Genomic DNA, 72089 nt, shown 5'->3' with positions numbered 1-72089 from the left:
TAACAATTGTCATAATCGTTATTTTTAAACTTTTTTGAGTTTTTTTAAAGTAAATGGGTAAAAATATGTTTTGTAAACATGTAAATTAATATTTCAGTGAAAGTGTACTATAGAAAATTGACAATTGTCATAATCGTTATTTTTGAACTTTTTTAAGTTTTTTTAAAATAAATAGGTAAAAATATGTTTTGTAAACATGTTAAATTAATATTTCAGTGAAAGTGTACTATAGAAAAGTGACAATTGAAATAATCGTTATTTTTAAACTTTTTTGAGTTTTTTTAAAGTAAATGGGTAAAAATATGTTTTGTAAACATGTTAAATTAATATTTCAGTGAAAGTGTACTATAGAAAAGTGACAATTGTCATAATCGTTATTTTTAAACTTTTTTGAGTTTTTTTAAAGTAAATGGGTAAAAATAGTATTTGTAAACATGCTAAATTAATATTTCAGTGAAAGTGTACTATAAAAAAGTGATAATTGTCATAATCGTTATTTTTGAACTTTTTTGAGTTTTTTCAAAGTAAATAGGTAAAAATATGTTTTGTAAACATGTTAAATTAATATTTTAGTGAAAGTGTACTATAGAAAAGTGACAATTGTCATAATCGTTATTTTTGAACTTTTTTAAGTTTTTTTAAAATAAATAGGTAAATTGTAAACATGTTAAATTAATATTTCAGTGAAAGTGTACTATAGAAAAGTGACAATTGTAATAATCGTTATTTTTAAACTTTTTTGAGTTTTTTTAAAGTAAATGGGTAAAAATATGTTTTGTAAACATGTTAAATTAATATTTCAGTGAAAGTGTACTATAGAAAAGTGACAATTGTCATAAACGTTATTTTTAAACTTTTTTGAGTTTTTTTAAAGTAAATGGGTAAAAATAGTATTTGTAAACATGTTAAATTAATATTTCAGTGAAAGTGTACTATAGAAAAGTGACAATTGTCATAATCGTTATATTTGAACTTTTTTAAGTTTTTTTAAAATAAATAGGTAAAAATATGTTTTGTAAACATGTTAAATTAATATTTCAGTGAAAGTGTATTATAGAAAAGTGACAATTGTAATAATCGTTATTTTTAAACTTTTTTGAGTTTTTTTAAAGTAAATGGGTAAAAATATGTTTTGTAAACATGTTAAATTAATATTTCAGTGAAAGTGTACTATAGAAAAGTGACAATTGTCATAATCGTTATTTTTAAACTTTTTTGAGTTTTTCGAAAGTAAATATAAAAATATGTGTTGTAAACATGTTAAATTAATATTTCAGTGAAAGTGTACTATGGAAAGTGACAATTGTCATAATCATTATTTTTAAACTTTTTGAGATTTTTTAAGGTGAATAAGTAAAAATATGTTTTATAAACATGTTAAATTAAGATTTCGTAAGATTAATTTATTGCTAGGCTCTCTCTTTGAAGGCCTTTGGCCAATGTTTTAAATTTTCCTCTGGTTTATAATTTTTTTTTTAAATATTTCTTACAAATTTTATAAGGTCATTATTTGTATTCATTTTTTTATATTTTTTTACATCATATACGCAATTTTAGTTATTTGATAATGGTAAATTATTATTTTAAATAAAATTTACCAAATCAGACATTTGGTAAAATGGGTAGTCTTCTCCCCCCCCCCTATCATATTTATATGTTTCTTAATATTATTAAAATATATTTTTACGCTATATTATTAACGCAAATCTGGTAGCAAGCCTTCCCTAGAAAAAACAATATTTACAACTCATTTTTTTATTATCAATATAATTCAATATAAATATAAAATTATCATTTATTTTGACATTTTTTATTTGTAGCATGAATATTAAGAAGCATATAGATATGATAGGGGGGGGGGGGGGGGTGAGAAAAAATTCCCACCCATTTTACCAAATCAAATGTGTCTGATTTGGTAAATTTTATTTAAAATAATAAAGAATTTACCCCTATCAAATAACTAAAAGTGCGTATATGTTGTCACAAAAATATAAAAAAATGAATAAAAATAATGACCTTATAAAATTTGTGAGAAATATTTTAAAAAAAGATTATAAACCCAATGAAAATTTAAAACATAAATTGGCCAAAGGCTTTCAAAGAGAGAGCCTAGCATAATTTAATAAAATATAGTAAAAAAAATTATCCAAAGGCCTTCATTTCTCGAAAAAAACTTAGTATGTTTGGCGTATAATCTTAGTAATTGTTTAAAATAAATATAAATATGAGGGCTAACTTTGAAAATGATAAAATTAATTTCGTAATTATATTCATTTTCGAAAAGCTATTTAATACTTTGATAGATTTAAATTTCAATAGTAGCTCTAACTTGTAATTTCAGATCGTTCACTAAGTGAATAAATATTTAAAATGTATTTACTCACAGAATTGAAATAAATAAGTCAAAGATATTATAGTTAATTGATATATAAATAACCGATGCAGGATTCTATATTTAATATATTTCGTTGTTAACACTTTGGGGAAAAATAAATTAATCTTACAATTATTTTAATCTTATATCGGCCTACTATCATAAATTATGTTAAAAAAACATTTCCGGATGCTATGAAGATTAAAGTTTAATCATAATAGTGGAATTTATTATCATTTGAAGTGATTAATGTATTATTAATAAAATCTCGAGTTTAATCAAATCAAGGAATGACGATTATCAGGAAAATAACTCATCATTAATTTTGAATATATAAATAAAAGCGAATTTAGGAATTTTATTGTTAATATTACTATTAGTGATATAAAACATATCTAAACTGAAATTTTAATTTAACGTTTACAAAACATATTTTTACCTATTTACCTTATAAAAACACAAAAAAGTTCAAAAATTATGATTATGACAATTGTCACTTTTCTATAGTACACTTTCACTAAAATATTAATTTAACGTTTACAAAACATATTTTTACCTATTTACCTTAAAAAAACTCAAAAGAGTTTAAAAATAACGATTATGACAATTGTCACTTTTTTATAGTACACTTTCAATGAAATAATAATTTAACATGTTTACAAAACATATTTTTACCTATTTACCTTAAAAAAACTCAAAAAAGTTCAAAAATAACGATTATGACAATTGTCACTAAAAAAATATTAAAAAAATCATATAACACAAAAAATAAAAAAAATTAGCGATCAAAAGATATATCAAGTAAAAAATTATCAATCAAAAAAATATATTGAAAAAAAAATATAAAATTTAAAAATAAAACAAATTAAAATATAATTAATCTTAAAAAATTATTATTAATAACGAAAAAATTATTAATAATATAATATTACAAATTACACATTGCCTGGTTATTTTGGCAATGTATACTTTGCCGAAATAACAAAATTACCCTGCCTACCACTACCTCACATTGCCGAAAATATTCCACATTGCCGAATATTTCACATTGCGGCTAACATATATATTGATATATATTTTCATTTTCTTTTACCACTTGCTTTTTTTTTGTATAACCATATTATAAAATAAAAAGATATTACATCAACGTCAATATTCTAAAAATATAATTAATAAAGACTATCATTTTTCTTCAATTGAATTTAATAAAGTGTCTTTTTTCTGTCTAATTTTTATCCTGTGCGACCATCCTAATAACCGTTCTAGATTAAATCTTCAAGCCTAATTTCTCTTCTTTGTTTTTATCAATTTTAAAATCAATTTATTTTAACAATTGATATATTTTTTTGATATCAATTTAAATTCAAATTCAAACGAACATTTTCATTTATATAATTGGTTATTTCATGATTTATTGTTTAAAAAAGATATAAAAGGAACAATTTTTTTGGTTAAAGGGATAATAAAATGTAATTCATAATAATAAAAAAAAGCAAAATGTAATTTATTTTAATATTAATCAAATTGTATTTGTAATAATATATAGAATAAATAAGTTATTATGTCACAATTCTTATGACAATTCTTCATGGTGGCCAAGACGCATTAACAAACATTAGCATTTCCAAAATCCAAATTTCAACCAAAATTATTCCTTTTAATGTTAAGTACGTAAAATTCAATCAAAAATTGTTTACCAAATTTATCATTACTTTAAAAATATTAATAATTACTATAAAAATCATTATACAAAAATCCTTATTCCAAAAATTCAAATATTATTTAACAAAAACCCTAGCCAAACAGTACATTGCGTAATAAATTTTCAATTAATTTTAATTAAAATTATTAGAACATATCCTCACAATTTGGGTCGAATCTTTTTATCTCCCGCAATAATCTACCACAATTTTTTAATTTCTCCCGGAATTTTTTAATTTCCTCCGCAATTTTTTTAAAAAGTTTTTAACGTTTTTAATATATAAATAATAATTTTGAGAGACAGTAATTGATTATTTTTATATTTTTAAAATAAATTTTAAATATTTATTCGAAAAACATGTCTAGTTTGTAAATTTCTTTCTAACCTGTTATATTTTTATCCAATAATAAATCAACATCACTTCATTCATCAGTACAGGGGAGTATATCAACATCGATTGCAATACAAAAATATTCTCCAAATATAATAAATAATACAGATATCATGTAGTTCAACATTCACAGAGCTATATCATCACAATTTGAGTCGAATCTTTTTCCCATGATATTTAACGACTCCAATATAAGTGCAAACCTTACTTATGGTAGAACAAAAATGAGCAAGGCTATCACAAGTGCTTTAGTACCTGAATCCTAGAGGTCAATTCTAGACGATTTGAAAGATGGGCATCCATCCTAGATAAGTGACAATTGTCATAATTGTTATTTATTTCTAAAGTTTTTTGAAATTTTTCGACGCATATAGGTAAAAATATTGATTGTAAATATGTTTAAGTAAAAATTCAGTGAAGTTTTACCATAGATATGTGACAATTTAGTTATTTTTAAAGTTTTTTGAATTTTTTTGACGGAAATAGGTAAAATTATATAGTGTAAATATGTTAAATTATATAGTGTAAATATGTTAAATTAAAATTTCATTGAAGATGTACACTAGATAAGTGACAATTGTCATAATCTTTATTTTTAAAGTTTTTTGAATTTTTTTGACGGAAATAGGTAAAAATATATAGTGTAATGTTAAATTAAAATTTCAGTGAAGATGTACTCTTGAATTTTTTTGACGCAAATAGGTAAAAATATAGATTGTAAATATGTTAAATTAAAATTTCAGTGATAGATAAGTGACAATTGTCAAAATCATTATTTCTATAATTTTTTTAAAATTTTTTAACGCACATAGGTAAAAATATAGATTGTAAATATGTTTAATTAAAAATTCTGTGAAGATGTAAAATAGATATGTGACAATTGTCATAATCGTTATTTCTAAAGTTTTTTGACGCACATAGGTAAAAATTTAGATTGTAAATACGTTTAATTAAAGATTCGATGAAGATGTATCATAGATAAGTGACAATTGTAATCGTTATTTCTAAAGTTTTTGAAATTTTTTGACGCAATAGATATGTGACAATTGTCATAATAGTTATTTTTAAAATTTTTTTACGGAAATAGGTAAAATTATATAGTGTAAATATGTTAAAATTAAATTTCAGTGAAGATGTACCCTGGATAAGTGACAATTGTCATAATCGTTATTTCTAAAGTTTTTTGAAGCAAATAGGTAAAAAATATAGATTGTAAATATGATAAATTATAATTTCAGTGATAGATAAGTGACAATTGTTAAATCGTTATTTCTACAGTTTTTTGACCCACATAGGCAAAAATATATATTGTAAATACATTTAATTAAAAATTCAGTAAAGATGTACCATAGATAAGTGACAATTGTCATAATCGTTATTTCTAAAGATTTTTGAAATGACGCACATAGGCATTGTAAATACGTTTAATTAAAAATTGAGTGAAGATGTAAAGTAGATATGTGACAACTGTCATAATCGTCATTTTTAAAGTTTTATGAATTTTTTTGACGCAAATAGGTAAAAATATAGATTGTAAATATGTTAAATTAAAATTTCAGTAAATATGTACCCTAGATACGTGACAAGTGTCATAATCGATATTTTTAAAGTTGCTTAAAATTTTTTGAAGCTAATAGGTTATAATATAGATTCTAAATAACTTAAATTAAAACTTCAGTTAATATGTACCTTAGATAAATAATTGTCATAATCGTTATTTTTAAAGTTTTTTGAATTTTTTTTAAAGTAAATAGGTAAAAATATATACTGTAATATGTTAAATTAAAATATCAGTGGAAATTACTAGACATCCTATAAATTTTATTTTAAGATTTCGAATTCTATAAACATGATTTATCCCCCAAAACAGGGGCAAATTGGCATTTATTACCCGGTTATAGGGAAAATAATAAATAATCCTAATATAGAAATTATTTTTTTGTCTATTTTCATCAGACAATCTTGTTTAAATTGCGGCTAAACATTTTTTCTATATTAAAATTAATATTGATGTAAAAACACAAAAAATAAATAATAAAATATTTAGTGCTGTAAATTAAATCTCCTACACTCATATACAACCAAGATTATTTTCTGCTAATACAATATTTTTTATACCTTATTTTTATATTTATTTCTTCATAAACGTATTAAATATGATATATTATATTTACTAACCACTAACGAATAAAATCTTATTAAATTATTAATTTTGCAAATATCTTATTATATTTTATACTTAAAATTTTGGTTTGCTGTCAACATAAAATTTTAGATTTTCTAAATGTCATCATCATGAGGCCGTGTATACTCTAATAGAAAACAAAAGAACTATTAAAATTAAAAAAAGCATAAAGCCAATTGCATAAAAGAATAATATATTTTTATGAAAATATAGAAGACAGAACCATGGTTAATCAGTTTAATGTTATATTTATTTATTCTTTATTTATCCAATAATGAATATATGCGATGATAAATAAATTATATAATTGATAGATATATTTGAATATATTTTCGTGATATAAAATACATTATTAATATTTTACTATAATAATAAAATATTTAAAAAAGTTATAAATTTGCAACTTAGACATTTTAATAAAATTATAGAAATAATAAATATATCCACTCCCCACATGTCATTAATTACTTTACAGGCATTTAGACATAGACACTATCTGAAATCCAACACTGTAGGCGAGGCTGAGATGATAGAATTAGCTTGGTATTCCGCGATCATAATAAAAAATTTTAAAAAATTAAATATATCTACTTTATGAGAACATTTCATAGTTATAGTTTAATGGAAAAATATATATACCTCCTCATTCATAATAACATACTTTATTCATTCATTAAGGTATAAAAGTTTTTTTGATCCGAGTACATAAATAAATTTCGAAATTGTCCATTATTTTAATATATTTTTGGCATTTTGTCAACGTTCACAGTATTAATTTTGGTGACATTAAGTAACAATTAAATATTCTAAATTATGGTATATAAGTAGTTCTAAAAGAAAAATAATTAAATAGGCTTGAGTAGAACTATTAGAGATGAATATCTATAAATAAATATGTGTTAAAAAGGTTTTTTAGATTTAATGTTTAACTTTTGAAACTTTGGTGACTACGCTATCTAAAGAAATAACATTTAAAGTTAGCAAAAAGAAAGAAAATTTAAACCAAAATTAGCAAAGAATAGGTTAATTTGAAATTTTATCCCAATATGATTCCATTAACTACAAATTAATCTTATCAGTATGGTAGAAGTGCTGCAGATAAATATTGTTTTATAAAAAAAAATCATAAATTACTTTTACACTTACATGACGATGTTCATCTTATTTTTATTTGACATAAAATATTATAAATTTTCCTGGTCTTAGTTAAATACAAAAATAAATTCTAAAACAAAGAATTTATACTAGATTACTAAAATAAGAAATGGAAATGTTTAAATTTAAATTATAATAATCATCACATTTTGCGAATTGCGATTTTATTTATTTATTATTTAAATTTGTATATTTTTTAAAAATTTTTTTAGAAAACAAATAATCAAACCCTCACCCGTCTCTTTCTCTCCGATTGTTATTTAAAAATTATTACATTTTAAAGATATGAGCTTAAAGATTTTAGGTTTTCCATTATTATCATCCGTTGTCTTTTAATTTAGTTTAGGTTTTTAAGTTTTAAATTTTTTAAGACGTAAATGATTAATATAGATCTAATTTTTATATTTACCTTTATCAATTTTATCTTGGAAAGACTATTATATGCCATTATTTTTTAATAATATCATATTTGCTACAATTTAAATAAAGTAACCAATGGACAGTCAAAAAAAAATCTAAGAATTTATTAATATTCTTTTTACGGTTCAGATTCGAATATGTATTTTATATATGTAGAAGACATAAAAAAATTTAAAAAAAAGAATTTATACAAGATTACTAATAAAAATTAAAATGAAAAATGTTTAAATTTAAATTATAATAAAATATATCATTCATATTTTGCGATTTTATTTATTTAATATTTTTTATAATTATTATTTTAAAAAATAAATAACCAATCTCTCCTTCGTCTCTCTCTCTAATCTTATTTAAAATTTATTACATTAAAAAAAATATAAGCTTATTTTTATACCAAAGTACCACTAAATTTAGCAAAGAAGGCTTATATTATTTATTTCTTATTTTAAGTTTTTGCGCCTAGCTAGCACCTTTTGTGTTTTCTTTTGATTATTTTATATAAAATAACCTTTTAAGTCTATATAATTCAATGAATATACAATTTTGAACCTTTTTGAGATATAAAAACCTTGCATAATATTATATTTAATGAATATAGAATTTAAAAGAAATTAAACATAGGAAAAAAATGTATAGCAGAGCCTTTCGATATAAACGATAATGAGGCAAAATTTTTAAATGAAGTTGAACTTTTTTTAAAGCCATTCCATAAAATAACTTTGGATTGGAACCGGAGTTTTATGAAGAAAATTTTAGACGAGGCTTTCCAAAAATCATCATGATAGTGATATTAAAAATGCGGCAAGTAAAAATATTGATAAAATGTGCAACATATAAAAACTACATGAGTACATTCAGCAATTATATAGCTACCATGTTAGATTAGCCCCCCCCCCAATAAACTCAGATGGTGTCTATGTCTAAATGCCAGGAAAAGGGTAATTAATGACATGTGGGGAGTGGATATATTTATTATTTCTATAATTTTATTAAAATGTTTAAGTTGCAAATTTATAACTCTTTTTAAATTTTATAATTATATTTTATTATTTATAGTAGAATATTAATAAAATGAAACTTTTTTTATTTTTGCATATATCAATAATGTATATGTGCTATGAAAAATAAATTATATAATTGATAAATATAATTTTATTCGTTAGTGGTTAGTAAATATAATATATCATATTTAATACATTTATGAAGAAATAAATATAAAAATAAGGTATAAAAAATATTGTATTAGCAGAAAATAATCTAGGTTGTATATGAGTGTAGGGCATTTAATTTATAGCTCCAAATATTTTAATACTTTTGTGTTTTCACATCGATATTAATTTTAATCAGAGACCTGCAGAGGTACCATTCGCACGGCCCGGCCAGGTTTTAAATTTTTTAGGCCCGGCCCGGATATTTTTTAAAATAATTTCAGGCCCGGCTCGGAATTTTTTAAAATTATATTCGACCTGGTATATACAAAAATTCACCTATGAGGTATTTTACCATATTTTTCAGCGAGTATTATCGCTTATTATTTAAAAAATACATGTAAAAAGCTAATATTTTGAGAATATTATATTGAATTTATAAAAATTATAAAACTGTTATTTATAAAAATGGATATTTTGACCATATACTATATTTTATATTGCATTTATAAAAATAAAACTAGTATTCATAAAAATGGTAATAATATTTTGACCGTATATTATATTTTATATTGCATTTTAAAAAAATAAAACTAATATTTAATTTATAAAAATGGAAAATACTTTGAGAATATAATATATTGTATTTAATTTCCTATTTAATTTATAAAATAAAAATAAATCGCTATTTAAAAAAATGCATGTATAATAAATAAATAGTATTTTGAAAATATAATCTAATTGCACAATATTAATATATTTATTTTATAATATAAATTTTTAACAAAAGAAGATAATTGTATTATAAAATATTGTAAAAAAAAATAATGAAAAATGTTGGATTAAAAACTTTCATGAGGTAAATATAATAAATGCAATAAATATTTGACAGTTTGCAAAGTGCATGATTGACGAAACCCTATACTCAAGAAAGATATTAAAAATTCACAAATTATCATGAAGAAAGAGAAGCATATCTACCTTTTCAGGTTGAGGATTACTTCTTCTTTCTTCAAGAATTCTCCCAGTAGTGGAAAAATTCCGCTCACAGCTTGCACTTGAAGCAGGAATTGCCAATTTTGCTAAAATTGGAAACTCGCTTTGATGAGCCGCCCACCACTCTAACAAATTATCCACCTTAAATGTTTGATCTATTTTTTTATTTTTTTATTTATGTAATTATAATATTCATCATCGGGTATTGACATATTACCAGAATTACCATCGCCCCATTTGTCATAAAACGATTCAGTTTGTTTAACAACAGTCGTAATTTGACTGGTCGATGGTATTTCATTTACTTCCTGAGCCTCTTGTAATTTAATATAATCTTATATAGTTTTCCGTCATCTTGCGATCTGTCCCTGACTACATACGTAATTGCTTGAATTTGGGATAGAGAAAAAGAGAAATAAAATGATACTTGTGTAAAACAAATTTTTCAATTAAAAAATGCTTTATATTAAGTAAAATCAATTTTATTTCATTTTTTTCGCTTTGAAAGGTATTACAAACTTCAAGAAGTGATATTCCTTTATTTGATTGTTTTGGTAAAATATATTCTAAAAATTTAAATATGAATTATAAAAAAATATATTAATAATACTTGAATATTGGGGCTTATTTGAGATATTCCTTTATTTGATTGTTTTGGAAAAAAATGTTGTAAAAATTTAGATATGAATTATAAAAAAATATATTAATACTTTCAATAAATTTGCAGGAAATTAATAATTAGATCGATCTGTGGGTGTTAGGTAGTGTTAACCATAACCCAATATTATATTAATCATAACTATAATATAATATAATCTTATAACCATTAACTCATAATGTAAAATTTTTATAAAAAATATTAAGGCCTGGCCCGGGTTTGACAAACTTAGGCCCGGCCCGGATATATTTTAAAAAAAATTTTTTAGGCCCGGCCCGGGTATATTTAAAAAATTTAAAATACGGCCCGGCCCGGGCCGGGTTTAGGGCCTGGTCTGCAGGTCTCTGATTTTAATATAGAAAAAATGTTTAGCCGTAATTTAAACAAGATTGTCTGATGAAAATAGACAAAAAAAATAATTTGTATATTAAGATTAGATATTATCATAGTAATTTTATATATTTATTTCTTTCCTGATGACATGGTAATAAAATGCCAATTTTCCCCGGTTTTGGGGGATAAATCATGTTTATAGAATTCGAAATCTTAAAATAAAATCTATAGGATGTCTAGTAATTTTTACTGATATTTTAAAATAACATATTTACAGTATATATTTTTACCTATTTACAAAAAAATTCAAACAACTTTAGAAATAACGATTATGATTCACTTATCTAAGGTACATTTTCACTGAAATATCAATTTAACATATTTACACTATATATTTTTACCTATTTCCGTCAAAAAATCAAAAAACTTTAAAAATGACGATTATAATCTATGGTACATCTTCACTGAGTTTTTAATTAAAAGTATTTACAATCTATATTTTTACCTATGTGCGTCAAAAAATTTCCAAAAACTTTAGAAATAACGATTATGATAATTGTCAATTATCTAGTGTACATCTTCACTGAAATTTTAATTTAACATATTTACATTCTATATTTTTACCTATTTACGTCCAAAAATTCAAAAAACTTTAAAAATGACGATTATGACAATTGTCACTTTTCTATGGTACATCTTCACTGAAATTTTAATTTAACATGTTTACAATATATATTTTTACCCATTTGCTTCAAAAAAATTAAAAAAATTCAAAAATAACGATTATGACAATTGTCACTTTTCTATGGTACATCTTCACTGAAATTTTAATTTAACATGTTTACAATATATATTTTTACCCATTTGCTTCAAAAAAATTGAAAAAAGTTAAAAATAACGATTATGACAATTGTCACTTTTCTATAGTATATCTTCTTTGAAATTTTAATTTAACATGTTTACAATATATATTTTTAAACTTTAAAAATAACGATCATGACAATTGTCACTTATCTAGGGGAAATCTTCACTCAAATTTTAATTTAACATATTTACAATCTATATTTACCCATAAGCGTCAAAAATAAACTAATGTTTTAAAATAAAAATTATATTTGTCATTTTTACAAAGGAACATCATCATTGAATTTATAATTTAACATATTTATAATATAAATTATATTTTTACCCTTTTGTGCCGAAAATTTCAAAAATGTTAAAAAATAACATGACAATTGTCACATTAAAATATTATAAGACGATCATGTAAAATAACATAAAAATTTAAAAATAATTTCTTTTAACTAGTTCTTTTAATATATTAAAAAAAATAGATAATTTTACAAAAATGATAAAAATAAGCCTATAAAAGATTTCAACTAAAAGATTAATTTCACAAAAAAATTAATTAAGAAAATTTTAAATTATTTGTAACAAAAATATTATACACCTTTTAATATTCGTCCTCTAGTCGACTTAAGTTCACGACTCAAGTGGAAAACTCATGTTCTCAACTTAAGTCGACTTGAGTTCATGACTCGAGTTGACTGGAGTTCACGATTCGAGTCGACTTGAGTTCACAACTTGAGTCGACTTGACTTCACGACTTACTTGAGTTCACGACTTCAGTGAGTCGACTAATTCGACTAACGACTCTGAACTCGACTTTTTAACAACACTAAATAGTGAATATAGGCTTTCTTCTTCAGGAAGAATTTAACAGGATGATCCCCTAGGCCATCTTATTCTGACATTCTAGTTTAAAAAATTAAAAGCCGCTGCCTGTTAAATCTTCATCTCTGGTACATAGATGACGGGATTATAAGCGTTAGTTCAGAAGAGATCGCCAAAGTCTTAGTAATTTTACAAATGGATGAGCTAGACATAGACTTTCCCCTAAATGCCGATAAAACAGAATTCTGTCATCTTACTTTTCAATCTCCCAAGTGCCACACCTTTAAAGAGGTTATTGCTGAAGAACTAACACATCTTGGTTCACCTTGGAGGTTACTTAGCGGTTGAAGTCTCTTTCCAAGCTACTTCTAATAATTTAAACAAAATGGAGGAGCCAATCATACAGCTTCCCACACATAAATATCTTTCTTCTTAATTCCTCTAAAGATCTTGACCTCGAGCTATCAAATGAAGAATTCACCTTTGCAGTAGCCATTCACTTAAATGTGACAGCCTCAGTCTCATATGAGTGCAAGAAATCAGTAAGTCAAACTGGCCGTCTTTGCTATTAATGCATCATTAACCGTGGTCTTTCAATCCGTCATAACAGATGCAATGCTCTCATAAAACGGGCTTTACAGTCCGCTGGCTTTCCTCCCACTTTAGAACCGTCCTTTACTGATGGGAGACGATCCGATGGAATTACACAAATTCCTTGGGAGAATGAAGGATTTCTAACATAAGATTTCTCCTGCGTTGACCCCCTCCAACAACAATAAGGACATTTTAAAATACACAGAAGATTTTATAACGAACAAATATGTGGATATCCCTGATGAATATAAATTAGTACCAGTTGTCACTACAAACTTAATATCTTTTGAAGGCAGGCTCTTAACCTAATTAAAAAGCTTGGCAGAGCCTTAAAAATTAAATTAGGAGACCCAAAAAAGGCGTCTACTTACGTCAACGCATAGAAATGCAGATTATAAGATCTAATTTAATGTTTCATGGGTTCCCCCAAGCAGCCGGTATAATTTAGAATTTTTTCCTCTTCCCTTAAATATTTAGAATTTTTTATCTTCGTTCTCAAATTAAGAAATATATGTACCTTTTTTTCCTCATACATTCGCGATTCTGATATATAAAATTTTTTTTCCTTTCTCAATTATAAATTTCTGTATGAATTAAATTAATTTTCCCGTAAATTAATAATTAATAATAATCATTATTTCTTTTCCTTTTCCTTTTCTCTCTTAATTTTTTAATTTATATTTTTTTTAAATAATTTTTTGATTTCATTATTTTCGTAATTATAATGCATTAAATAAATATTTCTTTTGCTTTTAATAGTAATGTTATAATAATAACTATATTGTATTACCTTAAATTATGAATTTTACAATATATTATTATATAGTACTTTTTTTACATTAAAAAATTTACCAAGTTCATTAATCCATGATTTGATTTATAATAAATTTTAATTAAATTTTACATATAATTTATAAATTTGTGTAATTTTAAAAAAAAACTAATAAGTAATATTAAAGTAATTGGTGGCATTGTTATTTTTCGTAATTTATTCTTGTTTTTTTTCTTTTTATTTTAAATTTTACAAAACTTTTAAAAAAATTAATGGAAGATTTCTAACATGTTTCATAATTTTCGAAAATTTATAAATTTTATATATATCAAATATTTTTTTTGAAGTATATTTGTATTTATATTCCAATACTTTTTTTTATAAAATTTGCCCAACCCTGGTTATATTGTATATTTTAGGAAAATTTTGAACATGCATCCATAACTAAGAGCATCCATAACTAAGAGGGTTAAAGTGTGTTATTTAGTAAAAAAAAATATAATTGAATGTATAATAAATAACAACAAATTTGATATAAAAATATTTAACAAATAATATTCATAAATAATTTTAATAATTTATATTATTAAAATTTTAAATTATATAATAAATTTTTTTAACTTAACAAATTAAGTTTTTTTTTAAATAGGGCGATTGGCGAGATTAAAATAAATGAAAATAATTTTAGAAATTAACAAATTTCAATGCATTATTTTTAATGTATTTATAATTAAAATAATTGCCTATTACAAAAAAGAAAACAAAGATTTATGTGCAACCAAATATTAAAATTAAATAAGTTATCACATATAATTTAACTTGTATCGAATTTAGGCAAGGGGCAATATAATCTTATTTTGTGAAGAAAATTTATATTTCAAACATACTATGAACTAAGAGAATTTAGAGAAATATTTTACTATAATAAAAAAAGGTGTGGTGGAGATAATGAATTTAATGGTTTCGAATAGTTGAAATCGTCAAATTTATATCATTACAATTTTTACCAGGCTCATATAAATAGCGATATTTTTGAAAAGTCGAGAGAAGAAATTGAATAATAAAGAAATTACTCGTTAATAAAACGTAAGAAAAACAAAAGATTTTTTATTTGCAAAATAATTGGGTGGTGGGGGGGGGGGGGGGATGTCAACACAAAAATAATAACGCTATAAGAAAAATAATGTTTTTTAGTCGTGAATGAATTTATCTAGATTTGTGGCAAGACATAATATAAAAAGCACAAAGTTGTAGCCTGTATTTAAAAAAATATAAATAATATAATTACGTAAATCTTTAAAATGTAAAGTATTTTATTAAGAACTCTTATTCTCTCCAAATAAGGTTGCATTCTTAGTGGGATCCGATCCGGCACCAGCTGATCGATTTTTAAATCTGTTTGAGATCAATTTTTCTTTATTAAAATCCATAATTTTTTTTAGATTATCATCATGAACAAAATTAAAGCTAAAATATTAATAAAGAAAAATTGAACTCATAAACAGATTTTTAAAATCAATCAACTGTTAAATCGTGCCTAGAATGCCACTATGAATGCAGCCTAAATGTGTAAGTGTATAAAAATTTTCTACCTTTCTTTTATTGCTCCCATTTACTTGCCCGTTTTTCAAAAAAATTATATACCATTAAAATAATAAAATAATTACTCATGAAATTTCCATCATTTAACTTAATTTTATTTAACTTTCCTATTTCCTTCTATTTCTAAAATAGAAAGATATATTTACTTTCCCCCTTCTTTTAAGAAAAATATAATAACACAATAAGGTTGTTAATACTTACATTGCAAACATGTAACATAACAAGTTAAGTAAATTCACCAAACAAGGTTAGATTTAAAAAAAATTGATTCCATTTTCCTCTGGCAGTGATGTAATATCAACATCGAGTCTCGTAAAGACCACTCCGGCCTATGTAGCGGACCCATTTGACCGTGTCGTGATCGCTATAATTCAACTTGGGCTCAAAAACTTTTAGGTACCTTACCTTAAGACCGGATGGGGCAAAGGGGACCTTCGATGTAAATAATTATGATATATTTACGTAAACACAAGAAAATACAATAAATTAGTTATGAATATGTTATAATTCCTATTAACAACAAGTTTTCTTAAAACATCTTAATATTTTTCAAGATTAAAACTTTTAAAATAGGTTCTGTTTTATAAATTTTAATTTTAGAAGAGTAATACGAGGTCCTAGTTTCAAAATGTAAAAGAGATGTACGAACCCTCAAAAATTTTTAAAAAAATGGTGTATAATAATAATCGAATTTCGGATAAAAAATTGATCTACAAATTCCTAAACAGAAAAGAGTTTTTTTAAATTTTGTTACGTAATTAATTTCATCATTAAACATACAATAAAATCAATTACGAAGTTTCTTTAACATTGAAAAGCTTTTATGGATTAAGTTAATCAAAAAATATTTTTGTCGAAAATAGCATTTTTTAAAAAATAAACGATAATTTTTCATTTAAAAAAAATTAATGTATTAGTGCATCTGTAAAAATGTTTACCATCTTACATCTTTATAGAAGTTTAATAAATATTTCTTTCTTTCTTTTTTAAGGACATAAATAATACAAAAATATTAATTTAAATTAAAATTTAGTTTCAAAAAAATATCTGTTGAAAAAATAAATACGAATTTTCAAGAATTAGTAAATAACGATATTTAAAATATAAATTTTTTTGCATTTCTTAAATTTCTTTTGTATTTAACATAAAATTATCTAATTTAGAAACTGATGTAGACAAATTTTTTGAAAATTTATCTTGAAATTGGTATAATGATAAAATGTAGATTTAAATTTCATCTAAAAAATGGATGAAAATCTTTTTCACTCTGTATAACACTTAGGTAAATTAAATGTGAAAATATCCTTGAACAAGAAGAAAATCCCTGAAGATCTTTGAAACCTTCAGGAATGAAAAGAGTTTTGTAAAATTTGGAATGGCAGTTACCCTATAGCCATAGTCAGCTATTATCAAGAAATATATTCACTAGTTACCACCGGATAGTGTTAGAGGATAGGGCTCTCAACCTAAAGCTTATATTAATAGTTAACTAAATATGAAAGTTTCTTATAAACAATTTATGGAAATAGCTAATTTACTAGATAGGGTTTGAGTATTCTTGACTACGCAAAAAAAAAGTAGTACATATTTCCTAATTTAGTGGGCGTAGTTTCACATCTCTACCTGGTGGATATATGTTTCACCTTCTTTTCAACCCATATAGTATATCAATGATTGTTATTTAAGAATATATTACCCGCCTAACCTATTATGATGACCAATTCAAGAAATAAAAATAAATGTCTAGACACATTCATCAAGATCGTTGCAAATAAAACATATCTATGCAATAAATTTATGTATTAATTCATATAAAAGGGTCTAGATTATTTTGCAAAGATGTCCTAACTTTCCAATATTTGATTTTCGGACATTAAAAAAAATCATAAAATTTTTTTTGAACTTATTATATATGTTTATATACTGGTAAAAAAATATGTATTTTTTGAAAAAAATTCTGAATTTATCAAATCTTTGGTTGGTAAAAAAAAAATTGTAATTCTCCAATTTCTCGATTCTCAGTGTGCATAGAAAATATTATGCGCAATAAACAAATTTTGGGACAATTTTAAAAAAATACTTATAAAAATAGTAAGAAAAAAGAATAGTGGATGGAAGAGGAAAAAATTGTGATTTAAAAAAAACCTCGAAATTCACGGAGATAGGAGGGCGGGTCCATTTTTTCTTGTCGTTAGTTTGCAGCAACTCAATCTCGGCACTGATCTGAGAATCCTTCATGCCTGCCATCCTTTTGATCCTGTAAAAAAAAGATACATGAAATTCACAACACATATATACTTTAGACAGGTAAAAGTGAGTAAATATTCATTGATAATCTAATAATGAAATTTCCTTATTTACTTTAATGGTGATAGGATTATGAGTCAATAAATACACGGCGCTCGTATAACAACATTTTTTAAAAAAATATTGCTGCGAGGGCCGGTTCTACCATTTACGCATGTACGGCTTACCAAAATATAGTTCTTAGGAGATATAAAGGTAATTTTTATTATTATTAAAATAATTTCTTCATGGCTATTAGTATGCGCTTAAAAATGCTAAACATTTTTACATTGTACCAGTAGTATTTTGATTTGTGGATGTGGAAAATGGAGGTCTAGAAGACATAAGAGAGAATTTTTAATATAAACCTGTTTGAAAGAGGTAATGACGGAAAAACTTTAAATATGTTTTTGAAATTTACGAATTTGATATAAAAAAATACATGTTAATAGAACTACACATTGGCGTACGCAGCGGGGGGGGGGGCAGGGGGACAAATCCCCCCCCCCCCAAGTCATAAAATACAGGTGCCGGATATATCTTTCAAAAATATTATTGTTTATATTAATTTATATTTGTTAATATTTATTCGTATCTCATATTAAATATATATTTTATTACATTCATTATCACATTCATAAGTTATTTTATCAAATAATTTCGATTTCAAGTTTTCCGGCGTAATATTTACTTATTATTTTCAAATTTTTAGTGGCGTAATATTTATCTACCATTTTCAAATTTCTAGTCAAATAATAATTATTTCTGAAACTTCTGGTCCAACAGGGAAAAAGAAATTGCAACCTTGTCCAACGAGATAGAGCCTCTTCCATCAAGCACTAACAGCTATTAAGGAGTTAGAAGAGCCAATTATTTGCTATTACTGAAATATCACAATGGCCTGAAAGAAATATTTCCTCAGAAGCAAGAAAATTATTGGATGGATTCAATGCTTATTCCAAATTTTATTTCTCATTAGAATGTATTATTTAATTATACAACTATTTTAAGTATTATTTTTCAAAAATATGGCATTGATTTGATTAAGAAGGTGAGAATAGCGGAGAGCATTTTATCAGAACTCAAGGAAATTAGGGCTAATGTTGATGAAGAATTTCATATTATATATTTATTGTTGAGTCAAAAGTAGAGCTATACGTGTTTAATATTTGTCTCCCTCTTGTAACAAGGCAAGCTCATCGTTAAAACATTAATATAGAATCAGTAGAAGAGTATGTCTTAAATACAGATACATTTATAACCCAAATAAATGAATTTTTAATTCATCATGCAGCACTTACATCTGCAAATATTACTTCCACAAAAGCCTTCCCCAACCTTTTTCAGATGGTGATAGAAAAAAATAATATTTGTTTGATTTTTATTATGAAGATGTTAAAGTATCTTATGATGCCTTACTAGCTGAATAACTATGTTTATAAGATTATCTATAGTTGATATAGTCCCAAAAAATGCTATGGATGCTCTGCATTATTTCAAACACATTTTAGATTAAATTCCTAATGTATTAAAAGAGTAACACTCTCTTTTTTAAGAAAAATAACAGAGGCCTGCAAAAGTACCATTTGCAGGGCACGGCTCGGATTTTTTTTAAAGATTTTTTACGGCCCGACCTGGGTTTTTTTTTAAAAATTTCAGATCCGGCCCGACTTTTTTTAAAAAAATTTTTAGGCCCGGCTCGGCTTTTTTTTTAAATTTTCAGGCTCGGCCCGGCTTTTTTTAAATAAAATTTTCAGGCCCGGCACGGATTTTTTTAAAATAAATTATATTTATTTTTGATTTCTAATAATAACGATTTCAAATATAGGCTGTTTTAAAAAATAGAGCTCGGCCTGGGTGTTTTTTTAAAAATAATTCAGGCCCGACTTGGGTGTATTTTTAAAAAATTTCTGGCCCGGCCCGGGTATATTTAAAAAATTAAAATAATGTCCGGCCCAGGGGCCGGGCCTGTAGGTCTCTGAAAAACATACCAAGAAGTACAACATGTGAAAGTAGATTGAAAGGTTTGGATCTTTTGAATATTCATAGGCATTTGACGACAAGCAAAGATGAGATAATTGAAAAATTAGCTCAATCCCAACGAAGATTGGATTTTACATTGTAAATATATAACATACAAAATACAATTATTCCTAAGTAACCTTTTGTGTAAAGTTCAAAAAATTCAAATTTCTATTTTGGGTCATTTAAGTGATTCGTTACATATAATTTTTTTATAATTCACATTAATTTAAAATTGTGTATTAGGAATAGTTATTAGTCCTGATAAATTTATGCTTGATAATTTAAAAAACAATAATATTTCTTAGAAAAATTATTATCCCCCCCCCCGACCAAATTCCTGCGTACGCGCCTGGAACTACATAAGCGGAAAATAGAATGGACTCAAAAAATATCTTGCTTATGAACAACAGAGCTTTTATATCTCTTGCTACACCATACTTAAAATTTATCTATTCTGGATATGCCAATTGCGTAATTTTTCCTAAAAAAATCTACATTTTTTACAGCTTTATTTTAAGATAAAAAAAATAAATATCAAAAGATAACATAATTCAAATGCAATCATATAAGATATTAAACCAATTTGTTACAATTTTAAAAAAATATGATTGTTTTAAGATGACGAAAATACAAACAAACAACCAAGTATTCAACTAAAATATTGTTGAAGCTAAGGACTAATAAAAATATAAAAATCTAAATTTATTTGCCCAATATTAATGTAGTAAAAATATATGATAAAATAAATTTCGTAACCAAGTTAATGTTAAACCGCAAACAAATAGCTGATTACGTAAAGGAAATGTTTTTAATTTTTATAAATCAAAAAGAAGTGATCAATCATTTGAGAAATTAAAGAGACTACTAATTTTGCTATTGAAATTGACCTCGAGTTAAAATGTCCAAAAAGCTCAACAATTCGAAAAAGAATGTTCGAATACGAATGTTATCATGGATGGTCCTTTTATTCGTTCCAGAGAAATATTTAGAGTAAAGACCTATCATCTTTCAAGGATGCAGCAAAAAGTTCAGGACAGATTCAAATCACGTTTTGAAATTTTTTTTATTCTCCATTCAAATAAGCAAATTAATGTTTATGTAAAGAAAAATCACGGGAATTTGAAATAATTATAATTTAACGGAAAACACTGGCGAAAAGGGCATTATAGAAAATGATTTAGCGGATGAACTAGTTAATTTATCAGATTTTTTTATATAAATATGTGGTCCAGCGAAATTTAAAATTTTATAAGATGATCTGGGCCTAAGAGTTACAGTAGATTAAGTTATGATTATTATTCCTGTTTCAGTGGTCAGAATGAAAAGAAGTTTTTCTAATTGAAAACATATCTTATTGAAAATGCAGTTTTAAAAGAAGGATTGAATTCTTAAAAACTTAAATGAAATTTAGAAAATTAGCTATATTTTTTTATTAAGGGGGAGATTATTGTGCGCTTTTTGGATAGAGGGCCAGATTAGCCAGAGCAGGCCCTGCTTGTTACTTTATCATTATAAACCTTTGATATTATCTAATAAAATCTAAAAAACATATGCATGACCTCCCAAAAAAGTTTATATTCTTAAGTAAAATAAAATGATTAATTTGCATCCTTTCTTTTTGTGTGTAGTCTTGATGATAAGCATATATACTATCTGGGTTATTATTTTATAATAAAAATTTTTTATTAATCAGTTGTTAAAATAGCGCCTATCAGCTAATAGCGTGCTACTTTTTCCCCAATTATTTATTTTTTTAGCACGCTATATTTTTTGAATGTAGATAAGTAGCGAAAAAATATAATGTAGTAACTATAAACATAAAAATTTAAATTTAATATCATAAATAATTATAATTTTTATGATTTATTATTTAATTTTGAAATTAAAATTTATATATTCAAATTGAATTACAAACCTAAATCATCTGGTGTAAAATATTTAAGATTTCATCGCAAATGGATATTGAAATCAATGCGAGTCAAATGATAATATTAATAAATGGAAGTGACCTGGAAGAAAGGGTTCTTGATAACAATAATACAAATTTTCCATTTCCAAAATTTGAAAAATACTTGTAAAATCAAAAGGTGGCTACAAATCTATTTGTTTAAAATGTAAAAATATCTTCAAATAAATCTAGTAGCTATAACCTCAAAAAATACCTAAAGGTAATTATAACTTTTATATTCTAATAGTACTTTTATTTTATAAGAATGTTCATGGCAACAGTTTAAAGCGATAAAAAAACATCTAAATAATTTTGATATAAGGAAGACTACATCTAAAAAGACCAATTTAATTCAAACATTGATATTGCACATGTGAATATTTTTCAGAAACTGGCTGATAAAGTCATTGTCGATTTTATAATTGATACAGTTCAGCCAATGTCATTGGTTGATAATCCTCACCTCATATCTATCATTTACCATGGATTAAAACTCTATCCCCTAGTACAACAATTTTTTTTCCCAGACACTAATAATTAGAACCACAAAAACGACATGCAATGATATTTTTTTTGAAATAAAGGATATTAATATAATAGAAAATCCCGAAGACGCGTTTTTTAAATCTAAAAATACTCAAATGAGTATTTTTCTTATATTAAAAATATGTATATAAAATTATATACTGCTTGGTCCTCAAGTGCTAGTGTTGAGGGATTATTTAGTAAGGCGAAACTTATACTTTCTGATCGTCGCTCTAAACTTGGGAATGATAGTATAGAAATGATTTTATTATTAAAAACAAAATAAATAAAAAATATTATTACCATACATAGTTGTTCTTATTACATTAATTTTAGTCTTTTTACATAAATTTATATAATCAATAACAAACTAAATTTAAATATTTGTTTTTATGTATTATACAATTACATTATAAAAAAGTAAAACATATTTATTTCTAATTTTTCTTTTGATGGATAGTGATAATGGTGGCGCGCTACTTTTTTTGATAAATAGTGTTAGCGGTAGCGCTACTTCTAAAAGTTGGGTTTAACAACTCTGGTATTCAAGTCCGGTTGATAATGATATAAAATTTATTTACATTGCATAAGGAACACATTCTGATGGTGGAATCTTTAAAATTGAATATTATATAAGGGTAATAAACTAACCTTTTTAATCATTATAAAAAAAATTAGTTATTAAAAAAGGCTAAATTTACCAACACCAATCTTCCTATCCAATCCACCAGAGTTGTTAAAGAATCTAGATACAAGTATCAAGATATAAAAATGTTGTATCTGTATCTAGATATTATTTTAGAGGTAACTGTATCTGTTTTTAGATACTTTTTAAGATACATTTTGACATACTTCTATTTAACGCTTTTTTATATTATAAATAAAAATACTTGAATGTAAATTTATTTTATTTCATATGAGCATATAACTTAATATTAATATATATATTAAAAAATTATATAAATATGTAAAATATTAAAACTTATATATAAAAAAAAATATATAAATATTAATTAAATATTATGTCCGAGTTATCAATAACAAGCAAATTCTAGTATTACAATCCATCGAATTTGCCATTTTTAATTGCAATGGAATTGGTATTTATTCTATTATATTAATTTTTAAGATTAATATTGATGACGAAAATGACGACATTCTTCTATGTAGTGTTTGCAACGGTCCGGTCCCTTTTTCTAAAATAAGACCGGACCGATGGACCGTTAAGTCAAATGAGACCGGACAATCGGTCCAGTCGGTCGGTCCGGTCCCATCTAATTTTTTTATTAAGCTACAAATGTTTATTTAGCATTAAATTTGTTTCAATATTTTTAACTATATCAAAATCATTTTTATTAATTATACAATACAAATATTACAAAAGAATATTAAAATACAAATTTATTGAATACAATTTAAACCAATTTGATTTACATAATTAATAAGTTATATATATATTGCGATATATATATATATATATATTGCGATAGATATTTGATTATTTAAATGTTTTCCCAGCTTTATCTTTTTTGAAAAATTTATAAAGATCTTTCACATCCTGTAAAGAATTTAATGAATTTTTTCCCAATTATGAGTGTTGTGGTTCATCAATAGTTATTATTTCATTCATTTATAAGTAAAATACTAAATAAATATTGATACGGAATAAAAAGTAAAAGGTGAATGAGATATTATAAAGTGTTAGGCATTAAATAATCATGTTTTATGTGTTCATGTACATGGCAATGGCACATTAACTAAAAAACAATATCTTCTTTAATCGGTCTTCGGTTGGACCGGACCGGACCATAAGACCGTGTTGTGGGACCGGACCGTCTCATGGGACCCAAGAGCATGATAGGACCGACTTAAACCGAACCGAACCGTCGGTCCGACCGGACCATTGCAAACACTACTTCCATTGCCAATTTATAGACCATATTTTAACCCTTTAAAGCTCGACTTTTTAAAATAAAACTAAAAAAAATTTTTTATAAAAATTCTTCATTTATATACACCAAGGATGTAAAATTTTTATTTCGACTTTTATTTCATAGTATACAGGTAAAAAAAATCATGATACAATTTGGCATCATTGAGCGAAATGCATGTATATAAAAAAACATTTATTTATATATTATGAAAAATTTTTTCAAATTTATTTCCTAGTTATAGCATAAATTTTTTCACACATAGTCCTTAAATATGCGATAACACATAATTTACACCTTTTTCGAGTCTTAGAAACTTCTTGCCAATGCCCTAAATTATCATATCTAAAGTCAGTTATTATCTGAGGTAACTTAGATCCTTTTTGTATTTTAGGATTTTCATTTGATGGTCTCCCTATTTTTCTTTTACTAATTTTACCTGCCATTAACAAGGCAGGAACTATTTGAGATTTAGATGTTATAAGTTTTATAAAAAATTTTGATTTTTTAAGTAATGTCTTCGATATAATAACCATGCATTCACAATGCAGGTATCTATCAAATGAAATATTATTCGAAGTGATATGGTGTTGGAATATTATTTGGGAGATTAGAAAAATTTTTAGAAAATGTTGTATCAAATGATTCAATATTTTTAATACCCAATTACTACTGAGATTAGGAAAACTAGGAACTTCATGAACATTATCAAGTTCATGTGGAGTGCATTTATGGGCGAATCTATATCTATATTGTCAATAGGATGATTAAAATTATCCTCACTATTATCAATATCTGTTTCCGAAATATCACCTTCAATTATAATTATTTTATTTGACATCTATAAAAAATAAAATTTATACAATGTTAATAAAATAACTTATTAAATTCCCAATGAGTTAATTTGGGATCATAATTTTATAATTATATTTACAAAAATAATTAAAATTCTAAAAAAAAAAAAGTTCATGATGACATATTTGAATATTTTGTCTTCTTTATAAAATAAACAGTTTTCAAAACTTTTCATTTAAAATATATTTAAATAATATGTAAAATCAAGTAATTCAGAAAGAATCGAAACGGAAATATAGTCAAATTTACATGATAATAAAATAAAAACAAAAGCATATATTTTTTTATTATTGATAAAATACGATTGAATACATTTGTATATTTATTTTAAAATGTTAAATTAAATCATTGAGTGGTTTTAAACGTTAAAAAATAACATTTAATATGATGATGTCAAATTAGCTCACAGGACTTTAAAGGGTTAAAATAATAACTCAAAATAAAGAAAACAAATCTCTGTTAGTAAAATGTCAAATTTTAGTTAGCATTACCTCAACTTGCAACATTGTAAAACATTTAAGGGTATAGATACTCAATAAATGTTTACAATTTTAATTTTAAGTTTTAGAGAAAACATCAAACACTCTTAATCCAAATAAAAAAGGGGAAGAAAAAATATATTAAAGGAAATATTGGACTAGGCTTATCATCCATTGTTTTTTTCCAAGGGACCTAAGACTTTAATCCAGACCACTTTAGATGATTTAATAACTGATTTTATTATAGATAGCATTCAGCCATTTTCAATTGTTAAAAATCCTTCATTTATAAAAATGATCAAAACATTAGCTCCACAAAAAATAATAATTTGCCGACAGAAGTGGTTGTTAATGAAATCTAATAATTATTTATAATCATTTAATCCTATATTATATTATTTTATTAATGATATATAATAATAATTATTTATATTAATCATATATTATATTAATATCTAAAATCATTATTTTAGTTATATTTTGATAAATGTGATATCGAGTCAATAAATTTTTAAATGATTTCATGAATTTTCACAATAAAATCCTAATTTTATTCAAACCTTATCTAAGAGTATGATAAAAAATGTATTTGTGCAATTTTAAATTGTATCTGTATCAAGATAACTTTTAAAAAGCTGTATTTGTATCTAGATAAATTTTTAGACGATGTATCTGTATCTAGATCCATTTAAAAAGTATCTTTTAAAAACTCTGCAATCCACATATAGAAATGTTTTCTGTGTTTGTGATCAGAGATCCAACCCAAAACGATTATCAGTTTGGTTCAGGTTATGATAAAATAACGGTCAAGGTTCAGGTTGTTCGTAAAAAATAAAGATATCGATTCGGTTCGAATTTCTAAAAACCGGTTTGAACACTTTAGTATTCAAACCTACATACGAATTATTTATAGGGAAGAATTTTTTTTTATTTCATCATTAAAATAAAAAACATATATAAAACTTTCTTTTTTATTAATTGCCCATTATAAAATAATATTTAATTTATAAATATAACAAATAAATATCAATGATTAATTTTAATATGAACCATATTTAACTGTATTTACCTAAAAATTTTCTATTAAGCCGCACAATTAATATATTTTCAAGATTCGTTCTCTCAAATTACATTTATAAGGAGTTAGTATAATTTAATTGTTGAAAAACATTTACACTAACTTGGGTAGCCGGCACTGCTAGTATGATATCAGACAATTTATATAATTCTGTGTATCGACTAATCTGATTTATCCAATAGTCTAAAATATTCATATTTATATTTAACCTAGGTTCTTTAGAAAATTTAACTAAAATATTTCTAATATTCTGATTTTTATAACAGATTTTGTTTGTTACCATCCTTTTTTACGAAGACTTTCTACCAAATCCTCTTCAGGTGAAGTTACATTAACCGGCGTTGATTCAACTTCACTAGAATCCTCCACTTTTATAACAAAGTTTAATTCCATGTTATGCCATATTTTAATAATATGGTCTCTACTCTCTAGCCTTGGTTTTTTCTTCTTCAGTCAGAAGCACATGATATCTATATCAGAGACCTGCAGAGGCACCATTTGCACGGCCCGGCCCGGTTTTAAATTTTTTAGGCCCGGCCTGGCCCGAATATTTTTAAAAAAATATATTTACGGCCCGGCCCGGATTTAAAAATTTAAGGCCCGGCCCGCCCCGTATATTTTTTAAAAAAATTTTTTACGGCCGGCCCAGATATTTTTTAAAAAAAAAATTTCAGGCCCGGCTCAGGATTTTTTAAAATTATATTCGACCTGGTATATACAAAAATTCACCTATGAGGTATTTTACCATATTTTTCAGCGAGTATTATCGCTTATTATTTAAAAAATACATGTAAAAAGCTAATATTTTGAGAATATTATATTGAATTTATAAAAATTATAAAACTGTTATTTATAAAAATGGATATTTTGAGCATATACTATATTTTATATTGCAAAAAATTCGCTTTGATGATCCGCCCACCACTCTAACAAATTATCCACCTTAAATGTTTCATCTATTTTTTTATTTATGTAATTATAATACTCATCATCGGGTATTGACATATTACCAGAATTACCATCGCCCCATTTGTAATAAAACGATTCAGTTTGTTTAACAACAGTCGTAATTTGACTGGTCGATGGTATTTCATTTACTTCCTGAGCCTCTTGTAATTTAATATTATCTTTTATATAGTTTTCCGTCATCTTGCGATCTGTCCCTGACAACATACGTAATTGCTTGAATTTGGGACAGAGAAAAAAAGAAATAAAATGATACTTGTGTAAGACAAATTTTTCAATTAAAAAATGCTTTATATTAAGTAAAATCAATTTTATTTCTCCTTTTTCGCTTTGAAAGGTATTACAAACTTCAAGAAGTGATATTCCTTTATTTGATTGTTTTGGTAAAATATATTCTAAAAATTTAGATATGAATTATAAAAAAATATATTAATAATACTTGAATATTGGGGCTTATTTAAGATATTCCTTTATTTGATTGTTTTGGTATATGTTGTAAAAATTTAGATATGAATTATAAAAAAATAATATTTAAAAAATTAAAAATACGGCCCGGCCCGGGTTTAGGGCCGGGCCGGGTTTAGGGTCGGGCCGAATTTAGGGTCGGGCCGGGTTTAGGGTCGGGCCGGGTTTAGGGTCGGGCTGCAGGTCTCTGATCTATATAATAAAATTAAAAATATAGATAGAAAAATATATAAAGTAAAATAAAATTTTTAATTAAGGTAAATTATTAATTAAATTTATATAAGATATAATATAATATTTTTAAAACATGCCTTAAATCTAGACATAGGCATGACAAAAAGGTATTGTTGTTTAAAAGTTGTTTCTCTCTAAAATTCATAGCAACTATTATTGAACCAGCAAAGGGTGAAATATAGAAATTTCTAATTTAACTTTTAGCCATATGCCATAAAAATCCCCTAAAGTTTTGGTAGCTACTTTAATTGGTTTTAGGATATTAATCAACACTATAATTGCTTCCCATTCCAAAGATGTAAAATAAAGTTCACTGTATGATACTGATAATTCCTCACACATATCTCTTAATTCATTAAATCTCTCTAGCATGTCTTAGGTTGATAACCATCTGTGACAATCCAATATAGGTCTAGTTTAATTTTTAGATTTTGTCCTTAGCTTTCTTGCAGGTAGTACGAGTTTAAATAATAATATTAGAAACTGAGAAATTTTTATGTTTGATCTACCACAAAATGTAAGATATCCTACATAAATAATTTTGCCATCTTAATAAGATTTACCCCATTGTCAGTTGTTGTTATAGTATATAATTGTGATGTTTTGATTTCATAATCATTTAATACTTATATTAAAAGGAGTTTTAAATTTTCTTTCATTGCTAGTATTCTTAGAACAATTTTTGCTTTTTGAATATACTGAAAATTAATTCCAATAATGTATTTGTTTAAAACCACTATCATCGATTAATTTAAATAGTTACAACTAAAAGTGACCAACTCAGTACAAGCATCGATTATTATTTTTTTATTTAGTTTTACTGATATTGTTCAATCTTTTAATGCTTCTTCTACCGTCTGTTGGCTTGATGACATCTTAAATTTTTTTATTTTATTAGGCTTTTGTTGTGATATTTTGTTTATGGATTCGAGTGTGGTTTCTTTTTATGTGACGCCCAAGATTTGCCCCATGATAGTCTTTCATATTTATTTGACAATCAACAATATTACATTTTGATGTGTCATTTATAATACTATATGTAAATAATTATATATTGAATTTAATCTATCTCTAGGAATTATAATTAAGCTTAAAATATTTAAAAAATGTTGTAAAATGGCAATATACAAAAGTTTATAAAAATTATGACTGACACTTATCTAAATGTGATTGATAATAATCTTCAAAACAATTCAAATATAATTAAAATTTTTGCAATGTACTAATAACTTACACATTATTTTATAAGCATAAAATCATGAGGCTCGAACTTCAGAGGCATTTTAACGGTTCGGTTCGGTTCAGGTTCGGTTAGAATTTTTTAGCGGTTTAGGTTCGATAAAAATACCGGTTTTTAGAGGTTTAATGGTTCGGTTTGGATCCCTGTTCGTAACTGATGAAGCCTTTTAACTAACCACTTGTCTAATAATGCCATAAAAATTTTATTTAAAAATAATATATTTATGCAGAAAAGTTTTAAAGGGGAATAACATTACTACAATACTCATTATTTTCTCTTAAAATTGTGAATCGTATCAGTCTTCTCTAACCCTCTATAAATTTTTATTCATGAATTTATGATACAGTGATAGGCCTTTACAATTTTTTCTGCTAATTAAGAAGCTATTATACCAATGACCCACTCAACAGACTCGTGCCTATTAGCTTAAAAAAATTTATATATATGGTTTTAATAAATAAGAATTTAATTGGGATTCTTCATTCGCCTGCCACAAACACAAAAGGCATTAATATTTGGATCAGGTAATTTAGGTGTTGATAAATTGAGGTTTAAACTAAAAAATATTATTATTACTAAGTTTCATAAAATTCTTATATATTGGACAATTTTTAAGGAATTCATCATCAAATTCGTTTCTATAGGCACAGATATGAATGTAAATAAATTTTCATAGGTGTTTGAATGGCTAAACGCTTACCATCAAGACTTCCAGCACAAATTGGGAAGCTAGTTACTTGATAGTAAGTAACTGCTACCCATAAATATAACTCAATCTATAGATTTTGGAAAGGATCCCATATTACCAAACAGACTTTCTCAACTTTATAACTGATAATTTGATATTGAAATTTTAAAAAATTTATTAATAAATTTAATCAACTTCCAAACAACGGCATTTTCGCTGGCTTTGTACTTGGCCTTACCCTTCATGCATATCAGTTGTACACCACTGGTGTTAAGCGGGGTCGGTATCCTGACCTAAGGTTGTTTACAAAGTGTACCAAACAAAAACAAATTTATATATTCTTTTTAATCCATATTAGATTCACGTTTACTCTCTTACAATATTGATTTTCGATACGATAAACATCATTCTACCTTTGCTTAAAATGCGCTTTTAATATATATTTATCTAAAGATAAGCTAGCCTCAATTTTTTGTGCCAAAAGCGAGGGCTTGAAATTGGACTTGATAGCCACTTTTACCTCCATTTTGTTGCGACCAATTTCCTTGACCAAAGGTATAACGCGAAAAGGGAGGCTTATATCCTTTGTTGTTCGATATCTGACAATCAAATATATAAAAAATTGTATCATAGCTAGTTAAGATGAAAGGATAAAATTTTATTTAAAAAAATAAAAAGATTAACACAACTTTTTTTTCTTCAGATATTCATTACGGTATTCATTTTGCTTTTAAAACATTTTTTTATAAACCTTTCATCTTGTAAAAGTTTTGTTAATTATGCATAAATTATGATTAAGAATTTATCAAACTTTTTCTTTTTCCTAAATACTAGGGCTTTGCCCATATATTTTTTTAATTTGAGCTAAAATAATCCTTTCCTTCTTTCAAACAATAAATTGTAAAGTTCCTAAAAACGATTTCCATTTAATAGCATTGATATTTTTTTAAATATCACTTAACGATGGTTTTAACTACTGTTTAAACAAAAGTTATCTAGACAAATTTTAGAAATAAGGAAAGTCAAGAGAAAAATTGTAAAGATAAAAAAATTATTTGGGATGCGACAAAAACTAACATTCAATCATTTTATATAATTCGGATTTAGACTAGTAAAAAAAATTAAGATTCAAATTATTCCTGACAGCTAGTGTTATTAAGAGTTAGTGTCTAAAAGCAGGTGCATACGCAGCAAGGTGGGGACAAATCCCCCCCCCCAATGCCAAAAATGCAGATGCCGGTTATATTTTTCATAAGTATTATTGTTTATTTTAATTTATATTTGTTAATATTTATTCCTATCTATACCTAAAACGAATTATTTGTTATTCGATATTCAATTCGATTTGATTCGTATTTTACGAATACGAATATCACAATTATTCGATTCGAATAAGGAAAATATATTATTCGAACGAATTATTCGAGATTATTCGATTAAAATAATTTATATTAATAAATATTGAAAAATAATCATATATTATTAGTAGGAATAATTTGCAATTATTCCTATTTAATAAAATTTCCTAGTAGAATAATGAAGAAACATTTTATATATCTAAAATTGTTGTTAAAGGCAGTTTTTATTCGAATAACTTCATAATACAAAATTAACTTCCGAAAATTATTTTATAATGGACGAAGAAAGTATTTATTTTTATATGCAATTTATAAAACATGTACAATTATAATAAACTAGTAGCTATCCCGTCAAGAATGACGGGCGAACCAAATATTTCTCCGTCGTTTGATGATGGAGAAATAAATTTTACTTTTTGCTAAACTTTTTGTTTAAAAAATCTGTTGTTGGAATATTTGTCTTCTACATGATATGAATATTATATTGATTTTACAACATTATATATAAAAATACTATATATACATGCTTCTATATTATCTTACTAATAAAATTTGTTTGTCTTATCCATAGTTAAATTTTACAAAATAAATTAATATTCTATCTTTTTTAATTTATGGTTAAATAAAATTTTCGAATTGAATCGAATAATCATCTTATTATTCGTACGAATACGAATAATTCCATTATTCGATTCGTATTTTTGTAGGCATATTCCTATCTCACATTAAATATATATTTAATTACATATATTTATCACATTCATCTACTAAGTTCTTTTATCAATTAATTTTGATTTCAAGTTTTCCAGCGTAATATCTACTTATTATTTTCAAATTTTTAGTGGCGTAATATTTATCTACCATTTTCAAATTTCTAGTCAAATAATAATTATTTCTGAAACTCCTTGTCCAACAGGGAGAAAGAAATTGCAAGCTTGTCCAACGAGATAGAGTTTCCGCCATCAAGCAGTACAGCTTTTATGGAGTTAGAAGAGCCGATTATTTGCTATTACTGAAATATCACAATGGCCTGAAAGAAATATTTCCTCAGAAGCAAGAAAATTATTGGATTCAATGCTTATTCCTATTTTATTTTTTCTCATTAGAATTTATTATTTAATTATACAACTAATGTATTACTTATCAAAAACATGACATTGACTTGATTAAAATCATGAGAATAGCGAAGATCATTTTATTAGACCTTATAGGGCTAATGTTGATGAAGAATTTCATATTTTATGTTATTGTTGAGTCAAAAGCAGACCTATAAGTGTTTAATATTTGTCTGCATCGACTTGCAGCAAGGCAAGCTTATCGTTAAAACATTAATATAGGATCAGTAGAAGGTTATTATAAAACAAATGTCCCCTCTCTTAGATACATTTATAACCCAAATAAATGAATGGTTTTTAATTCATCATGCAGCACTTACCAATCTGCAGATATTACTTTCACAAAAGCCTTCCCAACCTTTTTCAGATGGTGAAAAAAAATAATATTTGTTAGATTTTTATCATGAAGATGTTAAAGTATCTTATAATGCCTAATTAGCTGAATTACCATGATTAAAAAATTTTGTTTGATATAGTCCCAAAAAACTATGGATGCTTTGCATTATTTCAAACATTTTAGATTATATTCCCAATGTATTAAAAGGGTTTTTATATATATTAGCAACTCTTCCCATTAGTAAACTAATGAGAGAACATTCTCTTTTTTAAGAAGAATAACAGAGCCCTGCAGAGGTACCATTTGCAGGGTACGGCCCGGATTTTTTTTTTAAATTTTTACGGCCCGGCCCAGATTTTTTAAAAATAAATTATATTTATTTTTGATTTTTACAGCTAATAAAGATTTCAAATATAGGCTGTTTTAAAAAGCCTGGCCCGGATATTTTTTTAAAAAAATTTTCAGGCCGCCCGGGTGTTTTTTAAAAAATATTCGGGCCCGGCCTAGGTATATTTAAAAAAATTAAAATACGGTCCGGCCCGGGGGCCGGGCCTGCATGTCTCTGAAAAACATACCAAGAAGTACAACTTCTGAAAGTAGATTGAAAGGTTTGGATCTTTTGAATATTCATAGGCATTTGACGACAAGCAAGGGAGATAATTGAATAATTAGCTCAATCACGAAGATTGGATTTTACATTGTAAATATGTAACATACAAAATACAATTATTCCTAAAAAATTTTTGCATATTAATTTTTATTTCCAACATTTAAATTTTTTATACTTTATATTTATATATAAATTTTAAAGGCTCAAAAAATTCAAATTTCTATTTTGAGTCATTTAAGTGACTCATATAGTGGTTATATTCACTTTATATTTTATAATTCACATTTATTTCATAGTTTTCATATACCGTCAGTTATCCGTTTAATATTTTTTAATTCACATTTATTTTAGTTTTTTATATGCCGGTTTTATCACAATATTAATAGTTATTTTCAAAAAATTTGGCATAACCCTTGAGTTTGATAATGGAAAAAAATAATGCAAATGTTTGGATGGGACATAGCTCACCTCAATTCAAAACGGTTATCTCATTCAGACATCTATATTAAGATTCGATAGACGAATTAATCTTGTATTAATAATAAATATTAAAATTTAATATTAAATAAAAATAATATGAGAATTTTTGTAGTGTCGGAAATAAATAATATCCATATTTTTAGTTTAAAAATCTATTCAAAACATATAGGAATAAAAATTTAATTTAAATAAATGTGCGATTTTGCTCTCGTCGTCGTTACATTTCAAAAAATGTAACTAGTTAACTGGTACTTTAACAATAAATACTGACATAAAATCTGAATCATATATATATCCATTTAGAACATATTTGTCATTGTCTACTTTTATGAGCAGGGTTGTCAGGTCTCCCCCATCAGCGGGAGACTCCCGCAATTAATTAGTCGCAAAACTACCGAAATTGGAAACGCAATTTTAAATTTATACAGTTTTTTAAATTTTCGACATTTTAATTTATAAATAATAATTTTGAGAAACATCATTAGATTATTTCTTTATTTTATAAAATACATTTGTTTTATTAAAAGAGCAAATTATTTCATCAGTCAAGTAAGAAAATTTCAAAATCTTCCCTCTTCCTATTGGATGAATTTTTGAGAAATATTTTACATCCAATAACACAAAAAAAAGCCTTACATTTTATTGTTATTCAGGTTTAAAGCAAAAATTATAATGATAGAGCAAAAGACATCTAATAGTATGATCCTGATATTTTATCTGGCCCTTGCACTTGCTTCAATCTTTAATCAGGTTATCATTATTATTCATTGCTATTACCATTTAATTTATTAAAGCTCATTTTGAGCTAATTAACCAGTTATTTAGAACAATCCAATATTTCTGATGAAGAAACAATTAACGATAAAATCACATTTCTTAAATGCCAAGCAGTACAGGCAAAGCATCTACTTCCTACATCTACAAGTAGAGTTAGCAGGTAAACATTTTCAAATTGCACGAGATATTATGTCTAAATTTCTAAATTGCCCGAGAAATTTAAACTGAGGAACTTTTTTTTGCCTTCAGCAGGTTTAGGGACTATGGCTTATTTGACTCCCCCTTTTACTTTCAAAATTATAAAAAAAAATCAGTATCGTTTTATTATAATCGGTAATATTATTCTTAATTTTACAGTGGAAAAATGGATTCAATTTTTCATAATAACGAAAAATGCTCATGCTTGGAAATAATATGGAACATGTATATTTATTAGCTCATACGAATGCCTCAGCAGAGCTCATTTTTAGTCTGACAAGTACTACCTGGGGAGAAATAGGCTCTGACAACATTCGAGGCCGAACTTGTGATTAAACAAAATATAATATGTCCTGCAATCAATTTTATAAATTTCTTAATAAGGATGGAAAATTTTTTAATTTTAAAGTTTAAATCACAAATGAAATATAATTAATATTATTATAAATAAAAATTATTTATCTTAGAATCTTCTAAAAAAAATTATATTTTATTAAATTCAGAGTTATTAAAGGATCGAGATCATTCGATCCTAATTTTGACAATTTATTTATGATTTTCTCTTAAATTGAGGATAGTGATCATTTTGTTAAATATTCGATCTTTTTAAATTAATTTTTTAAAAAAGTACAAAAATAGAATAAATTTTTTTTAGATAAAATATTATTTTTTAAAAATTCAATCTCCATCATATTATATTAAATTTTGTAATAATTTGCTATTAAAATATTTTTCGATTAATTTATATAATTTAGATCTTATTGTGAAAAGAATACTAACCTCACCTCAAATTATGATAAGAATGAATATTATTAAATTTAAAATAATAAATTAAATTATATTTAGCCAATTGAAAAATAAACATTTATCTCATATTATTTTAGCGTAAGTATTTATATTCAATCAAAGTAAAATTTATTAATTTTTATAAATTATTTTTATATTACAATTTAGATTTAACAAATAAATTTAAATTATTTACCACCCCAAAATATGGCAGTAATTTTTTTTTTATCTCAACCACAATATGGGAGCTCTGCAAATAGTATAAAATAACTATTTATCAATATCTTCCCATGCCAGAAAATTAACCTCCCACACTAATCCTAAATACTTGTATAATTTAGATTTAACAAATAAATTTAAATTATATTTAGCCAATACATTTATCTCATATAACCACCTCTATGCTAGTATAAAAATTTTATCTCAACAACAATATTTGAACTTTGGAAATGACATACAATACCAATTTATCAATATCTACACTACATTTTTGATTACAATTTCATATATTTTAAGCTAAATTTAATAAAATGAATAAATAATCACTAAAATTTGTCATTTATTTTATATAAAAAAATGTATTTAAAAAAAATTCATATATAGTTCAAGATTTTATTATTCCCATCATTCTTGGCGGGTTATGAACTAGTAATTTTATAATATTCAACCTTTTTTCATTTTGAAATTGAAATTTATATTTGAAAAAAAGCATTATAATCTAGTTTCAAAATATTAAAATTCTAAAATGTCGACAATAGAGATTAATATTGAGGATAATTTCGATACAGTATGGAATTTTACCTAAATTGGTAAATTTTAATCTCGATAAAAAAAAAAATAACAGAGTAGAAATTTCGTTGTAAGATGTGCCAGAAGGTTTTATCATCAAACAAGAATTTAATATCAATGTGTAGCCCAATCCTTAACCTTAATAAAATTTGTATCAAAGCTGTATCAATAATAGTTTTTGAGCTAGATGAGTTTATGGTAAGTAACAATTGGCCATAAGATATTATTTTAGAATTATTTTATAAACTAAAAATACAATAAATAATTAATATCCCATTTTATCATGAGATTCATCTATTTGTTGATAATGTTTTATAAATTATCATCTTTATTATCTTGATGTTAAACATAGCTTAATTGTTCAACCTAGTTACAAGTTGAATTGGTTAGTGTTGCTAAACGGCCCGATTTGGGTCTATAAAATTAAGATTTTAGCCAAAATAATATTAGGTGAGAGTCGAGATGGCAAATAGGGATCCAAACTTTTCTGCCATCTATGAACAAAATCTCTAGTTGGCTAAAATCTAAATTGGACCGTTTAACAACACTAGAATTGACCTAAAATATTAATTTGACTGAATCCAAAAGGCAATTTAATAGGTTAATGGTAACATTAAATAATACTATACCAAATCAGGATACCTTAGTCAGATCAAAAACACCACCCATAAATAATTTTTTTTGAAATAAATAATACTATTGAAAATTCCCTAGACGCATTTTTTAAATCTAAAAATACTCAAATAAATATTTTTGATAATTTTTTTATTAAAAAATATGTATATTAAATTTAATATTACATTCTGAAGTTCTAGTAATGAACGATTATTTAATATGCAAAGCTTATAATTTCTGATAGTCGCTTTAGAATTGGAGATGACAGTATAGAAATGTTTTTTATTATTGAAATGCAATAAAAAAAATAAATAAATTATATATATTATATAAATTTATATTTAAAATTAGTCAAATTTTTATATCAAAATTTTTTATTTGTGGAAATAGATAGGTAAAAAATATTTTTAAAAAATTCTAAAGTAGCTAATAGCGGACTATTTTTTGTAAAATGGCGGTAGCGATAGTGGGCTACTTTTAAAAGTAGCTTTTAACAACACAGCCTTATATCAATCTGCCGCAAAATCTGTTGATAAAAGAAGGTTAATTACCAATTATGAAAACCTGCAGGATCCTACATGCAGATGCTTATTCAAATGATTGTATAGATAATACTGATACTTTCTTTGGGAAAATTTTTTTTCATTCAAATGATGATTCAATTATTTTGAAAACTGATATAAATAAAAAAAATATAACACCTTTTGGTAAGGCTAAATATGTTATTAAAGAAAGATGTGGATGCTCGAATGAGAATAATTTATATCTTTTTTTATTTAAAGGTTAATTTTAATTATAAATAAATATTGTTATTAGTCAATTTTGCATTGAACATAAATTTACTTCAAAAATTTATAAAATAAGAAAAGGATTGTGATCCTTTTTTTCTTTGCATTGATATTCTTGCTTACATGTTTTTTCCTAAATTATTTAAATTTTGAAAATCTGTTCCTTTAATAAAGCAACCTGATAAAATAAGATTGAATATTGATAAAAACCTCATAAGCTCAAATTCACCATCGGGAGGTATGAAGCTTATGCTGTGTTCCGTTTCAAATTTGGTGAGCTTGACGCATTGGTGAAATTGGCAATCGTCAATTGCAATGGCAGTTTTGTTTGAACTTCATTTTAAATTTAAAAATATGATGGGTTTAGTTATATAAAAGTTAGTATAAAAAATATGAATTGTGACCAAATATTTATCAAAAGAATTATAATTGTGAGGTGATTTATACAAGATTCTTATATGTAGTATGATTACATTATATTTGATTTAGCAAAAAGGAAAAAAATATGACATTTGATTTAACTAATAAATCGTGTATAATGGAATAACTTTTCAATGAAATTTTGGATTAAGAAAATTGTAAAATGTATTAAATTTTTCTATATTTATCATAAAAAATAATGGTTTTTTATATATGCATTGGATCTTCAACAGCATCAGATCATATCTTATACAATTACCCAGACAGGTCCAGTATTGAATCTTATAAAAAATATTTGTTAAAACTTTTTCTTATAAGTAGAATGCAAATAAAAATATGCTTAATATTAACATATCTTTAAGAAAATAAATATAATTAATCAACAGTTCACTATATTCATTTACTTATAGCTAATATATCAATGCTAAAAAAGATGGAAAAAAGTTACACATATGTCCAAGTGTGGTTTATGTAACCCTAAGCTCACAAAATAGCTATACCTCATGAACTACAACAAATCAAAATTAATTTTGCACATAAATACTTTACAATAGTAGGCTGGGTCCGTACCCGGCCCAAATGGACTTCAGGCGTGGGCCTACAGGTTGGACTATGGAATTTTTTTTAAATTTATTTAAATTTATCAAGTATGTTAAACGTTTTTTGTAAAATAACAATATATGATTTTATTTATATAAACTAGATGCCAAAAATGAATTTTTTATTTAAACAAATTCAGGCCAGGCCAGATCAGTAAATTTTTTTTAAAAAAATAAAAAATTCAAACCAGACTTGAAAAATTAGGCCTGATGAAGATCACTACCTAAAAATATTAAGCTATTAACATTTCCAGGCAAAAATATTTAGAGAATGTAGTTTATAGAGAATGTTTTATAGAGAATGTTTTATACAGAGAATAATTTTTATAGAGAATTAATTTATAGAGAATGATTTTATAGAGAATGATTTTATAGAGAATGATTTTATAGAGAATTAATTTATAGAGAATGATTTTATAGAGAATTAATTTATAGAGAATGATTTTATAGAGAATGCCGTTTATAGAGAATGGTTTTATAGAGAATGTCGATTATAGAGAATGATTTTAAAGAGAATTATTTTATAGAGAAGGTCCTTAATAGAGAATGACTTCAAAGAGTTAATGCTTTTATAGAGAATGTTGTTTATAGAGAATTATTTTGTAGAGAATTACATTGTAGAGAATTATTTTGTAGAGAATTATTTTCTAGATCTTGATTTTATAGAGAAATATTATATATGGGACAATTATAGAGTTCAAAAAATTTATGCGGGATTTGAAAAATATATCAAAATTAACATTTTAATAATACAATTCAGTTTATTTGTTTTATTTTTTCGATGACTTTCAACAATGATTTTTTTGTAAAATCTTTTTAGTTCATATCAAGGTTTAGCTTGATTATTAACTCAGCTAAACCAACCCTGAAACGATTTGTTAAATATGTATTAACCGTTATAAAAGAGAATCTAAACTGAACCAACCATTTTTAAAATTTTTATATATTGCATTTATGTCAGCTATCTAAATTAGCCTATAGAAGGGTTCTTAACTTTACCCTTATGGATATATGACGGACGAGAATCTTATTCTAATTTTAATTAAGAAAAGGTTTTAACCAGTTGTTTGGGTAAAAAATATGTCACATTCCCGTTCGTTCTGCGTTTCGGAACACGTTTCTAAATATAATTTTCTTTCTATTTTATTATACAAATTTTATTCATAAATCTTTTTAATATAGATAACTAAGAATTCATTAATCTCTAATGATACACATTTAGATGTATGCGATGGCTTTAATATATTGAGTGTCGAAAAGTGCCGATCTCTACTTGGGGTTCCACATATTTATAGAGAAACCAATATTTTTAATTAAATAGAAGCACCATAATTTTGTCCTACCTAAAAAACCAAAACCGTCAATTGAAAGTTTCTATATATAAGATATTATAGCGAATGTATTATAGCGAAAGCATTACCGCGAATGCATTATAGCGAAAATATTATAGCGAATGCATTATCGCGAATGTATTAGCTAGCGCGAATGCATTATCACAAATGTATTATCGCGAATTCATTATCTAAAATGAATTGCATCGTTGCGATATCGGGAATGGAGTTTGATGAAAACTATAATTTTATATTTATCGGCCTTTAGACAGATTTAGTTGAACCTGGAAATTAAGTTAAAGTCGGGCTTGGGTCTAAAAATATTTTTTTTTAAATTGGGTTAAGGCTTTTGATTTTTTTGACTTAAAAAATATAAAAAAGATTCTAAGCAATAAAATAGACTTCTCTAAAGATTAGGGAAAAGGAATTAAATTTTTATATTAATTTATTGTTTAAATATGCGATTAGTTATATTTTTCAATTTAATTTGGGACAGGACAGGCTCAGGCCTAAAATTTAAAATTATGGCTAGGCTCCTAAAAATAAAGATTTTGGATGGAGCTTTGGCCGAAATAAATAAGATTTGCAAGGCACTAAGAAAAAAAGTTTTATTTAATACATTGAGCCAAACAGATAATTAGACCTTGGATTTATATTATTCTTTGACAAATGCTTTAATTAGTGAGGGATTTAGTATGGACTTGATAAGCATTTTTTGATAATAAATTTGTATTAAGTTCTCTTAATGTTTAATCAAAAAGACAAGGTCAAAGCTTATCACAACAAGACATGAAACAATATTCAGCATCATTTTCTAATTGAATTTCTATCCATCTCAGTACTTAATTCGTGTAATCTCTGATGATGAAATTGCCACTATTGTGACTTAGGAATTGGGAAAAAAAATAGATTATTGTCCTTAATTGATTCTTGCTAAGTTCTTGCTTCCTGACGAGTCTTTTTCTAATTATGTGATCAAAGACAAAATTGTATAAAAATGGATATAGAAATATAAAAAATATAAGTAGAGCTAAAATTGAATGAATTGAACATGCCTCATATATTATTAAAAATAACTTAGCTATTTTTAACACAAATTACAGTATATTCCCATTTCAGTTCAGTTGCTATATTTTATTAATCTGATGAATGTCATAAATTTTGTTAATGTGGTGATAATAGTGATTGGACATTACTATCATCGCTGAAGATGAGAAAATTTAATGGAATAAAAAATTTACTTTGTGAGTTGTACTTCAAGGAGTAGATACAACCCTAAAAAATCAAAAGGTGGAAAATATCTCTTTTTTACATTTTCTATGCCTTCATATTTTTTTAAATGTGTATTCTTCAAGACTAAAAGAGGTTTAGAAAGATTTAAAATAAAAGTTTTAAAAGCAAGCATTGATGGATATTAAAATTAATTAAACTTATAATTAATTAAACAAGCTGAAGCGATCATTTATGATTCCTCTTTTTACAGTAGAAAGCAAGGCCCTATAAAAAATATATAAGAAAAGTAAGATATCTGTCTCAGGAAGCGTAGATAATGAAAATCCTTATGTTATGCTGGAAAATAAAAATATTGATTTAATCATGAAAATTTTTTTATTAAGAAACACCCACCCCCCCCCCTCCCAACAGAAAAGTTTGAATAAATAATTAGCCCTAATGATATGAAGTTAAATATTAATGATAATTATACTTGCTCATAACCAGATTTATAGACCGACTACCAATAATAAAAAGACGCTTAACCATTCAAACAATGTTAAACAGGACCTTTTACCACAGAAGAAGGGGTTATAACTCAAGATTGGCATTTAAATTAAAATGGGTAGTTTGTATTTGGTCCGTTGTTCTAATTTTAATGTGGTATAGGAAATGAGTGGAGTGGGGGAAGAAGGTGGTAGTATTATAATATATGATGAAAAATCTTTTGATAATTAGGTATTTAAAATATCTTCTAAGTGTAAAAGAGTTGGTAAAATATTGTGCAATCTGCTGCAAATATCAAGCTTCGATATTTTCTAAAGAAAGACATTACAATGCGATGGAAATCAGTGTATATCATGATACAAAACTTCTTATAATCATATGATGAAATTCAAGTTTGTCTGTGAACCAACCATATTTAAACAAATTGGTATCAATAAATATAATCCCCATATGTAAATAAAAAATTTCTTATAAATATTAAAAGTCTGATCTTCGGAATGTTTAACAAGTGCAAAAAACCTATAAAAACATTTTAAAATTTTGATTCATCTTTCTCTACACTGCTAAGGAGTTTAAGCTTGTAATAAGAAATTTTCATTTTACTAAAATCAATTTAGAGAAAAAAGTGTATTATTTTAAATTTTGTCGGTGTATAATTTTTAGGTAAGGGTTTGAACTATCATCTTGTAAATTCAGATACAATTATTTTCGGACCTTTGACGATTTTGACAGAAATGATCCAACCACCCCCTGGTCTTCCTTGCCTACCCTGTTATTAGACAGCTCTAGTGATCTTTTAACTAAACTTAATTTTGGTAAGGCTATAGTTTGATGGGTATTGTTTTTTTTTGTTATTATTTGCATTTAAAATCATTAATTGAGTGCGTTTTATTAAATTTAAAAATCTTTTTGTCAGAAATGCACCTGAATAAGTGTAGAATGCCCACCCTTAATGTTGCGCAATCGGTTAATTTTAGGCAATTCCAAAACGGTTAGCCAAGTTTTTAGGTTAAAAAATCGGCTAAGCCTAATTAAGCTTAGCATTAAAATAGGCGAAAACTAATTATTCAAAAATTAGGCATTGGCTAAGGAGCTCGGTTAATCGCCCGTCATATATCGTTACATAATAAATATATTAAATAATTTTAATAAAGGCTAGGCTTAGTGATGCGTAACGCTGACGAGCGATTAGCCTAGCTCTTAGTCCCTAAATTTTGTTTAATTAGTTTTAGGCGATTTTTCGGTTAAGCCAAATTAGGTTTAGCTGATTTTTAGGCTACTAACACTACTTATAAATTTCAGATTAATGTAAATTAAAATTTCTTCAGAGGTTCAATATAAGATCTTCTGAAATTTATAGGGTGGGTATTCTATACATATTATAATGCATTTTCAGCGAAATCAAATTTAAAATTTAATAAAACGCGCTCAATTTATGATTTAAAATGAAAAAATAAAACAAAATGAAAGAAATTTATTTTTAAATGACTGATGTTGCATAGCCCCCCCCCATGCTATGAAATGAAGGCTAACTAAGATATCTATTTATAATATTGTTATTGTGTTATTAAATTAATGGATTTAAATAAAATATAGTTAATAAAAATTTTAAATTCATAATTTTTATTTTAAAATTAAATCTAATATGGTAGTTATTGTATGTTTTTTCAGTAACTTCTTATATAAGTATTGATGTATTGCCTAATACCTGAAAGTCTTGGCATAGAGAAAAAAGTAGTAACCGTGCAATACCAATATCACTAGTATCTATGATTATGTAATGGAAGCATATTGAAATAAGGTGATGATAGTTGTGTAACAAAAGCATAAACATAATTTTGTAAAAATGTGATTGATAAGTTTAAAATAAAATCACTGTGTGATTATTATAAAAAATACTTTATTTTAAGATAAAAAACTAAAATATGTTTTAAGTTGATGTGAATTAATGCTAAAGATAATTGTGTTATTTGGGGATGAGGGTCTGAGATTCTCAAGAAAGGGAAAGCCTAGATAGTATTTTCGGAGGGAAAGGGATCTCAGATTCTTATGAAAATTTAGAAAAAACTAAGGTACTGCACATCCCTTTTTTTAGTTTAAAAAGTTTGCTAGTTCACTGATCACAGGAACTTATGTCTTAATAGTTCTTAAAAAATAGAATATCAAATACCTTTTAGAGATGTCATCAGTGCTGGACTTGCCACTTTTACTTTCCATAACAATTTTGTCATTGATACCAAATTTACATTCTGGCATGCCACTGAGATAACTTTTCATTATGACTTTGCCAGCAACATGAGCACTTAATACTTGACCTATGATTTGTTTTTAAAAAATTGGTTATACTATAATTAATTAAAATTTTCTGCATAAATTATACAATATATTTGTGAATTTAATAAATATACCATTTAAATTTCATGATATAAATAAAGAAGAAACAAGTAGTGTAAAAACTTTCTTACAATTTACAAAATTATAATATACCTTGTGCTGACATTAGTAAATTGACATATTCTAATACATCCAAAAATAATTCATTTCGTCTATATTTAATTCCTTCTCTACGCCATCCAATCTGGCCTGTGACTTGTGAGGTTATTTGAGCTTGCTCTTCTCTTGACTAATATAATTATATAATTAATATGTAAAACTCAATAAGACTTGTGATTTAATTCCTTGTTGAGTAATAAATGTTTTCAATATACCAACATCAGTGTTTTGAGGATAACCAAAATCTAATATTTCTTAATTATATATATATATAAAGAATCTGAACAAATATAACTTAGCTTACCATCTAATAATTCATAAATAAGTACAAAATTATTTTTAACATTTTCTTCCGTGATTTTTCCAAAATATTGATTCATTAAATATACAAGTTTATTCAAAAATTCAAACACCATAGCTGCATTAATATTTTGTTTAGTAACGGCTGTAATCCAAAGATTTGAGCGTCTTATATAAAAATATGTAGTTCTCGCTATGTTGGTTACAGGTGATCTTACTTGCTGCCTTGCATGAATTACATTTACTCGAAAGGCATCAACTGCATTTCTTCTAAAATTAAAAAGTTTAAGAAATAAATTATAAAATATTACGCTATGTTATCTCTATATATTCTTGAAATTAAGACTTCGCCTTTATGATTGTAAATAAATATAGCACCTAGCATCATAAATTAGAATTATTCATGAATACTAAGCATGTAACCTAAATATATTGATCCCTAAGGTATAATTGTTCTTTAATAATTTAATGACATTATTGATTTTACACTAACATTATTAACTTTCTTCAGTAAACTTTTTTTTTTAATTTTATATTATTATTATATATTATATCAGGGTCGTACGCAGCAAGCCAAAAAATGCAGATGCCGGATATATTTTTTAAAAATAATATTGTTTCAATTAATTTATATTTGTTAATATTTATTCTGTAATAAATTAATAAATGATTATTTATGTATATTGTATATTAAAAACAGAATCGAACATTCGAAAAAAAATAAATAAAAATTTGATATCAAAAATAAATTGAAATATAAATCAGTGGTCGTATTGTTTATAATTAGTAGTTGGTATTACTACAAATGGCGACGATAAATGGAGAAAATAATTCCTTAAATGGAGATAATAATTCCTTAAATGGAGAAAATAATTCCTTAAATGGAGATTCAAAAAAAAAAATAGCGGATTTATCTACGATTAAATTTGATAAATTCGAGTTGGATACTTCTATCCACAGATATTTTTCTCAATGGGAAGCCAGTTTTCGGTTAAAAAACGTAAGCCCATCTGAATGTCAATATAAAGATATATTTTTAACATTTTTTGGCAATAAGAATATTGAGTTGGTGGACCGTTTTTGTTATCCTGATTCGATCGAAACTTTATCTTTTAAGGAAATTAAGTCAATATGTTTTAAACTATTTAAACCGACGTCAACAGCTTTTGCTTCTAGATTTGATTTCGTTAGATTACGGAGAACAACTGAAACCATAACTGAATTTGCAGATAAAATTAGAACAATTGGCAAGCGTTGTCATTATCTTAATGATATTGACGAGCGTTTACGTGATCAGTTTATGGTTGGCATGGAAATACCGGGATTGGAAAGAGATCTTAGAGCTCTATATCCCGACGGTCTTGATAGAGATAATAATGTACTGACTTTTCAATTTATTCTTGATCTGGCATTAGCTTCTGAGCGAGCAGATAAAGAAATGGCAAATAAAAATATGCCAGTTGTTAATAAGATAAATGTTAATAACAAAAGAAATGATAATGATAATAATTATAAACATCCAATAAAAACGATGACTACAATTGATAAAGGCTATAATAAAGTCAAGTATAATAATACATTTGATAAAGAGAATAATAACTACAAATATAATAATGATAAAGATTATAATAAACTTAAATGTTATAAATGTGGTTTTATTCATAACCGAGAAGTGAGATGTCCAGCTACAAATGCGGCATGTAATAAATGTAAAAAAATTGGTCATTTTGCAGTTTGCTGTAAATCAAAGAATTTAAATTATATAAGAGTGTCATCAAGTGATTCTATTCATAATATTTGGAAGATTCAACAAAATCGAGAGAATCGAGCAAAACTATCTGCAGAGATAAATGGGTTAGATGTTGAATTTGATTTTGACACTGGTGCACAAGCGTCATTGATAGGAATTGATATATGGACAAGTATTGGGCGACCAAAAATTAGGCCAACCAGTCCATTGACTGCATATGGTGATCATCCGTTAGACGTCAAGGGCGAGACCCAAGTCAATGTTAGGATTGGATCACAGACAAGGACTCTACCAGTGGTAATAATGAATACAACTGGGGTGCCTCTTTTCGGATTACCATGGATTATAGCATTCACTTTAGAAATGCCTCGTCAGGTTATGATTAAACAAGTACGCAATTTGGTCAACAATATTGAAAAAGAAAAATGTTGCATAATACTAGATTCTAGAATTCGAGATTTGATTAATAAACATCAAGAAATTTTTGATGATAAGATGGGACATATACGTGATTTTGAAGTGCGAATACATTTAAAGGATACCGCTGTACCAAGATCGTTTCCAGCCCGTAGGGTACCATTTCCACTTCGCAAAGCAATTGAAATGGAATTAGACCGATTAGTAGCTGCAGGAATTATTGAAAAGATTGATTCGACTATAACCAGGGTACAGTGGTCAACGCCAACCGTAAATGTACGCAAGAGTAATGGCGATATTCGAATTTGTGCTGATTTCAAAGTTACACTCAATCCGTGTTTATTATATGACCATCATGTTATTCCTACCTTAGACGATTTATTAGAGAAAATCCAAGGTGGTGATAAATTTACCGTGATAGATCTGAAAGATGCGTATTTACAGATGGAAGTAGAATTGGAATCCCAGGAACTACTAACGATAGTGACTCATAAGGGCTATTTCCGTTACCGACGATTGCCATTTGGATTGGCAAGTGCACCAACTATATTTCAAAGATATATGGATGAGTTACTAAAAGATTGCCAAATGACTGGTGTCTATTTAGATGACGTAATTATTTCTGGTCGAAATGATGAGGAGCACTTAAATAATTTGCGAATAGTGTTAGACAGATTACATGCAGCAGGTCTTAAGGCGAAATTAACAAAAGTGAGATTTTTACAAAAATCGGTTTCATTTTTAGGGGTGATAATTGATAAATTCGGTATACATCCTAACCCGGAAAAGGTGAAGGCTATCCGAAATGCACCAAAACCTAAAAATATACAACAACTTAGATCTTTTCTAGGACTAGTTAATTATCATGAACGTTTTATTCGCAATCTACATTCTAAAGCGGCGCTACTACATAGATTAGCTGAACGTACAGTACGAACTTTGAAAGGTCGGTATTATGCAACGAGATATTCAATTAGCGATCCCGAAGAAGCTATGACACAGGTTTTAACAACCTACCGATTGGGAGAGCATAGTTCCACAGGGAGATCTCCTGCTAAAATTATGTTTGGGAGGCAATTGAAAACAAGTCTGGATTGGATCCGACCAAATGCTGAACACGAAATAGTAAGAGCTAATGATAAACAAAGCCTTCATCATGATTTACATTCAAAGGAAAGAGAATTTGAAATCTCACAACCTATATGGTAAAATAATGAAAATACCAATGGTTGGAGAGAGGGAGTAATTAAAGAAAGAATAGGACTTTATTCTTATATTGTTGAATCTTCCGGGAAAACATTACGGAAGCATGCAGATCAGTTAAGAAATTGTTTAGTTATCCCAAATCATGAAAGTTCTTTGGAAGTTACAGAAATGGTTGTGCCAGTGAATGAAGCAAATACAAACACAAATACAAATACCACATTACGTTGCTCATCAAGAAACCGTAAACCTACAAAGAGGTTTATTGAAGAAATCTAACTTTAAATTGTTTGAAGGAAATGTAATAAATTAATAAATGATTATTTATGTATATTGTATATTAAAAACAGAATCGAACATTCGAAAAATAATAAATAAAAATTTGATATCAAAAATAAATTGAAATATAAATCAGTGGTCGTATTGTTTATAATTAGTAGTTGATATTACTACATATTCCTATCTCATATTAAATATATATTTAATTACATTAATTATCACATTCCTCTACTAAGTTACTTTATCAATTAATTTCTATTTCATGTCTTCCGGCATAATATTTACTTTATTTTCAAATTTTTAATGTCATAATATTTATCTACCATTTTCAAATTTCTAATCAAATAATAATTATTTCTGAAACTTCTAGTCCAACAGGGAGAAAAATTTTGCAACCTTGTCGAGAGAGACTCTCCGTCATCTAGCAGTAACAGCTTTTATGAAGTTAGAAGAGCCGATTATTTGCTATTACTGAAATATCACAATGGCCTGAAAGAAATATTTCCTCAGAAGCAAGAAAATTATTAGATTCAATGTTTATTCTAAAAAAAATTTCTCATAAGAATGTATTATTTAATTATACAACTATTTATGTATTACTTTTCAAAAACATGACAATGACTTGATTAAGAAGATAAGAATAGCGGATAGCATTTTATTAGAACTCAAGGATATTAGGGCAAATGTTGATAAAGAATTTCATATTTTATATGTTCTTGCTGAGTCAAAAACAGAGCTATACGTGTTTAATATTTGTCTCCCTCCACTTGCAGCAAGACAAGCTCATCGTTAAAACATTAATATAGGATCAGTAGAAGAGTATATCTTAGATATATTTATAACAAATAAATGAATGGTTTTTAATTCATCATGCAACACTTACCTTACCAATCTGAAAATATTACTTCCATAAAAGCCTTTCCAACCTTTTTCAGATGGTGATAGAAAATAAATATTTGTTAGATTTTTATCATGAAGATGTTAGGATATCTTATAATGTCTTATTAGTTGAATAACTATGTTTATAAGATTAACTATGGATGATATAGTCCCAAAAAATGCTATGGATGCTTTGCATTATTTCAAACACGATTATATTCCCAATGTATTAATAGGGTTTATATATCTTTGCAACTCTTCCCATTAGTAAACTAATGAAAGAACATTCTCTTTTTTAAGATAAATAACAGAGCCCTGTAGAGGTACCATTTTTAGGGCAGGCTCGCATTTTTTTTAAACTTTTCACGGCCTGGCCCGGGTTTTTTTGAAAAAATTTAAGGCCCGGCCAGGCTGTTTTTAAAATAAAATTTTCATGCCCGGCCCGGATTTTTTAAAAATAAATTACATTTATTTTTTATTTTTATAGCTAATAATTACGATTTCAAATATAGGTTGTTTTAAAATATATAGCCCTGCCCGGATTATTTTTTTAAAAAATTCAGGCATGGGTGTTATTTTATAAAAAATTAGGGCACTGCTTAAATACGGTCCGACCCGGGGGCCGGGCCTGCAGGTCTCTGCAAAACATACCAAGAAGTACAACTTCTGAAAGTAGATTGAAAGGTTTGGATCTTTGAATATTCATAGGCATTTGATGACAAGCAAGGATGAGATAATAGAAAAATTAGCACAATCCCAACGAATATTGGATTTTACATTGCAAATATATAACATACAAAATACAATTATTCCTAAGAAACATTTTGTGAAATAATTTATATTTCTAACATTTAAATTTTTTATAACTTTATATTATAAATTTTAAAGGCTCAAAAAAATTCAAATTTTATTTTGGGTCATTTAAGTGATTCTTGTAGTGGTTATATTCACTTTATATTTTATAATTCACATTTATTTTATAGTTTTTTATATACTGCCAGTTATATCCGTTTAAATATTTTTTTTTAAACTGTTTACCAAAAATCTCACATTTAGAAGCCTCCCTCTTTTTCTCATAAGAGTTGTAATTCTTTTAAATTAAATTTTCATTTGCTATAACTTTTTTTCAAACAATCCAAATAAAATTCTTTCTAACGTCACCTATATCTTTATAAAAAAAATTGGATTCAAATAATATAACCAAATGGCGAAAAAATTCACAGGCAAGTTACAAATTGCGTCCCTTCAAGGGCGTCGCTACCCTTTACAATCTCAGGGGCTCAACTAAACAAAATTTCCCCATAATTTATGGGCCTTCTGCCGGGTTTTATATTAATATATAATACATTTTTAAAAGATTTCCTAACTTGTAACAATTATTCCAAATTTCATATTTTATCATTTATCATATTATGAAAATAAACTAGCATATAAATAATTAAAACAAATACAGGACATTTTTAAATATAATATTTTTTAATACAAAATCTATTTATTACAGTATAAAATATTTTCGCTGATATAAAAAAAAATTTGCGTCTAAAGAATTACAAGTAATAAAAATGGTTAGTTAACTATAGTGTTGTTAAAGTTACTTTTGAAATATAACTAGTTACAGTTACTAGTTACATTAGTTATTAGTTACAGTTATTTTTCAAAGGTAACTAGTTACATTATAAGTTACTTTATACATCATTCATATAACGCATTTATTTACTGAACAAATTTATTTAATATAAAAAAATTATGATATACAAATTATAATCATTTGTTTAAAAAAAATAAACAATTTATTCATATAAAAAAATAAGTAAACCGAAAAAAATATCGGAAAATAGAATATTTATATTTACATCGAATAAAGATATACTATATTTTTGCATTGAAAAAAAAAACATATTTATTTTTCATAAAAATTTGAGTATGTTTATTTGCTTTTAACAACAATTGGATTTCAAAATTTTTGGAGACGCACTCGTTTCTCTCCAAAGATGAGCTCCCTAACTGAATAAATGCTCTACGGGAGCACTTGATGTAATAACAACATTATATTTAATAAAGAGTATTTTTAAATTTGGAAAATCGCCATATAAAGATAATCTTCTGTTATTGGATTTAATAAAATTTTGAATAAATTCATCATCTATATTATAATTTTCCAATGTCCTCACTACGTCATCATGACCTCATGTCATCGCTACGTCATATCATCGGTACGTATTTATTTTTATTTTTTTTATTTGTTGATTTTTTTTATTTATTTTATAAAAACAGATGAATGAAATTTTGAGAATTGATGGTGCACACATACCTAACATGGATTGAGAGATTTTAAAAATCGTCTTTGAATTGATATAAACAATATTCCCTCTAAAATAAATGATGTGAATAAAAAGAGGCTAATATTTCACTTAATTCTTTCTTTATTTTTTAGATTACCTTATCAATTTTCACCTCATATTATCAATTACACATTAATGAAATCTCTACAAGATACTCAACATGTATATTTATTTTGAACATACTCACAATTTTTGTCAGTACTTACATTACAATTTTTTATACCTATAATTTTCTTTCAAAACCAATAATTAAGAAGATAATCAAGTATATTCAAATATTTAAATATTCTTATCCTAACTTATTTATAATCTCCAATCCTTATAAATAACTCTTTCTTTATTTTTTTCCCCTCCCTTAATGAATTTATTTATCACTAAATTTTATTATCTCATTCTTTTCTTTCTATCACTAATATCTATTAACCACTATTTCACCTTATCAATTCCTTTAATTTAATTTTTATTATTTTTATAATATAATAATTTATACCTTCTTTTTCCCCCCTTTTTAAATCTTATTTTTTAATTGCCTTACAATTAATTAACCTCAATCTTAATAACATTACATTCATCATGTTATTTTTTAACTTTTAGAATATCATAATAGGCTAGATAAGTCCTCCAGATGATAGCCCTCCAACTACTAAAAATATGCATCTAATATTGACCCATCTACCGGTTTTACATCATTTTAATGTTTGTTTAATTTCAACAATAGTTTATTTATATTTTTGCCTGATTTCTTTATTTGTCTAGTCTAACCCTAATTCCTCACATTGCTACAAAACATAATGAATCTATTATTAAAGATAAGCAAAGAAAATAATCACGATTAAACAAACGCCTTACCTGTTCTAGAGTTACTGGTAGACAAAATAATAAAGAACTACGCTTGAAATGAACTCATCTGGAGGTTTATTTTGTTTTTTTTTTCTTATGTTTTATATCTATGTTTATTTTATTTTCACCCATTTCTCCAAATGATATTTCTATCACCACTACCACAATCCCTATGCCACCTCCGCCTATTTTTTAACAAATATAAACATTTAATTCTATACTATCATTCACTTCATTAAGAGTTAATATAAATATTACTTTATCCGATTCTCTGAGAAACTTTCATGAATATTTAGAGGAATGTTCAAACTTGAATGTACAGTACGGCCAATTTCATCAACTTTATTAATGGAAAAATATGCAGTATTTCAGTCGTGGCCTTTATAACATTACTTACGACCGTTTTATGGTTTAGTTAACATTGTCGTTCATGATTCTATCTTAGAGGCGATACCAATGCTGACATTGACAGAAATATCGTTTTGCGTTCTTCTTTTACCAGTATCTCAAGGCATAGGCATATCTTCTTTATCAGGACGTTTGTTAATCCGTCATTACTTTCATCTACAACCCTAAATGATATAAAATTATGCATTAATTATTTCCTCTCCAGACGACCGCCCAGATTTATTTTGTCACTTTTTCCATCAAAAATTAAAATTTCAACAAGGATTTGCTCTTAATTTTATCAAATATAATAAATATTCCTCATTATTTTTTAAAAAAATTATCCTAAATTTATATGTCAATAAAAAAAATATCTTAAAAAATATATAAATAATTTGCATATAAGTTTCATTAGTTTTTCATTTTTGTAATTTAAATAGACAGCATTTTTTTTTTACTTAACATAAAAAAATATATATCTCTTATCAAATTCTTTGACAAATAATTTCGGAAATGCAAGATATACATTAAATTTATCTGAAAAACAACAATAACCTTATATAATAAACAACATATTTTTTAGATATAATTTTAATTGATCATATTAAAAAATATAAATAAGTGGTTGCCCAGGCCTTCCCAGTTTCCCTTAATACGGAATTTACATGATTTTTTTCCATATTAGACTATTTGGTAAATCAGATATTTCCCGTTCATGTGATGATATTAAAAATTTAACTATCTCCGAGGCGGGAAAAAATTTTCAAAATTATAATGGGTAGCACTGGGCTTGGAACCTCAAAATTAATATTAGCTTGCACCTGACTTGGGAATATCTTTTACAAATTATTAAGGGTTGAGCTGGGCTTTATAAACTTTTTATAATTATAAGATCTTGGATGCTTCCTAATATTGTGAGCTTAAACCTGGCATGACATCTATCGTAAAAAATGAATAAAAATCTCATTCCCCGTCATTTTTGACGGGCTTTCTACTAGTTATAAATAATATTCTGACGCTTTAAATCCAAAAATTAACTACATCTAATGATGTTTGTTGAGAACATGAGCCATTTGTGTTAGATTCACCGCGAGGTATTAAAGTATTTATTAAATTTAAAATTTCCATCTTTTTTGACCAATTCTTTTCTTGACTTATCCAAGGCCAATCAGTTTTAAATAGTGGATAGCAATTGTGTTATCATTATCATAAAGTTCATGAAACTTATATCATTGTATTATTAATTTATAAATAATTATTTAATTTAAGTTAACTTTTTTTAATACTAGCTAATATAGACAATATTTTAATTCTTGAACACCTTCCAGACAAATAAGTATCTTTGTTATTGTTGGGATATAATAACCTAGATACATATATTTTTCGCCTTCTAGTATAACAATAGCTTTAGCTACTGCATAATCTAATTTTTTTTGTAAATTATTTAAAAGACACTAATTTAAATTTACACTGCAATATTCTTTAATATAATTACGATCATGCGATGTAATCTACACAATTCTAATTCATCACATAATAAATCGAAATCCAAAGGCATTTCATTTATTAGTGATAATATTTTAGATAAAAATGTATAAAAAGAACTCCATCTTGTTACAATGGGATATGGCAGCTGAGAATGTAATCTCTTTTTAATTTGTTCAGATAGGCCAGATTTGTTTTGTGTATTCCACAAACGTTAGATATAGCAACCTTATACACATTCCTATAATCCCCATTGTTTAAAAGTATTTTATTGGCATCTTGTGTTGCCACTAAGTTTAATGTGTGACAGGAACATCTTCGATGCCTGGGAAGGTAGTCGAAGTCATTTATATTATAATTGGGTATTCAATATCTGAATATTGCTACATAGTTTGTTCTATTTAAATTAATTAGATTTATTAGGTTATATTGGTCACTTCCAGGTAAAAGTTTGGTCCAGAATTAAGAATAATCTCTTGACTAATCATCTAAATTTACATACAACACTTCTTCATTTCAACAGACTTTTGTTCCTTATAAAGATACTAGTAATTGTATCATGAATTTACTTAAGACATATCCTTGTACATTTAATATTATTATGTACCACATAGCTTTCATTATCATTATCATCTACTCCGATTGGAAATTATTTTAGTAGATGTTGCATGGTATTTTTGAAATCCTCCAATATTAAAAAATAGGTTTATTTATTTCCAAAGAAATGAAAATCTATTAATTCACATTTGCACAATTTAAAAAAAATAAATTTATTAAAAATAAATTTATCCTAACATATTAAAAATAAAATGAATTATTTGAATATATTATTTAGATTTATACATACATATTTTAAAAAGTAACTAGTTACTAAAAGTAACTAGTTACTTTTGGGAGTTACATTGGTAAAAATATAACTAGTTACAGTTACTAGTTACAATTTTTAAAATATAACTAGTTACAGTTATTTTTTTGCAAAAATGTAGCAACACTAGTTAATTCATAAATATGCCACAATTGATGCTTTTTAAAAACCACATAAAGCAATATAATTCTTAGAAACTTACATTGACAAAAGGTCATGAAACTAATATAAATCTCTGTTATCATTTCACACAATGTTTTATAGAATGGACCAATAAGGAAAAATATAAGGCCTAATCAAATTAACAATTCTTGAAGAAGAGAATATAAACGACCAATCCAAGTCATAAACTAAGCTAGATAAGTAATCGAGAAAATTATTGCGAGATATTATATTTCTAAAAGATTATCTTTCATTTTTAATGATATATAAACGACTACACAATTAACCATTATTGCTTATCTAAAATATGCTCTCAGCAGCTGTAGTAATAATCTTAAATTATATAGCCACACAAATAATAGATGCTGGTTAATTTGCAGTCATAGCCATGACACCCACGATGTTAACTCGAATTAGAATTTTTTATGTTAGATAAATTGATGAAACAAAAACACTAAAAATAATTAGAATAAATTATATATATTGAAGCCTTGAGTTATTTACACGGCAAGGATGCCATATTAGAAATGAAACATTTTGTAACTATAAAATATGAACCAGAGGGATATGATGAAAACAATTAAGATTTTATGTATGATTGTCGCACCATCTCTAGTTGATATATTATATTTTCAAATAATAGTAGTTTACAATAATATCAAAAATATACTCGTATTAAAAATTTAACCCAAAACTGTTTTTCAAAAAAGAAAAAAATAGCATTCCAAAGAACACGTAAAAAAGAGAAGAGAATATATATAATTTATTACATCCATTGTGAGATGAATAAAAATATGTTAATTATTAATAATATTTTTAAATAAATAGATGGCATTAAAGAATTAAATGCAAATAATACTTAATTAATTTAATTAGGGTTACATAATAATTTAAATAATAAAAGTCAATTAAGCTCTAACTGTTAATGCTAAATTAATATTTAGTGATTGATATTGATATTATATTTTTAAAAAATTGATTGCAAACTACATAGTGAAAATATAATTTATATGTATTAATCTAATCTAATCTAATAATTCTCTCCCAAAATCCTACCTTTAGCCTCATCGTGGCGGGGGAGTGGCAACGTCTTTTGGCGGCTAATGGAGGTCTAAAAGATTCCCTGTGATCTGGGTCTAGAATAGGATCACCCTCGACGGGGTGTAAAAACCACTTAAAGAGGTTGATGTCAGGAAGGGCCTCCGATTGTAAAAACCTTGCTACAAAATTTCCCTATGGTTACAACAAAGCATGGGCGGGGTACAGCCCAAAGTACCCCGTGGGCTTCCTCATCCGTCTACGACAAAAAGAAGGATGGGAAACCTGGTGGAACCACTATTCATGAAAATGAAACTTATGACGGCCATAAACGACTTGATAAAAAGTGGAGAAACCAGTTTACAGGTGATCGAGTTAGGGTCGCGACATGGAATGAGTATGACGGGAAGAGCGGGAGAAGTCGTCGATGTATTGCACAGAAGGCATATAGATGCGTGCTGCATACAGGAGACTAGATGGAAAGGAATCGGGACCAGAAAGATTGGCAAGACTAGCGAAATTGGCAAGGAGGTAATGATAATAAGGCTGGAGTTGGGGTATTGGTTGCGGAGAAATTGGTAGACAAAGTAGTCGAATTGAGAAGGCTAGACAACCAGATAATGGTTATCAAGATGATTTTTGGTAGAAAGCTATATAATATTATCTCGGCATATGTTCCTCAGGTTGGAAAAAGTGAAGAAGAGAAAGATATATTTTGGGACAGTCTATTGGGGGTGACATTGAGACGAAGAGGGGATTATCCTGGCGGTGATCTGAATGGACATGTGGGAGCGAGTAGAGGGTTATGAAGGAGTACATGGAGGGTTCAGTTACGGCATGAGAAATTTGGAAGGAGAGAGTATTTTAGATTTTAGTGATGCTATGGATATGATTGTTTGTAATACAATGTTTAAAAAAAAATCAGAAGCTGGTGACTTATAAGTCGGGTAGTACCAAAAGTGCAGTGGATTACTTGTTATTAAGGAGATGTGATCGATGTATAGTAAATGATACCGGGAGAGGAATGTATAAATCAGCATCGACTAGTTGTAGGAGATCTCACTCTTAAAGGTGCCAGGGTCACTAAAAGAAAGTTTGTCCCAAGGCTGAAGGTTTGGAAATTGAAGGAGGAGAGTGCTAGACTTCAATTCAATATGACATTGGCGATTAGGGAGGCGGAGGTGGCACAAGTATCTGGGGTGAATGACAAGTGGGAAGCCATGAAGAAAGCCTGGGTAATGACAACTGAGGAGGTATGTGGATGGACAAAAGGGCCGCCTAGACATAAGGAGACTTGGTGGTGGAACCCGGAGGTAGCGAAAGCCGTGGATGAGAAACGGAGGTGTTTCAAAGTATGGTATAATAGCAAAGAAAATAGTGATAATGATATTTACAAGATGGCTAAAAGAAATGCTAAGAAATTAATAGCGAAGGCTCAAGAAGAAAAAAGACACGAGTTTGCTATTAAAGAAATGGAATGCGCTGATGGAATTGGAAATATGGTTCGAATGGCTAATCAGATGTCAAAAAAGAGGCAGGATGTGATAGGTGTAAAGTGTTTGAAAAATATGGAAGGAAAAATGGCGATTGATGGTAGTGGTATTAAGAACACCTGGAAGATTTACATGAAAGGATTTTTGAATGAAGAAAATGAATAGGATAATAATATTAGTTGTACAAAGGTAAAAGGTCCAGGGTGTAAATTTGACAAAAACGAGATAAAGAGATCAGTGAAAAAGATGAAGAAAGGGAAGGCATCGGGTTTAACGATGGTGGTATCAGAGATGTTTAAAGTTCTGATGATTTAGGGATTGAATGGTTAATGAATTTAGCAAATCAAATTGTCACAGAAGGTACTATTCCCGAGGACTGGCGAAGAAGTATAATTATCCCAGTATACAAGGGGAAAAGTGATCCTTTAGATTGCGGGTCTTACAGAGCTATTAAACTCTTGGAACATGCAATGAAAGTATTTGAGAGAGTGTTAGAGAAGCGGTTAAGGGAACAAATTGAAATTGATGAAATGCATTTTGGTTTTACATCGGGAAAAGGCACGACAGATGAAATTTTTGTGGTGAGACAAATTCAGGAGAAGTATCTTGCGAAGGAAAAGAAACTCTATTATGCGTTTGTTGATTTGGAGAAAGCATTTGATAGGGTGCCGCGTGAGATTACTAGATGGGTCTTGAGAAAATCAGGTGTGGAGGAATGGTTGGTTACCGCAGGAATGGCAATGTATGTTGGAGCATAAACAACAGTACGGACGGATTATGGTTATAGTGACAGCTTTGAGGTGAAGGTAGGACTTCATCAAGGATCCGTGCTGAGTCCATTATTATTTATCTTATTAATGGATGTGGTGGCTAGAGAAATGCGTGAAGGACTTTGCTGGGATATATTATATGCAGATGACCTTGTATTAATGGCAAACAGTGAGGGAGAATTGAGGGATAAAGTAAGTAAATGGAAGATGACTATGGAAGCAAAGGGCCTGAAAATGAATGCATCAAAAACAAAGGTGATGATTGGTGGGGAATATCTAAAGGTGGAGGTATCTGGTAATTGGCCTTGTGGTGTGTGTGGGAAAGGAGTTGCTAGAAATTCTATCCAATGCACCAGATGCCAGAAATGGGTACATAAAAGATGTAGCGTGGAAAAAGGCAGTTTGATGTTAGAAAGAATGACCTTTATTTGTAGAACATGCATGAAAGAGATTCATAATAATGATAACCTAAAAAATGGTGGTCTGGATATTGGCAATGAGTTAACCCTAGAAAAAGTGGATAGATTTTGTTATTTAGGTGATATTCTAAACGCAGATGGTGGTGTAGATTCTGCCGTTGTTGCAAGGACCAGACAAGCTTGGAAGAAGATCAGAGAGATGTCGTCTATTCTTACAAATAAAAAAGTTTCTCTGAAGTTAAAGGGGAAAGTTTACGTAAGCTGTGTGAGGAGTTGTTTAGTTTATGGCGGTAAAACATGGGCAATGAAAGCGACTCACGAAGCCAAATTAGAAAGAACAGAGATGAGGATGGTTAGATGGATGTGTAGGGTATCTCTGAGAGAGAGATAAACATGGAAATGATTGGTATGGTAATGCGACAAAATAGACTAAGATGGTTTGGGCATGTTGAACGTATGACAAGAGATGACTGGGTAAAGAGATGCACAATGATGGAAGTAGGAGGATCAAGACCTAGAGGAAGACCCAAGATGACGTGGACAAATATGATAGCGGCGGATATGAGAAGCATGAATCTTACAAGTATTGATGCTTAGGACCGTCAAAAATGGAAAAGAAAAATCAGAGGGAAAACTGGCCTACCCGGGTAAACCTGGAAATCGCCATAAAATGGAGAAGAAGAAGAATCTAATCTAATAATTAAATAGTATTCATTTAATAAAAATTTAGCTAGTCTTATTAATTTTTTAATAAAATTTAATCTATATATTACTTAATAGAATTATAAAAGAAATCGTTCATGGGGCAATCAAAAAAATTTATTTTTAAATCAAGGGGGCATTAAAGAGGCATTTAAAAAAAATTTTTTAGCTTCAGGGGGCTCTTCAAATTTTTTAGGGGGCTCGAGCCCCTACGCTCCCCTCCCCCCCTCAGTGACTCTACTGCGTCTCTTAATATCAATGAAATTAAAAAAAACTAGGGGTTCTTTTTAGGATGTTAGAAGTGGAGAAAGTAGACATTATAGGTATTCAAGATACTCATTGTATAGCATTTCTAATAAATAAACAAATACATAAATTTATCAAATTTGTACCCATATCTGAAAGATGCAGTCTTCTCTATTTACACAAATTGTAGGCGCACAATAATGGCAAATTTCTATGCCCCACCAAATAGAAACAAAAGAAAAGGCTTCATCAATATAATGATAGATACGATTTACTCCCTACCGTGTAGATATAATATAATAATTCACGGCAACTAAACATGAAAATTGGCAGGGAAGCAGAATATTTAGCATTCATGTGACCAGGTATGCTACCACTCTACAACCGAATAACGAGCATAGAAAGACTTTTTGATATCTGCAGAAACAGGAACTTAAAATCGGAAATAACCTTTTTTAGCCAATGTGAAATAAACACATACACCTTCACGAGGGCTCGGCAGAATTTCCAAATTAATTTCTTCATCTCTAATATTCACCGGTGGTTTGATGACGTTAAGACATCACTGATATTAAACTGTCGGATCATAGAATACATATAGCAAGGTTACTGTAAAAAATATATGGGCATATTATAACGCATTTGGACAAAAGCTTATCGTGTTAAGATATATTTAACACTTTATTGGTTAGTATTCTCATTGCATTATATCGATTAAAGTTTAAAAACAATAATGAATTTTATTTTTATTTTTTTTGTATATATATACTTTTTTATATAATTATCAAATTTAACTTCTAATAATATGCACTTTGATTAATCTCGATAATATAATATTAAATGAAGGAAAGTTATAATATTGTGTTTCAAATATAATTCAAATTATAACCTTTTAAAATATATAAGATATTAAGATGTTATACAATAAGAATTAATAAATTAAAATATTATATATTTGGTTATTAAATAGTAATATGTTTAAATTTTATATAACACGCATTCATTATATTATTTCTGATATATTTAACTTATTCAAATTGTACAAATTATACTTTTATTTTTAGTTTTGCTTTTCGTTTTATAACTTAACCTTTTGATTTTATATTCTAATTTTAGTTTTGTAAAAATATATAAATACAAAATTAAAAAATTAATAAAGTGTGATGAAATATTTAGAAAAATATTATTAATTTCCTATCTTTTCATAAGATATAACAATTTTATTTCCCACCAAGTTTAGATCTTCTATCAATCTTTTTGTTTACCAAGTCAAGTTCATCTATTTGTTTCTACTGTTTTATCATCTCCTAACTTTATAATGTCTTTTGTTTTTATTGATTTGGGTTCAACTGGTTCTTCCCTTATTCGTAGTTGGTCGGTATGTTTTAGTATGGGTTTGTACGTTTTATTTTCTTTTTCTTCTTCTTTTTTCCAGGATTGTGATGGCGGATTCCCCTAATATACGGCAACTCCTAGTATATCTCTGCATTGTTTATGACATCCACTACAGCTGTTAACTTTTTCGACATCTTTATCTAATTGTTCCCACCATATATAATGTCTCGTAATATCATTTTCTATTTCATCTATTCTTGTTCTAAAAGCTTGTAATTCTGGTGCTTGATTTTGTATATTTGTATCATTTATTAATATTTTTACTCTTCTTAATTGGATCTTTTGCGATTTTATCTCTAAGTTCTTTTCTAGTTATAGTTAATGTGTCATAAGTAAGATTTCTTATATAATTCACTGTTTTATTTTCGCTTGTTATTCTATCATTATTTTTCTATATTAGATTTCGCGATAAAGCATCTGCAATTATATTATTAGCTCCATTCTAGAACATGATATCGTTATCATATTTCATGTTTTCATTATTATATTTATTGCTGATCCTATTTACTTTTACATTTGTTGGTAACGATAGATCAAATTCTATAATCCAAGGAAATCCATATATGCATCATTTGTTTTTATAAATAATAAAGGAAGCTATTTTATTTTATCATCCAATTGCACTTTTACATAAGCTTCGCCCATAATTTTTATTTTATTATTTCCACATGTAGTTGGAGCTCTAGCCATTCTAAGTTTTGGCTTCCCAATTTTATTCCATATTGTATTAATGATGGTTACTGCTGAACCTGTATAATATTCGATTTTAATTTCGTGATTATTTATTAATATCGAAATTGTTAGGTGCTGTCCATATTTGTAGACTTTTCTTATTGAGAAATCTGAATCGTCGTTATTATTGTAAATTGTACCTTAAATTTTTCATCTAGTTTTACAACACACGGCAAAGTTGTTTGGTTTCTTACATTTGTTGCACGTTATGCTGGACAATTTCGAATTGCATGAAAACGATTACAAAAAAACACGGTTTTCTTGTATTATTATTATTTGTGTGGTAGTTATAACCATTATCATTTTGATATTGCCGATTATCATTATCATTATACTGCCGATTATTATTATCATTTTGATTTAATCATTAATTGTTATCATTTTGATTTAATCGTTTATTATTACCATTTTGATTTAATCGTTTATTATTATCATTTTGATTTAATCGTTTATTATTATCATTATATTTGGTTGTCTCTTTGATTTTATAAACCATTTTATATGTCTAGGTTTCGTAAACGTAGTTCTTTAGTTGTGACATCTCTAGTCCAGCGATTAATTGATCGCGAATTCTTAGTTCTACATTATCTTCAAATTCGCATCTTCGGGCTAGCTCCTTTATAGTCTTTAAATAACTCAAAACGGATTCTGTAGGTCCGCGACTTAATCTAATGAAATCAATTCTAGATGTCAGAACAGTTCTTTCATCTTTATAAAGTTGTTTTGCAATTTTTTATATATCTGCCCAATCACCAATTTTTCTTGGAAAGAGTAATTTTTTTTATATCAGTTATAATATTTATTTCCCATAAGCTATAAATAATTTTTTCAAAGTGACGTCAGTTTAAGGAATATTTTTAACATTCATTATGTATTTTATGTAGTATACAGTCGTCAATAGAACATTCATCATTTTTTTTTTTGAATTTCTGTAATAATTTTATCCATAATTTCTAAACAAATCTATTATTTTTTAATAGAATTTTTTTTTTATAATACTATATAACATTTAACTTGACCGATGACCGAAAAACCGCGCGACTTTTTTTTACCTCGTCGCCAAATATTATATCGATTAAAGTTTAAAAACAATAATGAATTTTATTTGTAATTCTTTTGTTTATATATACTTTTATATAATTCACCTCGATAATATAATATTGAATGTAGGAAAGTTATAATATTGTATTACAAAAATAATATTCAAATTATAACCTTTTAAATTATATAAGATATTAAGATATAACAGATACATATTTTATAAATCTTATCTTCAGTCTCATTGTAGTATGAGAGTGGCTAATTGAGGTATAAAAGATTCTCTCTGGTTTATGTTTATAATAAAATTGCCATCTCCTTTATGGGGTGCAAAAGTCACAAATGAATGCAACTAAGGGCATCCAATTGTAAAAAAACCATTCCAAAATCCTTAATGATTACAAAATTGTGCTCCATTTTAAATTTTATAGAATATTGAAATTAGCAATTTTATTTGTATTAATATAATTTAGTATTCTATTTTTAAAATTTCAAAATGAACTAAAAAATTTATTGAGCTAAGTGTTGTAAAATGAGCGCGCTATTTTTTCGCAGTAGCTTTAACATCTATTTCCTAAAAAAAATAGAGGTAGCTCGCTACTAGAAAGTAGTGCGCTACACTACTTTTAATTTTATATAATAAATACACATAAAAGTAGTTAAAATATATTTATAATTATATCATATTTGTAATTTAGAAAAGTATGGGTTTGTACGTTTTATTTTCTTTTTCTTCTTCCCTTTTCCAGGATTGTGATGGCGGATTCCCCTGATATACGGCAACTCCTAGTATATCTCTGCATTGTTTATGACATCCACTACAGCTGTTAACTTTTTCGACATCTTTATCTAATTGTTCCCACCATATATAATGTCTCGTAATATCATTTTCTATTTCATCTATTCTTGTTCTAAAAGCTTGTAATTCTGGTGCTTGATTTTGTATATTTGTATCATTTATTAATATTTTTACTCTTCTTAATTGGATCTTTTGCGATTTTATCTCTAAGTTCTTTTCTAGTTATAGTTAATGTGTCATAAGTAAGATTTCTTATATAATTCACTGTTTTATTTTCGCTTGTTATTCTATCATTATTTTTCTATATTAGATTTCGCGATAAAGCATCTGCAATTATATTATTAGCTCCATTCTAGAACATGATATCGTTATCATATTTCATGTTTTCATTATTATATTTATTGCTGATCCTATTTACTTTTACATTTGTTGGTAACAATAGATCAAATTCTATAATCCATGGAAATCCAACTATCATTTGTTTTTGCAACTAATAACGGAAGCCATTTTATTATCATTTAATTGCACTTTTACATAATTTTTATTCTATTATTTCCATATGTAGTTGGAGCTCTAGCCATTCTAAGTTTTGACCTCCCAATTTTATTATTGTTGCATTAATGATGGTTACTGCTTGAACCTATATCATATTCCATTTTAATTTCGTGAATTTTTATTAATACCGTAATTTTTGAATGCTGTCCATATTTGTAGAATTTTCTTATTGAGAAATCTGAATCGTTGTCGTTACTATTGTAATTTATACCGTAAATTTTTCCTATAGTTTTACAACACATGGCAAAGTGGTTTGGTTTCTTATATTTTGTTTCACGTTTTTTCATATGCTGGACAATTTCGAATTGCATGAAAACGATTACAAAAATAACACGGTTTTCTTGTATTATTATTATTTGTGTGGTAGTTATAACCATTATCATTTTGATATTGCCAATTATCATTATCATTATACTGCCGATTATTATTATCATTTTGATTTAATCATTAATTATTATCATTTTGATTTAATCGTTTATTATTACCATTTTGATTTAATCGTTTATTATTATCATTTTGATTTAATCGTTTATTATTATCATTATATTTGGTTGTCTCTTTGATTTTATAAACCATTTTATATGTCTAGGTTTCGTAAACGTAGTTCTTTAGTTGTGACATCTCTAGTCCAGCGATTAATTGATCGCGAATTCTTAGTTCTACATTATCTTCAAATTCGCATCTTCGGGCTAGCTCTTTTATATTTTTTAGATAACTCAAAATGGATTCTGTAGGCCCGTGACTTAATCTAATGAAATCAATTCTAGATATGCCAGAACACTTCTTTCATTTTTATAAAGTTGTTTTGCAATTTTGTATATATTTGCCCATACTACATCATCAATTTTTCTTGGAAACAGTAATTTTTTATAATATTATAATATTTATTCCTCCATAAGCTATAAATTTTTTTTTTCAAAGTGGCGTCAATTTGAGAAATATTTTTAACATTCAATAAGTATTTTATGTAGTCTATATACATCAATATAACATTCATATTTTATAAATTCCTGTAATATAATTTTATCCATAATTTCTAGACAAATCTATTATTTATTTATTTTTATAAACAGAAATTTTTTTTATGTATATAATATTTAATTTGACCGAAGACCGCGCGACTTTTTTTATACTTCGTCGCCATTTATTATATCGATTAAAGTTAAAAAACAATAATGAATTTTACTTGTAATTCTTTTGTATATATATATACTTTTATATAATTATTAAATTTAACTTCTATTAATATGCAATTTGATTAACCTCGATAATATTATAATATTAAATGTAGGTAAGTTATAATATTGTATATTACAAATATAATATTCAAATTATAACCTTTTAAAATATATATGATATTAGATATAACAATATGTTTTTTTAAATATATTTTTCATGTCACGATTCATTGGCAAGGGTTTAGAAATAATCTAAAAAATTTTTTAGGTAAATTAGTAATAGAATTGCATTTTAATTTTATTTTTAATGTATACTAATTCATTTAAATAAATCTCAATGATCTAACAATCGTCTTTTATAGACATAATATAAAACTTATATTTTTTTGAAATTTTGATTGTAAGTAGCATTTGTATTAAAAATGAAAGGCTTCATCATACCTAAAGAAAAATTTAGTAGCTACAGAAAAAAATAAATATAATAAATACATGGACATCTCTCATCAATATCATATTGTATCAGTCACCATAACCACTTTTGGTTCTCAAGCTAAGGACCTAATCAAAATACTGGGCAGACAAATTTCATTAATAGAGGACCTATAGAAGGATTATATTTAAAATTGATCTTGCAGAATCATATGATTGTTTGCTAAATGTAAGTCTTTCATGGAAAGATAGATGTCTAAAACCTGTGGCGTCGCTAGGGGGGGGGCGCGCAGCAGGGGCTCGGGTCCCTTGAACAATTTGAGTAGCCCTCTGAAGCAAAAATTTTTTTTTTAATGGCTCCTTAATATCCCCTTGAACTAAAAATAAATTTTTTTATTGCCCAATGAATGATTTCTTTTATAATTCCATTAAGTAATATATAGATATAATTTTATTATTTGGAAATTAATAAGACTATTTAAATTTTTGTTAAATGAATATTATTTTAATTATTAGATTAGATTAATACATATAAATTATATTTTCACTATGTCAGCTTGCAATCAAATTCTGTATTAAAAATATAATATCAATAACTCACTAAATATTAATTTAACTTTAACAGTTGAAGTTTAATTGACTTTTATTATTTAAATTATTATTAACCCTAATTATTTAAATTATTATTAACCCTAATTAAATAAATATAATCATATATTATTTGAAAATTAACAAATTTAATATTGTAATTAGCCGATTTCAAAATGACTAATCAAGTGTATATTTATTTTGAAATTTTATTATCATACCTTAAATATATTTTCAAGGTCCAAATAATTATAAGAGATTTCTTTATAAAAATTCAGTAGATATATAGTTTATAATCCTCTACTAGTTGTTCATAAAATATTAGATATAATGCTACTTTTATAGACGTATTTGACAGTTATATAATATATTACAGTCAATATTATATTAAATTTTACTAATAAATGGTTTTGATAATAAATATAATAACAAATTGCCTTTAAGTATTTAACGCCATCTATTTAGTTATAAATAATTTTAAAAATTAAACATTTTATTATTCATCCTGCAATAGATGTAATAAATTTGATATCTTTTCTTCTCTTTTTTTACGTGTTTTTAGGAAAGCTATTTTTTTCTTTTTCGAAAAACAGTCTTTGGTTAAATTTTTAATACAAGTATCTATTATAATAATCCTCAAAAAACGTCAATCAAATTTAGCCCATAGTGTACTTTTAAAATATATTTGTCCAATAAAATGATGATAGCGAAATCGGTCCAATAAGAATCACCTTACACACAAAACATTCATACACTTACCATTTCATTCCCTTCACATAGCAAAGCAATGGTATCCAGATGGCAAGTAAATTTTTAATATTAATAAATAATTTTTAATTATTTTAGAGTTAGAAAATCAAACATTTTTTTATTCCTCCTCCTAAATCTATGCATAAAAATATCATTTTAGAAGAACAACAATGTGCATTGAATGCACTGAATAAATGCCTAATCTATTATAATAATCCTCAAAAAACGTCAATCAAATTTAGCCAATAGTGTTCTTTTAAAAAAAATTTGTACAATAAAATGATTATAGGGTAATCGGTCCAATAGTAATCATGTAACAACTTTAACATTCATTCAATTTTATAACACATTTTACCATCTTCACTTCATAAGGATATTCAAAAGATGTTGTTTTAGCAAACTGATTTGAATAGAGATTTAATTCTGTTTATTCAAATTATATTTTTGATTCACTCTCATTCACATTCAAAGTTTCCGGTGAAACGAAATAAAATTTGTTATCCTTAATCACAATATAGAATACCAAGATTCAATACTATATTAGAAGTTATTATTATAATATATATTTATTTTTTTAGATCAAACTATAACATCGGTGGCAGGTATGCCATGTAAACACTAATTGAAGTCCTATGATATTCAAAGTTATGGAATTATTTTCAAGAAGCTTTACACTTATCAGAAGATCCTCAAGATAAGATATTTTGTTAATTATGTACTTCCAGTTTATACAATTTATAATTATAACATGAATTTTCTTATCATAAATACATTTGAATCATGGTCAGTACATAGATAGTTACACCTAAAGAAAGGTTTTGGTACTGTGGAACCCTAATTATGGACATGTATAGAACTGTAATGATCTTGCATTTGTAAATCCCTTAGTTACACCTAAAGCAAGGTTTTGGTACATGTGGAACCCTAATTATGGACATGTTTTTAGAACTGCAATGATATTGCAATCCCTTTTAAGGAAGTAGCATTTATTAACTATAATGTAGATAAATACATCATTTTTTTTACACATATACCTTTAAACTGGAATGGTTACTATTGATCTACTTTAAATTTGTTGTATATATAAGACCACACAATTTGGTTATTGAACATTTCATTCCACTCTTGATTATATATAGAATATCTTATATTGAATATTTTTATTCCACTCAGTAAGTATAAAATAACCATACAATTAGATTTATTATAATATTCTACACTTCCTTTTGCAATTATAAGTTTACTTACGCATATAACTTCTAAACTGGAATGGTTACATTTGATCTAATTTAATATGTTGAGTATATATCAGATCCAAAGTTAAGTGAAGGATCACACAATTAGATATATTGAATTCCTTATTCTTGTAAATATAAAAACCAAAAGATCACATAATTAGGTTATTGAACATTTCATTCCACTCTTGATTGTATATATCTACATTCTTTTGCAATTTATAAGAGTAAAGGATCATCCAATTTTATATTAAATATTTTTATCCCATTCAATTCCCTTTGAAGCTGTAATGGTTACATTAAATTGAACATAGACTATGATTACTGTATTGTAAGTGTTGAATCATTAATAAAAAAATAACACTTTATCTACTGTTCAGGCAATTTTTTTTATTTTAATCATATTTATTTACGAATTCTATGAACATTAAATCTCAATAGTGATAGTAATTATCAAAACTTACACTAAAGAATTTAAACTTAAAATCAGCCATCACCCACCATTAAAGTAATTAAATTATACTGTAGTTCTCGGGTATAGGCTCTTTTTTTACCTCACTCCTTTTTACTAAGCCTATAGAAGTTTAAGCAACTTTTTCCGAAATGTTGCGCCTATCATAGATTTAAATCAAATATGAGGTCAACCTGATTGTGTCACAAAAACTCTGTGGTAGTATCAATTGGCTATTTAGAAGATTATTGGTAAGGGTCAAAATCCAGGGTCTTAATTTATTAGGTATACATAGCATTTAAGATTGATTGTTAAGGGAGAAGTTAAAAGAATATTTATGAAGGTCTTAAAAGCATTTAAATAATTTTTTATGATAAGTGTAGGTTTTATATGAAATTCATGTGTATATTTAATAGTTCCTTTCTAAAATAATCATTTTTTTTATTATTCCAAAACTGGAGATAGAATAGATACCAAATTTTTTTATAATTTTAAGAAATATTATTCTATTTTCCAAATAACTTTTCTTTAAATCCAAAAAATTTATTGAATAATAATTAACTAAAATTTTATTTTAAGCTGCGTCCTTTAATGTTTTAAAAAAATCCTTAAAATTTTCACATTAATAACAACATTTTGGACACATTTAAGTTTTTAAAAAATTAAAATATTCAAAATGTTTGATATGATTCAATTATTAGTTATTTATTAAAAGATATGTAATAGTGATCTGCATTTGGCTAATTTTTCAAGCCCGGCCCAGCCCAAAATTTTTTTAAAAAAAGTTTTGCAGGCCCGAACCCGAAATTTTTTTAAAAAGTTTTGCCGGCCCGGCCCGAACCGGAAATTTATTTTTAAAAAATTTACCGGCCCGGCCAGGCCCGAATTTATTTAAATATAGAAATTAATTTTTATAATTACTTAAAATAAAAGACATATGTTATATAGCGTTTAGTTTCAATAAATTAAATCAAAAATTTTTATTTTACATAAAAAATTCAATATAAAATTGATATAGAAATATTTAATAAAATTTCCAAGGTCCGATCCGAGGCCAGAACCCGATTATTTTATAGAATTAGGCCCGAGCCCGGCCCAACTTTGCAGATCTCTAATGTAAATATTTAATTTATTTATTATTATATATTACCTTTCAGTTATTAAACTTTATATGAACTTATTATTTGATAATGGTTATATTTAAATTTTATTTATATACTTAATAAATAAATATATGTTGTAAATAATTGTATCAATATTTAATAAATAGTTGGAAAACTAATAAAAACTTTTATTTTGAAAGATAATTTTTCCATAAAATATATATAAATTATTATATCTGTGTTACATAATAAAATTATAATATAAATGATACAATATCTTTCAAGAGTAGAAATAGAAATATTATTAATAACTATAGGGTTTTCATTTTCTTTGTTGGCATTATCTTGATCTAGCTATTATTCAATAATAAATAACAAATAATAGTAACATAATGTACAGAATCATTAGAAATAGGGATAGCAATTTTATTAAGGTATGATGCAGTTAATTTTATATACATATACAAAATAATACTATTGCGAGATGTCAATTTTTAGATTCCTAAAATAAAAAACTATTTATATTATTACCTTTTTATATTTTACATTTGTCTGTCAATTTTAAAATTGACTCAGAATATTTCGTAATATCATCAATATTTTCTTTTAACCATATATATTGTTTGACATATAGCAGATCCTTATTTTCCAGCACCTATTAATGTTACGATCTGAGTTATTGTAATATATTTATTGTATGGTTTAAGAGAAAATTGACAGATATTCCAAGAAAAATTGCAGAGATTATTAGCAGTGTAATATTTTGAAGAATAAAATAAAGAATTAAATAATTTTGTAAAAATTGTCCACTTACTAATACTTCAATTACCATTAAATAATTCAATCTATTATAATATAGTGTTGTATATTTTCTCATAACTTCATAATTGTAGAATGTATGTTATTCATAACTTATTATAACATTTTTGATGAAATGTATAACATTTTTGTTTTACTTATTTATAATTTGACTATGATTGTAGTTAACCTCCTATTATTTGATAACTTAAAATATCTATATTTTTTTCTATTGTAATTTAATATCAATTTCTTAAATTTAATTTTATAATTTGTAACTAAATAATAAATCATTTGGAAAGGTGGTGGTTTGTTTAAAATT

At 26.2% G+C, this 72089-nt stretch overlaps 1 protein-coding gene across 1 annotated transcript; it reads right to left on the bottom strand.

Annotated features, from left to right (window-relative positions):
* Positions 1-15067: 15067 nt before the first annotated feature.
* On the bottom strand, positions 15068-45883 carry LOC135922623 (AP-2 complex subunit mu). The gene is made up of 11 exons (XM_065457031.1): positions 45751-45883; positions 45444-45709; positions 45311-45393; positions 45134-45269; positions 44817-44961; positions 38788-38910; positions 31188-31323; positions 30920-31017; positions 18150-18261; positions 16206-16436; positions 15068-15657 (listed from the first exon to the last, which is right to left on the bottom strand). The coding sequence occupies exons 1-10, from the start codon at positions 45825-45827 to the stop codon at positions 16302-16304; spliced, it is 1311 nt and encodes a 436-aa protein (XP_065313103.1). The 5' UTR covers positions 45828-45883; the 3' UTR covers positions 15068-15657; positions 16206-16301.
* Positions 45884-72089: the final 26206 nt, after the last annotated feature.

This window comes from Gordionus sp. m RMFG-2023, chromosome 1 (genome assembly GCF_954871325.1).
Source record: "Gordionus sp. m RMFG-2023 chromosome 1, tfGorSpeb1-WG-v2, whole genome shotgun sequence".
Lineage (NCBI taxonomy): Eukaryota > Metazoa > Nematomorpha > Gordioida > Chordodea > Parachordodidae > Gordionus > Gordionus sp. m RMFG-2023.
This window is presented reverse-complemented; position numbering and strand designations above follow the sequence as displayed.

Coding starts and splice junctions, on each gene's coding strand:
- LOC135922623 (XM_065457031.1), bottom strand. CDS start 45,827: ATGATGCTAGGTGCTATATTTATTTACAATCATAAAGGCGAAGTCTTA. Junction 44,962..45,133: donor TTTACTAATGTCAGCACAAG/GTATATTATAAT, acceptor AACAAATCATAG/GTCAAGTATTAAGTGCTCAT. Junction 31,324..38,787: donor GGTGAATTTGAGCTTATGAG/GTTTTTATCAAT, acceptor TTTGATTGTCAG/ATATCGAACAACAAAGGATA.